The sequence below is a fragment of the Eleutherodactylus coqui genome, chromosome 2, assembly GCF_035609145.1.
Source record: "Eleutherodactylus coqui strain aEleCoq1 chromosome 2, aEleCoq1.hap1, whole genome shotgun sequence".
NCBI classification, from domain to species: Eukaryota; Metazoa; Chordata; class Amphibia; order Anura; family Eleutherodactylidae; genus Eleutherodactylus; species Eleutherodactylus coqui.
Window position 1 is genome coordinate 261,250,797 of NC_089838.1, and position 50,832 is coordinate 261,301,628.

The 50,832-nt window shown below is 43.4% G+C and overlaps 1 protein-coding gene across 1 annotated transcript; it reads left to right on the plus strand.

Moving 5' to 3' along the window:
• The first annotated feature begins 1,651 nt into the window (after positions 1–1,651).
• PLEKHO2 (pleckstrin homology domain containing O2) lies at positions 1,652–49,049 on the plus strand. Its single transcript, XM_066592886.1, has 6 exons — positions 1,652–1,734; positions 25,439–25,585; positions 31,078–31,194; positions 40,346–40,450; positions 45,281–45,382; positions 45,830–49,049. The coding sequence occupies exons 1-6, from the start codon at positions 1,726–1,728 to the stop codon at positions 47,060–47,062; spliced, it is 1,713 nt and encodes a 570-aa protein (XP_066448983.1). The 5' UTR covers positions 1,652–1,725; the 3' UTR covers positions 47,063–49,049.
• The last annotated feature ends 1,783 nt before the right edge of the window (positions 49,050–50,832 follow it).

Genomic DNA, 50,832 nt, shown 5'->3' on the forward strand with positions numbered 1-50,832 from the left:
CTCTACACAACCATTGCTTATGTTTCCAACATTGTTTTGGAAGTTGTGCAATGGATGCTAACTCCATAAATTACATACAGGAACGCCCAGCAGATGCTGTGATGCCCATGTACAGATTCCACAGCCGGTGGTGACTCTATTCACCCTCTTTCTATAAAAGGTCAGGAAATGGCCCAGTGGTCATGCAACCTTTCCTCTCAGCAATAGATGGTGGCATGGGAGCTCTTGCTTTAGACCAAGATCTTATAACTGACCCTACAACTCACCATCAGTCCAGATAAGAAAATGAATGTATTTTGGACGTTTCTCAACACTTTATGTAGACCATATGTATTTTTAAAGTGCATAAAGCTGCTTAAAGTTGAAAATAAGTACCCCTGATTCACTGAAAATAAGACCTACCCCGAAAATAAGCCCTAGCATGATTTTCCTGGATTTCGAGAATGCTTCAAATATTAGCCCTACTCCAAAAATACACGCAATTTACAATTAATAAAAAAAAGTCAATTCAAATAGTGTCCAGGCAGCTATACATGAAAAAAAAGTTTAATATTTTGGAGCAAAAATTAATATAAGACCCTGTCTTATTTTTGGGGAAACATGTATTAAAGGGTATTTCAGGCTTTTTCTTAACTAATGACCCATCGTCTTGATAGGTCCTCAGTAGTTGACGGATGGGTGTCATCAGAGGATAGGTCACCAGCTGAAAAAGTCCGGAATACCACTTTTAACTTCTTAGGGCCTTCCTTCAAATGTCAATACTATTACACGGGGTGACTGTTGAATGCTTAAGTGCCTGACAGTTATCCCAAAGACTACCGAGCCTGTGCTTTCACACACAGGAGAAATAATCGTTCAGTGAATGGAGGCTTAACCGACCAGAAAAACTCTACTTTCGTCCACCTCCAATCAGCGTAAACAAGCAATCGTTCATAGATAAATGACTGCCCGTTTATACAGGTTGATTACAATCAGGTTTTTATGCCTGCGTAGAATGAACAATAAGTGAATGAATTATAGTTTGTCGTTCAGTCATTGGTCATGTTTACAGTCAATGATCGTTAAGTTTTGCCCGATCCCAGGGTTATCAGAACAAAACCGTAGTGTGTAAAAGGCCCAAAGCCAAAACCAGGAGTGGGACTTACAGAGAACGGCTGGAAGGATTTGTATCTCTCCCGTGTTTTGCACCAACTCCTGGTTTTGCTTACAAATACTGATGCAAAATAAATACTAAACATCCAAAAGTGGATACACTGTTTATCAGCCGTACATAGTCAATTTACCATTTTTGATAGTGGATGACGAAGGCTTGTCCATTACCTAAAAATTGCACCTTCAGATACGGCTGCACCTACAATCCTAACTGTTCCTATATATAAGCAATGCCCTCTTTTAGCCAAGACAGTTTAGAGCACCGTTAAGAGTTGCTACATTGCTCTGTACTTTCAGTTCACTGACTCAACTTCATTTCAACCACCGGAAACCCAAGTTTTTAAGCAGAGGTTATGTTAGCAGCAGCAGAGAAAGAGGAATAGAGGAGAGCAGAGGGAGGAGAGCTGAGAGCTGGGGCTAAGAAGGTTCCTCTTGCTCAGCCTGTCAGGGCCTAAGGTCCAGCCTGGGTGGGTGGGGTGTACGGGGAAGGGGGTGCATGGAGGACGACATCTGGCTTCCCTTCCTGTAGAGAAGTCCTAGGGCTGGGCAGCGTATCCTGGGAACAGGCTCACCATGGAAGATGTAAGTTATATACCAGCCTCTCTCTTATTAACCCATCCTCTTTCATTGTCACCTGTTTATCGAATCAGTGCTTACTTGAACATCTCGTAGGATGGGCGTGTTAACCCTTCCTTTCCATAGGGATGCAGTGATGCTGTAATTATTCATCTCCTTCGGTTATTCCTGAGGAGTCCAACAGGAAAAGTCAACTTCACTTTCCACTTCTCCGTCAGTGATGGTCTGAAAAAAAAAGGGAAGATAGTGTAGCAAAATGTTAAAGCCAGAAAACAAGCATTTAGCAGAATTTTTCTTGTAATAGGTAGTGTGATTGAGCGACATGAAGGATGCAACTTCCTTCTCCATGCAGATGCGAAACAGTTAAGTAGGTGTCCTCTTCTGCACACCGCAGAACCCTGGTTATGTACTTAAATAAAGATGCTGAGTACAAGCATTACAAGGCGCTGCTGTGATCCCTCAGTGCTATCCGCCACATAGTAGCCTAGCTGGAAATCTCTGCCTTGTCTTAGAAACAAAGTGACAAGAGGGATAAGTACAAACCGGAGTGAGGTCACCTGATTACTAATATCCCTGCTCTGGATATGATAAATGGCTAGATAAGAGGAGAAGATAGAAGCTTCTGCTGTAGATCAGCGGTCCTGGAAGTCATCATGTCCTGTCTCATGATGCCGGCTGCACAGAAGGGGTTACTGCACCAGCAGCTGTGTGTCAAGCTGTTGCAACTTCTCTGTGCTGTACCCAGATTGTACTCTCAATTCTGCAATGGTTTTCGGCTGATTAAAAGTTTCCAACTCCATCGCTAAGTCATTACACTTTCACACAGGCATTCCAGAAAAGCTAGGAAAGAACTTCAAATACTATAAAACTATTATTACTACTACTAATAATATAAAATGATATCATTCTATGGAAATTCTGATAAATGACTATTTAAAAGCTATAAAGCCTAATTCACAACGATGATTTTTACATCCAAGGTCTATCCGAGTTTGTAGACTCGGATCCATTAAAATTGATGGGTTGGCCAGACGAACGATTTTTAATATGCTCCGTGTGAAAGAAATCACAGCAGGTCTTATTCTTGGCTGTTTTCATGGATGAGAACAGCACATGCAATGTGTGGGGTCTGAGCAGGGGAGTCCTTGTGCTGTCCCATGCAAGTTGCACCTGACAATCTCAGGCACAACTCATACACGGTGAGCTAAGGCTATGTTCACAGGGGACGGATTTGTCACAGGTTTTCCGTGCGGACGCTCAGACAAGAAAATCCACGGCATTTATGGTTGCAGCAAATTCCACCACTTGTGAACATAGATTAAGGATGATTTCACACATTGCGGGTTTCATAACAAAATTCTGCAGCAGTGTACAGTACATTGTAAGTGAATGGGGTTTTAACAAACCTTTGCACACACATTAGCACATGCAAAATTTGAGTCACGCACGTATCTGCGCATTTTACTGTACTTTCCGTGCTGACTGGGACCATTCTCATGGGCATAAGACACCGCTGCTCCCTGAGTTAAAAAGCTGTTTAGCCTAATTAGTTTCCTGTGTGGTCTTTTCCCCATGAAATTGCGCAGTGTAATGCACAATCGCGCAGGTCTTAGGTGCGTATTTGTGCACCCCCCATAGACTCCTTAAACAGTGCATGCGGTGAAAATGAGAAGCAGCGCAAGATTTGTGCGTCACGAGACACACAAATCTAGCGTGATATGAACCCTATTCTTTTGTCACGAGTGATGGCACGCTCTAACTTTCCTCGGAAAGCATCGTCCATTGATTTCAATAGTGACTTCAATGACCCGTATGGCTCTCGCATGCCGTGCGATGTGCATGCGAGGTTTCCCATTGAAATCCATGAAAAACACTTCCAATTTTCTATCACTTGTGAAACTCGTGCAAGAGCATCGGAACTTCACAGATGCGATGCAAGGCGGTTTTAACGCCTCACATCCGCACATAAATCCCACGCTCATTAGGGCTTATTCACACAAACGCATTTGCGCTTTGTACTATGCATGCAAAATTTTGCATGTGTAATACGCAGTAAATAGAACCCATTGACTACAATTTTTTCGTGCATACTGTACATTAAAATTGCATATATTAAACTAATCAAACTAAATTGCTATTTATAATCAACGGGAGTACGCTGATGGGGTTTTTTGTGTGCAAGGAAATAAATGGATTTTCATTGATCCAGTCACACTTGCGTATAGTCATTGCATATGTGACGTGTATAAGCAAAATTGCAACAATATAACACACAATGCCAACGCAAGTAGTAGCGTAGCAGTTGCGTCTTTCACGCATGTTGCCAAGAAACATGTTAACAAATTCTAAAAAAAAAGTAGGAAGGACATAATTTTAGGCTGTTTTCCTTGCTCGCGTTTTTTTCTTTGCATGCGTAAAATACGCGATCGTATGCAAGGAAAATTGAACAATATGTATTTCAAACGCTGAGATGTTTATGCAGCGTTTTATACGTACGCTCGTGTGAATGGGCCCTTAGGGTACATGCACGCATGTGACAAGTTTTGCGCGTTACGAGACACACAAAACTGGCACAAAAATACAACCCGTTTTTCGCAATGAGCGATTTCTCTCTCTCGAGATGGAAAAGTCGCAGCGTGTTCTATTCTCGTACAAATCTTCCGCACAGCACATACAGGGAGTGTCCGTGTGCTGTGCGATGCGAATCGCGCCCGAGAATGCCAACATAGGCAATTTCTCTGACATCAGAAAAAAAAGCCTAAAGGAAACCTCAAGTTAGTTTCACAGTCTTTTTGCAAAAAGGCAAAATCTTTGTCGGTTTTGACCCATTTGCATTTTTTTGCAGCACAAAATGTTGCATCCAAACATTTACTGTCGGTCAATAGTAAAATCTGAGTTTTCAAAATTGCAGCCTACTCTGGGCTGATGTTTCTCTAGTGCTTCCCATGGGGTTAATTCCTACGAGTGTCATTGCTCAGTGTGTAACGCGAGCATAGTATGCACGCATAATATACAGTGAATGGAATCAATGAAAGTACATTCATATTAGCGTATATACATTGCGTGTAATATGTCTGTGAAGAAGAACACAGCATGCTCTATTTCAATGCATATTACACACGTACAGCCCTATAGTTCTCTGTGGGTCGTGGATCTAAGGGCTTATTCACACAGGCGTAAATCGGTTGGGTTTTCACGTCCGGCCGATATACGCTGCCCCTCTGATGCATTGGTTTACAATGCATCAGTGCACAGGGGCGTATTTCCTATGGGAGCCAATGACAGCTGCCAGAGAAGGGAGCTTATTTCCTATGGGAGCCAATGACAGCTGCCAGAGAAGGGAGATGGGAGGGAGTTTAGCAGGGTGACTGCTAAACTCCCTCCCTCTTCTCTTCTCCTCTTCACCCCTTGCTGCTATTTGCAATGGGAGGGGGTGGAGCTAAGCTCCACCCTGCCCCGCCCCCTCTAATTGTAAACAGCGGCAAGGGGGAGACAGGGGGCAGGAGCTCAGCACACTAGCTCCGCCTCCTCCCCATTCAGAGAGACGGCGAGGGGGAAGGAAGGGGATGACAGCTTAGCAGAGCTAAGCTGTCTTTCCCCACCCGATGGCATATACGCCGAGTCCTGAATCACATAGCGCATATCGGCAGGCCGTTTTGACAGGCGGCCTATATACGCTCGTGTGAACAAGCCCTAACGCTGTACATACGCAATACATTGCGTATATGTGGAGGTGAATGCGCAACACTGCTATAAGGGCGTCTTCACATGGGCGTGTGATTTCAATGTTTTCGATTTCATTAGCGGTATTCTTTCCCAGTTAATACAAGTTGCAGGAAAGATAGGTCAGGACCAATCTTCCCACTGTTTTTTTTCTTCAAAATTGCGTTCTATGGAGCGTAGTTTGAACAGCCCAAGAAGAAGAAAAAACTGTTCATGTGCAACTATGCTCCGTAGTTGCGCATTCGGCCGTGTGTTTTTGCCCTGAGACAGAGCAGGGAATTAAAATAAACAAGTCACAATGCGCCTGACAGCTGCAGAAGGGGAGAAAACTAATCTCATCTGAAACTGCCCTAAAGTTGAAATCTGTTGCAGAACAGCACCAAAATCTGCCACATGTGAACACAACCTGACAGTGGTTTTACTGAAAAATGCCAAATCGTCTGCTAAAACACTGCTACCAGATGTTAGCTGTATAGGGTATGGCTGCGTAGGGTTATATGAATCGCACTACAAGCACTGCATTTTTTTTTTCTTGTAGTAGTAGTCTTTTTGGGTCAGTGTTTTTTTTTATGCAATATCAGCACGTCAACGTTTGGGCATTTTCGTGTGATCATCTCTATAAAAAAAACCATGAAAATGTATATGAAAATGTGGGAATACAAAAATGTTACCCCAAAAAGTCTCTAAGAAATGTCCGTGCCAATTAAAAAAGAAAAAAAAAAAGACTTTTTTAATCTGCATTTTTAGTGTCAAATGCCACCACCAAAAAATGTGCACAGGAAGCCTAATGGAAATATTCATACATGGTGTAAAAATCAACCACAAACTCTGCAAGTGTTACATGCTGAATCAGAGCGGCCTGACACGGCTGTATTTGAAAAGAATATATGCGGCAGAGCGACTTTTTGCACCATAAGTCTTTTTTGTGCGCGTTTAGGGCATTTTACTGTACTTTCTGCGATGACGAGGACCTTTCACATCAGTACATGATATACAAATGTAGTGATTAAAAAGGCTGTGCAATCTAATTACTCCCTGGTGTGTTGGTTTCTCCAAGAAATTGCGCAGTGTAACGGATTTGTGCACCCACCATAGACTCCTATGGGGTCTTTGGTGCGCAAATATGCACAAAGGTAGAGTATGTTGTGTTTTTTTTTCTGCGCACACAATATATATGCCCTCAAAAAAATGCATTATGTGAGTGTGAACCTCCCCTTAGGGCGGTTTCAGACGGGCGTATTCCTAAATAAGCTTCCTCTTGCGCAACTTTTTTGCATTTATTTTGGGATGCTTTTTACATCATGTGTGCAAAGATCTTGATAAATACGGACAATAAGGGGTCAAGAAAGCTGGGTACCTCCCAATAAAATTGGTAGAAACGACATGACTGTATCGTAGGCGGAGTTAGCAGAATGGGGCCTTCAGTGTGCATTTGCATACCAAAATAGAGCATGTCGTGTTTTTTTTTTCCCACGCTCGAAATGCGCTTGAAAAAAACACGTTTGCAGCGCATTCGGCGTGCAGATTTTGCAAGCGATGCAGCCGCCCTAAGGGTAATCTTCTTGACAAAGCAAGTAGGTTCTGGCTGTCGCCTAAATTTGATCTTCGTGGGCTAATCTTTCATTAGATTCATTTTTTGTAACTGCATCACTGCCGGGTGATATATGAACAACCTCTGATTGTAACTCAGACCAGATTTAAAGGGGAAGTCCCCAGGACTACAGGACAGCTGAAATCCCCACATTGTGCAAAAGGCATTACTGTTTACTTCTCGGGGGAAGTGTTACTCATTACTAAATAAGAAATATTCTAATGCCAAGGTTTTGGGTAATCCCCTTGCCTGCTCCCCCATGCCCTTCTGTTTCTCACACAGACTGGTTCCCCACGCCACCCTCTTTCTCTCATAAACTGCTCCCTATGCCACTCTCTTCATCATAGATTTCTTCCTGTACCCTTCTTTCTCTCTCAGACTACTCCCTCATATTGCCCTCTTTCTTAGAGACTGCCCCTCATGGTGCTCTGCTCATCACAGACTTCTCCCTGTGTCCCTCTTTGACATAGACTGCTCCCATTGCCTTCCTCTTTACCACACAGACTGCTCCACCATGCCACCCTCTTTCTCATACAGACTGCTCCACCATGCCACCCTTCTTCTCACACAGATGCTCATCCATGCCACCTTATTTCTTATAGACTGCTCTCTATAGCGCTCTCATTATTTCACAGACTGTTTCACCATGCCACCTTCTTATACAGACTGCTCTCTATACCACGGTCTCCCTCACAGACTGCTCTTCTCTGGTTCTTAGTCCCCTTATTAATCTTTCTCACCAGAAGCAGCAAGCATTCGCTTCCTCTCCCCTTTTTTCCCTCCACAGAGGTGGATTAGAGGTAAGCTCTTCCCCTTTCAGCATGGCCGTATAACCTACCAGTTGAACTTTTACATTCTTCTTCTCTGCATTGTAGGACCTTTGTCATGTGACTATAATTTCACTAAAGGTCCTGCACCTCTACGTTGTTACAGTTTTCCTGCCAAAACACATCCAAGGTGCAGGCGTCCTGTTTTCAGTGCCCTGCTGTTCCCTGGCGGCCAGAAAAAGAGCCCAAGGGGCACCCGGTCTACCCTACAGTCAGATACAAAATAAATAATTATATATCACGACTCAAGGAGTTATAAATAGGCCATATTCACATTATGCTTGGGCTCTACATTCAATGTATATATCAGCAAGTTCATTCATCTATGTGCTGACATATCCATAGACTGCCTTTAACCAGAACTGGCTTTTCATTATTCATTTTACCAGTATAAGTTGGTATATGATAGTCAACTATTCTTTTTGATACAACTGCAAATAAAAAACAGTATACCAATTAGTCAATGATAGCCGTATGTAACCCATTAACAGTATATGAGCCACAGATATTCCAAAATACAGTGTGCCACCCCATATTCCAGCTTGAGTAAGTCTCTAACTGGACAATTTCCTCGGAAGGCTTTAGGAGCATAGACCTGTGTTAATACGTGGCAACTACATGGAAGTGTTGCGTGGGCTCTTTAGGCTGCATTCACACGAACGTATATCGGCTCGGTTTTCACGCCGAGCCAATATACGTTGTCTCTCTCTGCAGGGGGGAGGATGGAAGAGCCAGGAGCAGGCACTGATCTCCCGCCCCCTCTCTGCCTCCTCTCCGCCCCTCTGCAATGAGAGGAGGCGGGGCGAGGCTAAGTGGTGAGAATTAGCTCCGCCCCTGTCCCGCCTCTCCTCATTGAAAATAGTGCAGGTGGGTGGAGAGGAGGCAGAAAGGGGGCGGGAGCTCAGTTCCTGCTCCTGGCTCTTCCATCCTCCCCCCCTGCAGATGAGGACGACATATATCAGCTCGGCGTGAAAACCGAGCCGATATACGTTCGTGTGAATGCATCCTTAAGAGCATATTGCTTGGGTACAGTATATTATTTGGGTTGTATAGAACATAATTATCTTGACACTATATCCAGCTATGGCTTAAAAAAGGCTGACATTAAGTGAAAAACGGCATGACTTTGCTAGTTACTTGCAGCCCGAGGGCTCCTTCACACAGGCGTATATCTTTTTGCGCGCACTTAGGTGCAACGGATTTCCGCTGTGAACGAGGCGCTTTTGCACGCTTTTCGGTGCATTTTACTAAACATTTTGCAGTTGCATGGCATGTTCACATGCCACGGGATACACCCTGGCATAATTTAAAAGGTAATCTAGTCTGATGAGGTCCAGATGTATTCTATTTCCAGAAATTTTCAACTACATTTTCTGCATCCAGTTGTGTAATTGCATATGCATTTGCGCACCCCCTTCCCCCATAGACTTCTATGGGACCCTTCGTTGCACACAAAACAGAAAATGTTCTATGTTTTTGCAAGCGCAAGAAAATAAAACAAAACCAATGGAACCAATGGGTTCTATTTTCTGTATTTTGAGTACGCAATGTTTTCATGCGCAAAAACACATGAAGGAGCCCTGATTCTCTACACTTCTGGGATCTTCAGGCATATGGGCTGTTTGTATGGCATAAGGACAGCTTCGCACGAGCTTGTATGCACGCGAGTTGCGCAGAGAATAGAACCTATTGTTTTTAATGGGTTCATTCACATTTTTGCTTTTGCACAGTTGTTTCGCAAGCGTAAAAATAAAACGTCACATAAGCACAATACATCAAACATGGTGTGATTACAGCTTTAGTTGCCTACCATGACTAATCTCCTACAGATGTCCCCAAAAAGTACGTACCCCTCAAAGTGCTGCACCTGCTTGTGCTATAGAGGCACCTTTTGGACACTCAACGTGCCATTCAGGAGCCTCTTTTTTCATTGCAACCAATTGAGGAACTTTGTCAGCAAAACCAGTAAATATTCGGTATAAGTGGGGGGTCTGCACTCACATCAGTGATCTGCAACTTAGAGTCATACTCCAGCTGCTGTGGAGCTTTAAGACCTAGTATAGAATGAAAGTTGAAAAATTGCAGGGCATGATGGGACTTTTATATTTGTAACTTGTGAGTGCACATAGTAGACCATTAAAATAAATGTATAAATAAACCAAAGCCAATTATCAATGTAGTTACACCAGTTATCTAGCTTCACTGCTTTGAAAAAGTTGGCGAACAGAATGTGTGAACTTTTTGCCACTTTTCTACTTTAAGTAGTGATGAAAAAGTCCAGTAGGTTCTGACACTGTTTAATGGTGGGGAGTGTATTTCTCAACATGTGTGTAGTGGTAAAGAAAGCCTTCACTATCCCGCTTTCCGTTAACAGCCACTAAACCAGTCTTTATTAAAGCTGTTGGAAATCCAGGTCCAGGAATATTATATTTACTGGTAAAGTCTATCTTGTGTTATTGCATATAATTTAGTGATCGGTAGACTTTATGCTAACTTGTAAGTTACTTTGGTGACTCAACAAGCGGAACTGAGTAGTACTCCGACCACAACTCAAGAGCAAAAATAGCACTAGCCCACCCAGTTGTTGCACTCTTCTTCTATCCTATCTTGCATGCTACCTTTATAAATATGTTGTAGACATCTATAGGATGCTTCCAGCATACATGGGCTTTGTGTGATTCTTATTGTCTCAATGTATATAGAAATGGCGCACATACTGCAGGTCAGCATAGCTGGTCCAGATACAGAACAGTAGGAGACTTTTAGAAGACTATTTGCAAAGTTGTTTTATTTATTATTTAGGCACATTGGAGGGAAAAAAATGTTGCAAAACTGCACATACCCTTTAAACTGTATCCAGTGTCCTCAGCTCATACTCCAAGAGATGTTCTCCACAATAAAGTCTTTAATACTTATTTGAAAACGAATCCTAAATTAAGAATTATTCCAACAAGCTAGTGCCACACTCAAAAGGATAAAAACACCAATATATACATAGGCAGGCTTGGTATTACAATGGGAACTTTGCCTGTAATACCAAGCCTGGCCACTGCAGTGGGAACGGAGATGCATGCAGAAATTAGCTCTGTGCTTAAAGGGGTTGTCCCGAGGCAGCAAGTGGGTCTATACACTTCTGCATGGCCATAATAATGCACTTTGTAATGTACATTGTGCATTAATTATGAGCCATACAGAAGTTATAAAAAGTTTTATACTTACCTGCTCCGTTGCTAGCGTCCTCGTCTCCATGGAGCCGACTAATTTTCGCCCTCCGATGGCCAAATTAGCCGCGCTTGCGCAGTCCGGGTCTTCTTCTTTTCTGAATGGGGCTCCGTGTAGCTCCGCCCCGTCACGTGCCGATTCCAGCCAATCAGGAGGCTGGAATCGGCAATGGACCGCACAGAAGCCCTGCGGTCCATGAAGACAGAGGATCCCGGCGGCCATCTTCAGCAGGTGAGTATGAAGACGCCGGACCGCCGGGATCCAGGTAAGCGCTGTGCGGGTGGTTTTTTTAACCCCTGCATCGGGGTTGTCTCGCGCCGAACGGGGGGGGGGGGGGTTTAAAAAAAAAAAAACCCGTTTCGGCGCGGGACAACCCCTTTAAACATACTGGCCCAGTGAACAGCTGACAGGTGGGGGTCCTGGGCGGCAGACCCCCACTGCTCTACTATTGATGGCCTATACTGCAAGCAATAGTGACCTCCTTAACTACCAAAACTAGATTCACGTCTCAGTATGCCAAAAGGTAGGGTTTTCACACTCAAGAACATATTTACTCTGCTTCAAAGCAAAAAAACATGCTTTATCTCTTTCAAGCCATAGCGTGAAAGTACACTTAGAATGCCAGTGATGAGGATAGACAATTTTTACATGCTGCTTGCTTCAGCACATGGCAGTGTGAGCTTATGTGGCTTGTCAGTATACAGATGTGCTGTTGCTCATAATAATGGCATGAGCAGTTCTAGAAGGGTGGAACTGTCTCCTCGTAGGGATGGTGCTATGTCTTGAGAAATGTGAAAAAACGGGCTAATTTGATAAACTAAATTTTGGTACTATGATGCTTTGTCAGTTCCACGTTCACTATTACTGTGCTCTTCAGCATGATCTACTCCACCACTAATGGAAGTCTATGGAGACTGTATATTTTGTACTTGGGCTTTATGCACCTTTTAGTAATGGGCCTGCCTGGACCCTTCAATAAGAAGTCACTACATACATATATATCCAGATGTGTCACCAGTAATTGTCTATTCCAAAGAATAACAACATCTCAATTACTAATGTCAGGGAATATAAAGTGTTAAAGGGGTTGTCCCGCGGCAGCAAGTGGGTCTATACACTTCTGTATGGCCATATTAATGCACTTTGTAATGTACATTGTGCATTAATTATGAGCCATACAGAAGTTATCAAAAGTTTTATACTTACCTGCTCCGTTGCTGGCGTCCTCGTCTCCATGGTGCCGACTAATTTTCGGCCTCTAATGGCCAAATTAGCCGCGCTTGCGCAGTCCGGGTCTTCTGCTGTCTTCAATGGGGCCGCTCGTGCAGAATGCCGGCTCCGTGTAGCTCCGCCCCGTCACGTGCCGATTCCAGCCAATCAGGAGGCTGGAATCGGCAATGGACCGCACAGAAGCCCTGCGGTCTACAGAGAGACAGGATCCCGGCGGCCATCTTCAGCAGGTGAGTATGAAGACGCCGGACCGCCGGGATTCGGGTAAGTACTACCCGGTGTGTTTTTTTAACCCCTGCATCGGGGTTGTCTCGCGCCGAACGGGGGGGGGGGGGGTTAAAAAAAAAAAAAAACCCGTTTCTGCGCGGGACAACCCCTTTAAGTTTCAGAATGCAATAAGTGTATGTTTCTTACCTTGTATTGGACTATTGACCCTTAAATAGAAGACTAAAACCTATGCTTTGTAGGCCGGTAACTAGGATTTTAAGATAAGAAGTCAACAGACAAATTAAATAAGGCTAAGCTATTTTAACAGAGAAGACACACAATTATTGAAGAACTATTGTCTAATGCAACAGCAATATCCTGACTTAGGTAATTCTGTGTCTGAGACGGGCCTTAAGAGCTTTGAGAATATTTAGTAGATGTCAATAAGTCTTATGATCAATAAGTATTTTCACCTTTGTAACAGTAAACTACGTAACACTAATCTTTGTACCAAGCAACATTTGGATACGCCCTTGTCTTTCTGTATAAGAGTTGGCAATGTTGATAATAAAGTAGAATTCATCAAGATTCTCACTGGAGAAATGTCTTGACATAACATGGAGTAATTTCATGCTATTGATAGATAATTGCTAGCAAATCTCCTCATCACGGGCTTCCATATCTACCAATTTGGCACCTGGCAACGAGGTCATCAGATCAGTACCGCTGTGGTCCGATAACACTACATTAGACATTATGATTGAACTATGAGTTCAACCATGGTGCACCTCTGCCGCTCTTCTGGCTGACTTGTCGCTGGGGCCGCGGTCGGGGACCACCATCTGTGCTCCAATCCTGCACGCCGCATTCCTCCATATCCTGCTTCTGCCTGTAGGGCTCGCGTGTGCTTCTGCCCCCACACTTAAAGGGCAAGTGCATGCTCCAGTAATGTGTGCCCTTCCCATCTGCCTGTATTAGGTATCCACTCTCAACAGTGGATGCCTAAGTAATTAGTCCCATCAGCCATTGAGAGAAAGCCCCTGTTAATATGCATTCCAATTCTGACTCCTTACTATTCTGACTTCTGTGCTCCCTGATCTCAGCTTTGTTTATTGGACTTCATTTTTGCACACTGCCTACCCTGACCATCTGCTTGGACTTCGTTACTGCTCTTGTGCCACCAGCCCTGACCATAGCTTGTCTTCCTGTTCGCACCTGTCTACACCATCAGGTACCACACCTCACCCCTATGTAGAGCCATCAGTCACACAACCATGACTATCTATGTGAGTAATGGCTTGGGGACCCCACAGCAAAGACCATATACTGCTTGGAAGGGTCAAGGGAGAAAACTAGGGTTCTCCAGATACTGCCTCCTCAACTCAAAATCAAACCAGTGTCTGGCAAGGCGGGTCTACATCTAATTTATTTTTCCATGGGTCCCAAACTAACAAGTTTAACACTTGTGGGGAGCTTTTAGCACATCATAGAAGTTCATGGCACCAACATGATAGTATATTGCTTACTCTGTATATGGCCAATACTAATATCTGATTGGATCTGATTGGATTTCATCACCAAGATGATTAAAATAGTGGGACATCTGTCAGAGACATCCGTTTAACCTATATGTCTCAGTGTATACATTAAACGGCCCCCATTAATGTGGTGTGAATAGAGCCTTAATGCGAATTGGCAAATACATTGCTTTTCATGCATTAATCCTGAGTGACAGCCAGTTCATTCGCAATTCTGAACGCTTTAGTACTGCGCTCCCCTAGCATACTTGCTGGTACAAGTAGTCTTCTGTATCATGCCTATCAAGCATTCCAGATTTAGCAGATCAGACCTAGATTGCTGGGCTGTTCCACAGACTCCAAGCTTCTGTCCCGTCAGATGTAGTGATCATCATCACTTCTGCTAGAAAGACTTTTCTCAGTCTTTAAGGGTTAATTGACCACTTATATATAACTAGTTAAAAGAGAAGAGCACTGAATTAGGGAACTGTGCATGACATGTGAAGGTATTGTGGTTAGTACTACTATGCAGCACTATGGAGATGCTTCGGCTGTCTCTGGTGCAAGGGCATTTTGCAGTGATATACATTAGGTTAAGGCACTTTCACATCTGCGCTCGGGATTCCGCTTTCTTGCTTCATTCGTGGAGCAGGAAAGTAGAATTCCCACAGCCAAACAGTTCTGTCTCTGGGCAGAACCAAACAGCGCAGAGCAGGCTCCATTGACTATAATGGGGTCCGAATACTTTCTGCCCAGGTGCCTAGGTTTTGGATGGAAGAAAAAGCACTGTATATAGTTTCAGCTGCATCTGTGGTTGAACCTCTGGCAAGATGTCCCGATGCAGATGTAAAACCACCCTTAAAAGGAGCCCCTGAACAAAGGATCCCGAAACACAAAATGGGGTGTTCTTCTAATGCTTCTTACACCACATCCCAACATCAAAGACCAAGAGGCTATTTTCTTCTGCTTTACCCATCATCAGACGGCAGCATTACTCTTTGGCTTTTCCTCCTTCTTAGTTAGTCTAGGTTCTCACTTGTTATAGCCTTATAGCACCTGCATGGGCTACCTTTATCATATGCATGCCCCAATCCTGTAGCTGGCATTGAAATGGAGACATGGTGGATAGTATTGAGTGAACTTTGCCAAAGTTTGGTGGTGGTGTGGCTCAGCAGTTGCCTAACTGTTGCCTTTCAGTGCTGAGGTCCTAGGTTCAAATCTGAACCAGGACAACATCTATGTGGAGTTTGTATGTTATCCCTGTGCTTCGTAATAACCACCTTTATTTATATAGCACATGCATATTACGCAGTACTTTATCACTTCATATTTTCTGTCCCCATTGGGGCTCACAATCTATATTCACCTATTAATATGGTTTTGGAGTGTTAGAGGACACACAGGGAGAACATACAAATCCCATGTAGATATCCTTGGTCAGATTTGAACCTAAGAGCGAAATAACTGTCTTCTTTTTTTTTAGTGGGTTTGGTCAGGATGGACCACCTGAAGTTCGATTTTGCTCCAAACCAAACTTATATCAAAGTTTGACCCAAAACAGTCCTTCTGGTTGAGTTTGCTCAACAGTAATGGTGCTATGGGGATACTGTGAATGGCTTCATTACTGGGCCTCAAAAAACTGAGTGTGTGAATTGCCTGAAATAGTAAATAATAAACTATTTCTACTATACTTTGAGGCTAGTTTCACATGGGTGATCGTCTTTGTTCCCGTGATTTTTGGGCGTCAGCAATGCTTTTTTAAACATAATATTGCATTGCTGCCGCCCGCGGTAAAATCGCGAGAGTTAATAAGACTTTCTAATGTTAAAATCGCAACGTACTGTAAGTTTGTTGGGTTGCGATGCGATTAAAGGGAGAGTCCATAGGGAAACATGGGAGATTAAAAAAAAAACGCACATCACTGAAAGATAGAACATGCCGTTATTTTTTGTCCTCTCAACATTGCATCAGCGAAAACATCACAGATTGGAAAAAAAAAACATTGTAAATCATTGGTTTCATATTCTGCTTTTTTACTGACTCTCGCATCACGCTAAAATTGTGCAATTTTCTCACCCGTGTGAAACCACCCTAACTCTTCTCTTTGGTTCTGACACTTTTGTGTTGTTTTCTTGTTCCCCTTATGCTTGTTGTTTTGGAACTATGTCATGACACGTCATGCATAGTAACAAGTCATATGACTCCCCAAACAGGAAGAGAAATATATTACAAAATATTGTACAAGTCTTACAAAACTTATTCATTTACTATCTTAAGTCCTGAGAAACCTTGTTTTAAAACTTTATTATCTTGTTACAGAAGTCTATGTGACTAAAACAGTCAGGATGTTGGTAGAAGGACAAATGACGGATTAGTACGTCTACAATTAGGAATTAGAATTTAGAATTCAGTGTCAGTTTATGAAGCATCCTGTGTAAGATTGTTTTGTTTTACAACTTCAAGATTTCTGCTGATGGAGCATGGACTTTAGAATCTGATACATTTGTTGTGTTATTGTTAGGGGATGCTGACTATGTGGCTATTAAGATATTTTGTTTTTATATTTTCTTGACCAAATCATATTATGTTATACATTTTTCACATAACACATAACATTCTGTTATCTATAGTAGCAGAAATGTTGCAAAGCACTAAGGTTATTGTTGCAGTTACTCTTGACATGCAGTAGTCTATAAATGCTCTTTGCAGTTCTCCAATACAGAACTCATGGGGCTACAGAAGTGAAAAACAACTTGGGAGGAAGTGGGAATGTAAATAAAGAAGCATTTTAGAGTCTTCTGAGAAGTGAGTGACACTGAAACACTCTGAAAAATCTATAAATCACTTCTTGTAAACGCTCTATTTCACCACGTGTCACACAGTAACAGTCCTATCCTTCCCTATGGGTAACATATGCAACACTGTCCATACACAATACAGAGCGAGGAGTTAAAAAAAGAAGACACAAACCACACTGTGCATGACAGGTGTGCGAGCGAGTCTATCACTGCCATATGTGGTGATAGCTGGTTCATCGCCCCCTTCCACGATGATAAACCGCTGCATGAACCACGCAGCATTTTACACCTACTGCTGTGTGAATGGGGCCTTAGGGTACATGCGTATGGGGTACATGCGTATGAGATTTTTTTCCATCCGATTTTCAGATTCAAATGTCAGTACGAAAATTGAACAGAAATAACACCCATTCATTTGAATGGGTGTATGAACATGGACTTCTTTTTACTCGGACGTATAGTCTGAGTAAAAAAAGATCTTAGCATGTCTTATTTTTGTCTGATTTTCAGACAAGAATAGCAGATGTCAATGTACGGTTTCCCGCACATTGGGTAACACACGGATCCAAGGTGTGCCTGAGAATCTTGGGTGCAACTTTTTCTCAGTCTGTGTGCAGGTATCCTAATCTTTAGGCCTCATTGACATAAGCATTTTTACGTGGCTATTTTGCCGCAATAAAACGTCATTCGCAAATTGCGACCATGTGAAGCATTGGATTCCAATGCATTCATTCACATGGGTGATTTCTGGCACCGGAAAAAATGACACTGTTAGAACATCAAATCGGTGACCTAGGTCTTGCCCTATCTTTTGACAAAAACCGCTGCTATGGGAGCTGAAAGAAAATGAGAGGGGGGGGGGGAGTTTACCTGCATCCGGCGCTCAGAAAAGAAGACAGCTGGCTCTATTTAAGCATTAGAAGTCATTACGAGGATCTCTGTTGACCGATGGAATTCCACGATGCAACGTATTTTTTGGTTCCCCCCTTGTGAATGGATGAGAAAACGCTAATCAATCTTGGGACTTCTTCACTGATGTGATTTTCTAGCTAGTGGAGTAAACAGATGAACGTGTTTGCGCAGGTTTTTGCACACATGAAACTCACACCCGTAAACCGTGACAAAGTAAAGACATTGATTTCAATAGGTTCATTCTCATGAGCGTGTTTCTTGCAGGCAAATCCTGGATGCAAAAAAAGATAGAACCTGCCCTATCTTTCTGCATGTTATGCAGAGAGCTGCACAAATACACTCCGTTGCACATACGTATGTCTGTGGAAGCCCTATGGGCTTATCCACACTGCCAAAGGCGCAACTATGCTCGGCAGTATGGAACGTAGCTGCGCCTGATTGAGGGGAAGATCTTTTCCTTCGCTGGCAGATCATACTCAGTGCCAGAGTGTAGGAGTTTGAATATTACCGTGGGAAGGTAGGGGCTGTCGATCTTCCCCGCACGTAGTTTAACTCCGGTTATCCTCACCCACTCTCTAGCTACTGATTAACAGCTGTCTCTCTATTACTGTGTAAGGCGAGACAGCCATCAATCAGTGGATGGAGAGCAGGGTGGGCTCCTAAAAATCAAGTACTCTTTCCTGTAATCCTTTATGTGTGGCTGCTGCTAATAAAATGCAACGTTCTCCCATAACTACTGCATGTATACATACAACTGACACATTGCTGTAATCTGCATGCCTGTCACTATCTTATGTCATACAGGGCACAAAAAAGAATGTGACAGATTTCCTTCGAGAAATGCTAAACTAAGAACATTTAATATTCTAATAGACGAACATAAATTCTCATATTTATTATATAACAGTATGACAGATGCTTTAGGGCTCAGTCAGACGACTGAATTTTTCACACATTATAGGCATGGGGGAAAAAAAAATCACACATCTCGTGTAGAAAAAAAATTGCGTGACCGGGTCCATTTGCACTCACATGTCCTATCTTTTGCAGGTGCTAATTTTCTCCGCTTCTAAAAAATGGACATATGACCACTTTCATTGGAAAGCATTGGTTCTAATACATCAGTTTTATACACGGCCTATACATGCGTGAAAAATTTGCTCGTTTGACTGAGCCCTTACAGGCAGCTGCACCAATGCCCTGTCCACCTTATTCCTTTTTGCCCTTTAGAACAGCCCTCTGTCTTAGCTCCCAATGCCCTCAAGCCTTCTCCCCTGCTCTTAGCTGTCCTATCAAAATATGTGCTAGACCCATTCTCTTTAAAGAGGTTGTCCAAGACTTAAAGGGGTGGTCTCGCGAAACCAAGTGGGGGTATACACTTCTGTATGGCCATATTAATGCACTTTGTAATATACATCGTGCATTAAATATGAGCCATACAGAAGTTATTCCACTTACCTGCTCCGTTGCTAGCGTCCTCGTCTCCATGGTTCCGTCTAAATTCGCCGGCAGCTTGCTTTTTTAGACGCGCTTGCGCAGTCCGGTCTTCTGCATTCAGCACGAGCCGCTTCAGTGTGCTCCCCGCTACAGCTCTTCTGCGCATGCGCAGACGAGCTGTCACTGCTCGGGAGCGCGCTGGAGCGGCCATTCTGTACCTTCCTCTGTTAGAGGAAGGTGCAGAAACTGGAGCTGCCCAGCGGAGAAGCCCAGCCCAGCCCAGCAGCCCCGAGAAGCGCCCCAGGTAAGTGATGGGTCGGGGGGGGGGCTGCCGCTGCGCCGGGCTGGCGCCGGGGGAACTAGCGCTAGGCCGGGGGGGCTGTCGTTGCGCCGGGGGGGCTGCCGATGTGATGGGGGAACTAGCGCTAGGCCGGGGGGGGGGCTGTCGCTGCGCCGGGGGGGCTGCCGATGTGATGGGGGAACTAGCGCTAGGCCGGGGGGGGCTGTCGCTGCGCCGGGGGGGCTGCCGCTGTGATGGGGGGGGCTGTCGCTGCGCCGGGGGGGCTGCCGCTGTGATGGGGGAACTAGCGCTAGGCCGGGGGGGCTGTCGCTGGGGGGGGGGGCTGCGCCGGTTACCTTCTGCCTGGCGGTGGGTGACTGGTCGGCGGCTGCGGGGCGTCCGGTCGGCGGCTGCTTGGCGTCCGGTTGCCATGGAGACACAGCTGGCAGCGTCTCGGGAGCGCGCACGTCGGGCTGCAGCGAGCGACGGGGAAAGAGCCGGCGGCCATCTTGGGGAAACTTTTATAAGTTGCTGAAACGCTGGAACGGTAAGTACAAACCAGCTAGGAAAGTCATTTACAGGGGTAATTAGTAATGTATGTTTAATTAGGGGGACTGGGCAAAAAAAAAAATTCACTGCTTCCTCGAGACATCTCCTTTAACTATGCATGACCTATCCTCAGGATAGGTCACCACTAGTTGATCGGTGATGTTCTGCTGCTCATGATCCCCACCAATCAGATGCTTGCTAGGCCAACTGTCCCTGTAGACACAGCCAGAAGTATACAGCTCTGTCCACATTGCAGTGGCCAAGGTTGGTATTGCAGGTACAGTCTCCATTGAATTCAATGCTGCTGCAATATTGAAAGGTCATCAATAATTAAATCCCAGAAAATCCCTTAATGGTGCTTTCACATGAGCAGAATTATACCATAATGCGCACTGAAAGATGTGGAAATTTCTGCATCAAAATCCGCTTACAGACATTTGGGTATTGGAGTAGAATTCTGCAGCTGCAGCTTCATATGGGTGTATTTCTGTGCATTTCTGCATGCATATAATTTATGTGCGCAACAGATAGTAAATAAAACCCATTGATTTCAATGGGTTTGTTCACATTTCCATATTTTGCATGCACATTTCTGGTGTGCGAAAAAGAAAGCAGCATGCTCTACTTTTGTGCGCACCAAAGGTCCCCATAAACGTCTACGGGGAGGGTCTGCAAATGTACATACGCAAGCAGTGTATTCCCACTGGAAAAGGAATACATATGGAACTCACTAAGCTAATCAGCTATGTCAATGGATGGGCCGGTGGTTGCATTTGTTATTTGCACGCACAATTGTGTAGCACTTGTGCATACAAAAAGTACAGTAAAGTACGTTGGCACGCAAGTAAAAAAGCCTTGTTCAGGCTACAAATATATTGCGCTGAGGCGTGCGCAATTGCACATACTCCAGTGTGAAGCTGCCCAAAGCTGCAGCTTTCAATGCACCTTGCAGAATAACTCTCATCATGTGAAAACACCGATAAGGAGCTGACCATGCTTCACCATATGAACCTGCTATTCCAGTTCCATCTTGATTGGACAAAAAGCCTGATGTTTCTCTCTAGGGTGCTTTCAGACAAACATGTTTTCTCCCCTTATGCGGCCGTGATAATCATGGCCACGGAACGGGACAAAATGCAACCTCTAAAATCAATGGATTTCAGTGGTTTCGTTTTCACTATTTGTATTCTTGACCATTAATACTACGGCTGAAAAACGATAGGACCTGCCCTATCTTTCCCGCATGTAGTGAACAGTAGTGCAGAACCTATCTTCCCGTGGAGTTTTTAAAACTTCTGCCTACTCAAGCGTACTTGCGTCTACGGCCGCCTGAATCTGCCCTTAAGGCGTCATTATTCATTTACTCTATTCGGATTTGACCCGCTGTGTTTATTGCCCTCACTTTCTTCTCATTGCCAACCACAGCCCATATCAGACCATGCTGCTTTCCTGTGAGAAGTGTTCTTTGGAGCCTATACTGTATACAGGGCATAATGCACTATATGTGCACCAAGCAGAAATTTAAGGGTGGTTCACATGCATTGCTTCTTGCAAAAAAAACCCCACAGCTTTTGTTTTAGTTTTGATGCCATTTTTTTAGCCAAAGCAAGAATTAGATTCAAATGGAATGGGAAATTTAAAGGAAGGATTTATACTTCTTCCTGTTGGATCTATTTCTGACTTGGCCTTAAAAACTGCAATGGCGTTTTTCCAAAAAAAATACCATCTTAACAGCTCTGATATTTCACATATAGAAGTGCAAACTTTGTTAAGGCATCCAATATGTCAATCCAAAAAGTCCATATACTAATGCAACATGCTTGCAAGACCCTCAACAGGCTGCAACCACTGCATAGCTAAACATGGACAATCAGAGCATAGACATCTTCTGACAAAGTACTGTGAAATCATTTGTTTCAAAGCTGGTCATCTCACGCCGCACATCTCGGGATACGTGGAGCCAAGAGGAAATGAGGAAGAATATATCTGTAGGTGTGGAGTTTAGATCACAGAAAATTCCACAAGTAATGGCACATTCCATCCGTAGATAAAACTTTTCTCTGCAGCCCATCTATGCAGCCACTCCTCACTGCTATTCCTGGCTCTATCTCATTGTTTGCCTGGCTTCCTCTGTGTGATTTTCCCTTTGTCTCTGTTACCTGGTAATTTCCCCATCATCTTCTCAAACAAACAGAATTAAACTCCTGGCGCCGTATACAGTAACTTTCACACACATGATTGCACGCTTGCTCGCGGGGTTAAATGCATTCTATAGCAGCTGGAAGCATCGCAGCTGAGAAAACAGGCCCCCAATGGAGCAATAAAGAAGAAAATAGCACCGTAGGTTATAGCTTATTTTTCCTAATGTCTCCTAATGTGCGGCAATAGACGGTTCATTTATACACACGACTTTCGGTATTATTGATTTTTTTCTTCGCTGTAGTTGATAAAACATTGGATGTCTGTGACCCGACACTATAATACAAAGTGCCAAATAGTAAAGTGTACATCCAATAATAAACATGGTGTCAGAAAACTTCATCAAATCTTAGGGGTACGTCAATGCAGTAAATATCGTCCACGGCAGATTTTTTGCTGCAGATTTTGCCATGGATCTACTGCAAAATCCAAATGTATTAAATGCAGATTTACTGCGGATTTTACCTGCTCATGTTAAGGGGTGAAATCCCTGGTGAAAATCGGTAGCATAAATTGACATGCCACAGATTAAAGGCAACTTCAGAAGGGCGTGCATGGGTGTGCAATGCGCAGAGAATAGAACCTATTGTTTTCAATGGTTTCATTCTCACTTACGCACGTTTCAAGCGCGCAAAAAGGAAAAAGCAACATGCTCTATATTGCGTTTGTGCACCAAAGGCACCACTTTGGGGGTACGCAAATGCACACCTGAAGACCACGAAAATGCGCAATGAACTGCGCCATTTTGCAGGGAAATCAATAACACTGGGGACTGCACAGCCTTTTCAATCGTGGTGCGGGTGTGTCCTGCGCCGATGTAAACAGTCCATAGCAGCACAGAAATTACAGTAAAAAGTGCTAAAATGCATGTGATAGCACGACCTTCACAGTGCAGAAAGTCGCGCTATTGTAAGTGTTTTTCGCTTACGTTCGTCTGAAGCCGACCTAAATGGAAATGCGAGAGATTAAGGGCAGCTTCAGACGAGCATATTTGCGTATGCATGTGCGCATGCAAAATCTGCACACGTAAACACGAAAGTGAGAATAAATCCGTTGAAAACAATGGGTTCTATTCTCTGTGAATTGCTTACCAAAGGCTCCATTGCGCAATTATGTGGGGAAATCGAAAACACTGGGGTCTTATTAGGCTGCACAGCCTTCCAAAGCACGGCACAGGTATGTCTTGCGCTGATGTGAATGGTCCCCGGCAGCACAGAAAGTACAATAAAAACAATCAACACACGCGTAATAATGCGACCTTCACAGCGCAAAAAAGTTGCGCTGCAGATTTCTAAATCTCATCCACATTGCTTGTACTGTAAAACGCAGTGGAATGTCCACCAGCAAATGCACTGTGGAAAATCTGCAGAGTCTCCGCTATATGTTAACATACCCCGAAGGATGAACCCTTTCCATACACTGTTAGAGCATATGGTGCTGATAAAGGTCACAGTAGAGTGCTGCTGTGAAGAACAGCTCTAGCTTTAATGTACACCATAGCCAAATGATACCGCGCTAAGTGGTTTCACCAGAGATGATACCTCATTGTAGGATGACCCAGACCATCATGCTTAATTAACGAGGGTTGTCCAATGCCACATCTGCCTGTCATCTGAAACAAGGAATTATTAATAACACTGATATTTTGCTAACTTGTTTACATATTTAACCCTCCTTGTGATTTCATTTGGATATATTTTTTAATCAGTATTAATTTCTTTGGAAATTATAGTACTAACAATAGAATGATCTTAGACAGCCGCTGCAGTACAGTACAGGGTGATGCAACAACAATGCTGCTAATGTAAAGCTGATATATATTCATACAGGAAGTGATATACAACAGCAGAATGACATGAAAGGTTTTTAATGCATCTTATACGAGGGGCTGCTGATAAGTCTTTGGCTTTACCCAGAAAGAAACGAGATGGGAAGATGAAACTTTACATTTATTCCACATACTCTCCACTGATGTCAACACACTTCTTACATCGGTATTCCAAGTTCTGTAAGCCTTGCAAAAAGAAGGATTTCAGTTGTGCCTCAAACCAGTCATCCGTAGCAGCCATGGCATCAGAAATGGTGTGAAATTTCGTACCCTTGAGGTGTTTCTTCAGGTTTGGAAACAGATGATAGTCGGAGGGAGCTAGATCTGGTGAATAAGGTGGGTGGTCAACAAGCTGGAAGCCCAGCTCCACCAGTTTTGCCGTGGTCGCTTGTGCAGTGTGAGCAGAGGCATTGTCTTGCAGGAACAAGATTCCTTTGGATAGCTTGCCGCGCCTTTTGGCCTTCAGAGCTGCCTTCAATTGGTCCAAAAGTTCAATGTAATGCCTGGCATTGATGGTGGAACCATTTTGAAGGTAGTCCACTAGCAGCACGCCCTCTTTATCCCAGAACACAGACGCCATCACCTTAGTGGCTGATTTTTGCACCCTGAACTTCTTTGGGCGAGTAGAACCACTGTGCCTCCACTCTTGACTGCTCCTTGGTTTCAGGGTCTTACAAATAAATCCAGGTCTCATACATAGTGACCAGTCGATACAAGAAGTTCTTATCAGTCGCATGCTTTTCTGATCTGTTGTCAAACATTTGGGGACCCACTTTGCAGATAGCTTCTTCATGTTCCAATGTTCATGGATAATGACACAAACACGTTCATGAGAAATCCCCATGATGTCTGCTATTCCTTTAGCTGAAATTCGCAGATTCTTCAGTATGAGGTTATGCACAACATCGACGATCTCCGGACCAACGACCTCTCTCAGTCATCCAGGATGTTCCTCATCATTGGTGCTGAAGTCGCCCGTTTTAAAATTGGCAACCCAGTTCTGAACTGTAGAATATGAAGGGCATTGATCCCTCAATGTCTGCGACATATCACCATGAATATCCTTCGCAGAGTTTCCTTGCAGAAACAAGAATTTTATAACTCCTCTGCTCTCATTTGCTGTGAATATCACCTTAGACTCTATGTTTTCCCGCGTGCCGAGATCACTGTTGTCATAAGCTACAAACACAACATTTTGAAAGCATATATTAGACGCATAAGGCTTTCATGTGATGTAACATTCATTACCAAAGAAACAAAAAAAGAACACAAAGCCAAAGACTTATCAGCACCCCCTCGTAGATGTTTGATGTCACCCTGTATATTTATTTGTGTGATCTGCATTTCCTTTCCTGTAAAGTAACATATATACTTGCATATCTTTTTCAAGGGTGTGAAGGGAAGCAGCGTTTCTCCCCCAGAATCTAAAGTTGTCCACAAAGCCGGTTGGTTGAAGAAAAGTAGCGGACTATTGGGATTGTGGAAAGATCGTTACATTCAGATACTGCAAACTCAGCTTCATATTTTTGACAATGAGGTAAACAAAAACTGCTAATCGCAACATCTGGACAGATGGGTTGAAGAATTCAATTGTATCTTTGGTCACAGAGAAAAAAATAGCCCAGTCTACCGTACTATTGTGCAAACAAATGGAAACCTGATGAAACTATTAGAAGTTAATGAGATCCATTAAGGATTATCCCACAAAAAAACATTTATCATGTATCCATAGGGAATCTAACTATTGGGTTCTTCAGGGATCACAAAAATAGCACCCCAACTCAACCAGTCGAATGGAGCAGTGCTGCACATGTAGAACCATGACTCTATTCACTTCTATGGGAGAGAGGGTGATAGTCGAGGGCTCTGCTTGGCTATCTCCAAGTGAACAATGGTCAGGCATGCGCATACCATGGCCCCATTCATCCAGTGAACTCAGGCTGTACTGTTCTTGTGATCCCTAGGGTCCTAGCAGTTGGACTCCCATTAGGCAGTCTTTTATCACATATCCTGTGAAGAGGTGATAAATGGTTTTTGTGAGGTAATCCCTTTAAAATCCATTTTCATACAGATCCATCATATTTATTGGAAAATAGAACTCATGATGTCAATATGAACAAAACCTAACATTTTATCAGTCATTATGCTATGACAATAATGAAATGGCCATACCCCAACTGGGTAGCACATGATCAGTGAAATCTTTAACTCTAACATGACTTAATAGTAATTGCAACATATGCCTAGAGAAGAAGTAGACGTAACACGTAAACAGTGTCTGGAACTTTTGGAATAGAAAATAGCAGATCCAAGTTATGGGAAAGGAAGGAAACATTTGGATTGATGGCATAAATATGACCCTTACAGGACATCCTGGGGAATCCCAGTTTTGTTTTCCTACAATTTCTGTACCATAGTTATACTTTCATATTACAGAACTGCATGTAACAATACCATAAAGGGGTTTTCCAAGTTGTACAATTTCGGTAAATCCAGTCCCCCATGCAGTAAAATAACAAATCAGCATTTACTCACCTTTCCCTGTTCCGCGCTGTGTCCCGCTGCTCCTTTGACATCACGCCTACAGCCTTTCCCAGGCTCTTTACTGGACATCACAGATACTGAAGCCAATAACAGAGCTTAGTGCCCAATCACTGAGTTGTTATTGACTGTATCACCTGTGATGCCCCGTACACTGGGTTGGATTGCTGCCTGTAGACAATCAGAGTTACGGAGGACCCCCCATGGCCATGGGACACAGCGGGGAATGGGGAGAAGTGAGAATATGCTGATTTGTTATTTTAGTGGATGGGGGACTGGATTTACAGAAGTTGTACAACTCAGAAAGTCGCTTTAACATGTTTCCTTATGAGGGTGATTCAATAACAAAACAGGGTCATGATGAGAAAAGAAAATTATTTGCTGTGGCCTTGTATAGCGTCCTTCACATCTGCATTGGAGATTCCATTTGGAGCCTTTGTCACAGATTATGTCAAAAATGACGGACAAAATAGCACAGCATGCAGTATAATGTTCAGTAAAATGCTGGACACCATGACAAAAGTCTGACAGACCGTCATAATAATCAATGGAGTCAATCAGGCACCATTGGGGTCTGTAATGTACACTTCGGCATTGGCGTTATATACATTGTTCTTTATCTATGATGGAGTAGAGCAATGGAAATGATTAGTAGAGATCTGAACAAAACCTTAGCCCTTCCGAATAAGGTCGTCTGCCTTTTAATGGTGCAGAAAACACAGGTTATGATAAGACGGCCTATGTGCTGGCAAGCTGCAGGAAAGCCACAATGATGTACAACTTCTCTATGATTATATCACTTTCTGTATTAAGAAATTGCTTTAACAAGTCAACATTTTCATCAGTCTAATCATCCAGAAAGTTTGCAAATGACAGGACTAGTTCTGTGGGTACTTAATTATCAGCATTATTAAAGCTCTGTCCTCATTTGCATTGTGGCTTCCTTTTGTAATGGAAGCCACAAAGCTTAATGGAGGCTTCAAGAGGAGCCTCCAACACAGATAGGAGGAGAACCGAAATTCAGTTTAGAGGAATACAGAAGATTAAAGGGAGCACTGAAGCAAATGCAAATAGTAAAGTCCGTTATACACAGAGTGGCACACATTTTGCTTCTTTAAATTGTAACAGCCTTAGATAAAATGGGGAAGTGATAATTGTATTGTAAATATTAATAGTTACTATGACACAATTAAGGCCTCTACTTAATGGAATTAGCAAATATTAAGATTTAACACTGTCTATCATCAGCTTTCTGATTATATTTTTTCGCTTTGCTAGATAGTTACTTACGTTACAGAATGCAAAATTTAGTAATATCTATACAGAATGTCCTTTCTTCCATTTGTTTTTTTATGTGTGGTGAGATTAGAAAAAAAACTTACTAGAGCCTCCAGCAATATCTCTGTGTGTTGCTGTCTGCCTTTCTCACTCTGTAGTTACTTCCTCCTCCCCCATTTGCTCAACATAGACTTCTATGGGCAGCATGCAACCTCATCCCTCACTTAACTCATAATCATCTCTTCTTTGTCAACAAATGTTAGCCGTGAATCTTTGCAGCAAGTTATCAGTGTTGGGTTAAACCTTGCTACATCTGTAGTAGAAAATGCGAAAACTATGGATGCTTATATATGTATTGTGACAATAGGGGATTAGTCACTACTCTAAATTGCCATCTTTCCTCCACCTAGATGGGTGGTTGCACCTCAGTAATACAGGTAGTCTATTTATTTTGGCAGCAATAATAGATAACAAATCTTTGCATTGTTGTTTTAATCACAGTACACACACGTGTTACATAACATAAATGCCTAGCCGACTGGCTATTAGCTCACATAGGATTGCAATCCTATCTACACTAGAGGCTTAGTGCCTCAACACGATATATCAATGTCCATAATACCATCCATACCCAACCAGGGTGTGAGTCTAGGGGGCGTCCTTCCCTGTCATACTCATGGTATTCATAGCCTGGTCTGCAACAGACCTCAGGCTCCTTCCTGCTTCTCTCCCAAGAAGTAGCTGCCAGCTGCAGTGAACTGAGAGTAAATGATCAGTGCATGAGGCAGGAGAGAGAAGAAATGGGCCATAAGTGTGGAAAGAGGCATTTTTCCCTAATATGATATATTACAAAAATTTCTTATGTTCGCTTGTACTATTGATTTATGCAAAGTTTGTTACCTATTTAATTAAAAAGTGCTAATTAAGCCATCTACAGTAATAGATAGTTAATGTGCAAATATGCTTGCTATCAGCTCTGTAACTTGGGAGGTAAAAGCTGCTCCGCAACTTCATTAAGCTACATTGAGTCTACAGAGTCATCTATATAAACTGCAGACTGAATAATATTTGGAAAATTCTCAGATGTCCGTAAAAACATGGATTTCAGGGAGGGTATGCTGAATCTGGTGTCACCATTGGTCTCCTCTTCTCTCAGGAATGTCAGGCACCTGTGTTTGCTGCCAAGATTCTCGTTTTTGTGAACAGAAAACTTGGCCGTGTTGTACTGGAAAAAAACGGTCTCTGCGCAGGATGAAGCTGTGGGATTAATTTTGCTGACACCTGTCACTCCAGCTATAACTTGGCACAGACTCTCCCAAACTGTAAAGACACATTTGTGTATAAAACGACAAAGATGCAAATTGTTTTCACATTAGGAGGCAATAAAGAAGCACTCCAGCTATTCTCTTCTTTATTTATATAGTTCGGCATGGGCTATTAGTAAAGAACAGCGCCGAGGCTCTTGCTCTGTATATGCCTTGTGAATACCTGCTGTCTTAGATGTGTCACTTGTGGGTAGTTTGTCATCTTGATCCCTTCTTCCATTGTGATGCAGCTCCATTAATGCAGCCTAAATGTGACATAATGCTTCTGGCATCTTTATTTATTTTATGCATCCCTTATTTTCTAAGTAACATTCAAGATCCTCCGTCATGAATATGGGCAAAACTTAGCCCCACCCCTGTCCCACCTCCTCTCATTGCAAATAGTGCAGAGGGGCGGAGAGAGGGTGGAGAGGAGGCGGAGAGGGGGCGGGAGCTCAGAGCACTGCTCCTGGCTCTTCCAGCTTCCCCCCCCTGCAGAGAGAGATGCCGTATATCGGCCGGCATGAATACCTGGCTGATATACGGTCGTCTGAATGCGCCCTTTTAAACAGATTTTTAAAGAATTTTAGGTGATTTTTTTATTTACTTTATTTTTCATCTTCAATGTTGCAACTATATATTTTTTTAATTTCACAGTTTTCACTTTAACTACTAAGGGTACTTTTACACTGGACGACGGTTGGGCGCAGAAGTGCCTGACAGTCATCCCAATGACTATCGCTCTTGTACATTCATACAGGAGTGATAGTCCTTCAGTGAATGGAGGCAGAGCACACCTGAGATCTCTTCAGGCCGCCCGCCTCCATTCACTATGAACAGGCAGTTGATCAAAAATGAATGACTGCCTGTTTACACTGGGTGAGAAATCACACACTAGTCGTTTCCTTTCAGTGAGCTGAAACAAAGCAACTAGCGACTAATAAGTTATATCTCACTCAGTACCCTGCCTGATCCTGCATTTATACAAGACAACTATTGCTTAAAATCGCTAATTTGAACAATTTTTCAGCCAATAGTTGGCCTGTGTAAAAGTACTCTAAGCCTAATGATGGCCTCGCACTTCCTGTTCTGAAGAGAAAACTTTTCAGCAGTCTCATTATCATTACAAGCAGGATTACACTGTATATAGATAACATAGGATCCACCATTCACAGTAAGTGATGTTTGCAGCTTATTTACTCCCCCTACCTGCACAATAACTTCTACACAGGTCACAGAGCATGCCCAGAATACTCTCCCATAGAAGTCAATGGGTCACGTCGTCTCTGTTGTGTCTATGACCAATGATTTCTGCTTTAAAGCATATCTCTAAATTATGTTAACTGCAGCTCAGGCAAGATGGCAACCCTATATTCATGTACAGGCAATATAATTAAACAACTGTAATCAGAATATAAAAATAGATTAGAAAAATGTAAACCGTTTACCTGGTTTTAATTAGTAAAAAAAAATATTCCATTTAATAGAAAGGAAAAACTAATCTACATAAAATATTTCTGAAAAAACGTCTCATTCTAATTTGCTATATTTGTTTAAATAAATATTTTCCCAAATCATATTGAATAGAGTTTTAGTCCCAAATCACTATTCGGTGGACTAGGCGACCTTCCACTATGGGGGAGCCTTACTTGGTCATAGATGCATTTTCATGACCACCATTGCAAGGTATGCCATAAGTAAGAGCTGATCAGAGTTCAGCAATTTAGGAAGTGCAGGGATACTTTAATTCACTTTATTCTTTAAACAGAAGGTTGTAAGACTGGAGAACCCAGTTAGGATCCAATAGGAAGCCTTATCATTTGTTTCTGTTTGCTCTACTTGAAGTACATTTCTGTGGTTCTTGATAAAATGGCTTTTAATTCACAGTTTTTCTCAATTTCTACAGGATGGGCAAAGATGCCTGGAGACCCTGGAGCTTTCCAATTATGAACGCTGCCAAGACCAAAAAGCCTTCCTCAAAAGAAAAAAACATTTTAATTTGATCCCATCTCCAGGCACTAAGGTAAATTATTTTGATCATTAATGTGAAAAAAACATATGTAATAATTTACCACTTTATGGCACACAAGTTACAAGCTTTAGAACCCAAGAAGAGATAATAACATGACTTTGTAGATTGTTTGACTTTGCTTCACTTTGGGCACTCATTAGCAAAGGAGGGGGCTGAAAAGGCTTAACCCGCTAATTAAGCCCACTATAGCTCATATAGTAGGCTTTTGGGCTCCAATGCAAAAGCTGTAACAGGGCTCCCAACTATAATGCTTTATTCATACTACTAGGATTACTATATGGAGAAGAGAGGCCTTATGGGCCCCCTAAGGCTCCTGGGCCCGGGTGCAACCGCATTCCCCGCATCCCCTATAGCTACGCCCCTCGGGGGGGGGGGGGCAACACCCTGTATCCCCAGTGCTAGCACAGCTCCATACATTGTGCAATGGCCTGAAATGGCAAGCTGAGTCCCTTTCAAATGAATCATACTGAATGCAGTTTCAGTCCAAATCACTAATCAGTGTACTAGGGGCCTTCCAGTATGGAGGAGCATCATGTGGTCATGAGTGTGTTTTCATGGATTTCATTGCAAGGTATGGGAATACCAAAGGTAAGAGCTCATTAGAGCTGGGCTATTTACCAAATGCAGAGATCCTTTTTCTCAATGAATTTTTTTCACTGAAGGTTGTGAAAGTGGAAAACCCAGTTAGGATCCAAGTGAATGGGACAGAATAGAACAGTATATAGGACAGAAAATTATTCACCATTACAGATGTAGCAAAGTTCAACTTGACACTTAATCTAATATAAATAAGCCTACATGCTTTTTCTTGCACCACACTTTGACCAGTCTGCCTCAGCTTAGGAGGATGATTTTGGTGTTATTCAATTCCTTAGATGCTGACCACAGCCGTAAAATCCCAAATTTGAGGCGGGTACATTTATTACCCATCAGGCCCTGTCAAAGTTCCCCATGTTAAGTATAGCAGCACTTCAGCCAGCAGCGCCATTACGCAGATTCAAGCATTGCTAAGCGACGTTTATAGTCTTGCGATGTCTTTAAGGAGATTATGAATGTCCCTGCTGGCTGGAGTGCTGCTATTAAAGAAGCGACAAATGCGCACACACAGAGAGACACATGCACATAGATACTCAAAGATACACACACCACCCCCTGTCTTACCTCTGGGCTGGAGCACAGCTGGGTGCTGACAGGACTGTATAATCATTGCTAAGTAACCTCTCTCTCCCCCACTGTTGGATGACTATGAACATCACTGCTGGCTCAAGCGCTGGAGAGAGACAGAAACAACAGTGAGAGAGAGAAGCCCCAGTGAAAGGTACAGACACACACACACCGGAGGAAGGGAAGAAAGAAGCAGCATGGAGAGGGGGGGGGGAGAGAGAAGTGGCATGGACAGGTGGGTGGGATACAAGTGGCATGGAATGCGGGGAGAGAGAAGCGGCATGGACAGGGAGGGGGTAAAGAGAAGAGGCATGAATTGGGGGGAGAGAGAAGCGTCATGGACTGGGGGGAGAGATAAGCGTCATGGACTGGGCGGAGAGAGAAGCAGCATGGAGAGGGAGGCAGAGAGAAGCAGTATGGAGAGGGGGATAGAGAAAAGTGGCATGGAGAAAGAGAGAAGCTGCCTGGATGGTGGGGAAGAGAGAGATGCAGCATGGAGAGTGGGGGAGATGACAGATGCAGTATGGAGAGGGGTAGAGAGAAGCAGCATGGAGAGGGGGAGTGAGAAGAGACATGGAGAGTGGGGGAAAGAAGCGGTATGGAGGAGGGAGAAGCTGCGAGGAGAGGGGGGAGAAAGAAGTGGCATGGAGAGGGGGAGAGAGAAGTGGCATGAAGAGGGGGGAGAGAAGCAGCATGAAGAGAGGGGAAAGAGAAGTGTCATGAAGAGGGGGAGAGAGAAGCGGCATGGAGAGAGGGAGAGAGAAGCAGTATTGAGTGTGGGGTAGAAAGAAGCAGCATGGAGAGGGGAGAAAGAAGCTGCATGGAGGGTGGGGAAGAGAGAAGTGATATGGAGAGTGGGGGAGAGAGGCGGCATGGACAGTGGTGGAGAGAGGCAGCATGGAAAGAGGCAGTGAGAAGCAACATGGAGAGGGGGAGTTAAAAGTGAGATGGAGAGTGGGGAGTTAAGCAGCATGGAGAGGGGGAGAGAGAAGCAGCATGAAGAGGGGGAAAGAGAAGCATCATGAAGAGGGAGAGAGAAGTGGCATGGAGAGGGGGAGAGAGAAGCAGCATGGAGAGGGGGAGAGAGAAGCGACATGGAGAGGGGGAGAGAGAAGCGGCATGGAGAGGGGGAGAGAGAAGCGGCATGGAGAGGGGGAGAGAGAAGCGGCATGGAGAGGGGGAGAGAGAAGTGGCATGGAGAGGGGGAGAGAGAAGTGGCATGGAGAGGAGGAGAGAAGGGTAGTATGGGGAGGGTGAGAGAGAAGCGTCATGAAGAGGGAGAGAGAAGCGGCATGGAGAGGGGGAGAGAGAAGCGACATGGAGAGAGGGAGAGAGAAGCGGCATGGAGAGAGGGAGAGAGAAGTGGCATGGAGAGGGAGAGAGAAGTGGCATGGAGAGGGGGAGAAAAAAGCAGCATGGAGAGGGGGAGAGAGAAGCAGCATGGAGAGGAGGAGAGAGAAGCAGCATGGAGAGAGGAGTGGAGAGAAGCAGAATGGAAAGGGGGGAAGAGAAGCAGCATTGAGAGACGAGGAGAGATAAGTGGCATGGAGAGATCGGGAGAGAGAAGTGGCATGGAGAGGGGGAGGGAGGGGAAGAGAGAGAGAGGGAGAAAAACAGAAGCGGCATGAAAAGAGAGAGGGGGAGATTCACAATAACCACTTTTCCAAACATTTTATGTTCGCGTAGCAAACATCGGGTTAATCTAGTGAGTTAAACTGTGGCACAGAACTTTCTTTTTCATAGCTTTTCAATGACTTTTGTTGTGTTAAGATAAGCTAACTTGTTGCAGCAAGATGGGTTAAACTTTGCTACATCTGTAGAAGAAAATGGAAAACTATGTATATATAAATACATACAATTTTCATAACTGTGCAAAACCTTTTTAATATACAACATCTCCAAACCACAAACAAGACAAAGAACAGTTTAAGGGCTCATGTCCATGGGCAAAATAAGAATTAAAATCCGCAGCAGATTTTAACTCTTCTCCTGCCCGCGGATCCACACCCCATAGGGATGCATTGACCACCCGCGGGGTAGATAAATACCCGCGGATGGTCAATAAAAGGGATTTTAAAAAAAATGGAGCATGAAAAAATCTGGACCATGCTCCATTTTCATGCGGGTCTCCCGCGGGGACGGCTCCCGCGGGCTTCTATTGAAGCCTATGGAAGCCGTCCGGATCCGCGGGAGACCTAAAATAGGAATTTAAAAGAATTTACCCATCCGGAGCGGACCGGGAAGGTCTTCTCTTCCTCACGGCCGCATCTTTCTTGCTTCGGCTCGGCGGATGTGCCCGGCGCATGCGCGTGGCACGTCGGCGACGTGCCGGCGACGTGCCGCAGCCGTGACGAGTTCATCCGCCGGCCGAAAAAGAAGACTTTCCCGAACCGCTCAGGATGGGTAAATTCTTTAAAATTCCTATTTTCAGCGCTCATGTCCGCGGGGCAGGAGGGACCCGCTGCAGATTCTCCATGTAGAATCCGTAGCGGGCCTGATTTTCCCCGTGGACATGAGGCCTAAGGGTGCATTCACACGAACGTATATGGGCTCGGTTTTCACGCCGAGCCGATATACGTTGTCCTTGTGTGCAGGGGGGGGGAGGATGGAAGAGCCAGAAGCAGGAACTGAGGCTCCCACCCCCTCTCTGCCTCCTCTCCGCCCCTCTGCACTATTTGCAATGAGAGGAGGCAGGACGGGGGCGTGGCTAAGGTCCGGGAATTAGCCCTGCCCCCGTCTCGCCTCTCCCCATTGCAAATAGTGCAGAGGGGCGGAGAGGAGGTAGAGAGGGGGCGGGAGCACAGTTCCTGGCCCTGGCTCTTCCATCCTCCCCCCTCTGCACACGAGGACAACGTATATCGGCTCGGCGTGAAACCCGAGCCGATATACGTTCGTGTGAATGCACCCTCAGGGTGCGGGCAGACGAGCGCATAAACGGCGCGTTTTTGCGACCAAACGTATATACGTGACCATCTGAGGCAATGGTTTCGAATGTATTCGTTCACATGGGCGATTTTACGGCGCGTAAAAACGGCAATTCGAAAAAAAACGGAACATATGCGACCGAAATACGCGCCAACGCATATTCGATCGCCGAAAAGACCGTTTGCAAAGTAGGAACAAACGAAAATACGCTTTCTAGCTCTGGTCGTGATCGGTGAAAAACGATCGCTCGGGCGATTATACGTTGCGCTCGTGCGAACGTAAATACGCCTACGCTCGTCTGCCCGCACCCTCAGGGTGCAACATTCGTATGGAAATAGCACCCGTTCATGTCAATGGATGTATTCACATGGGCTTCTTTTTTACCTGGACAAATAGTCAGAGTAAAAAAAAATTGCAGCATGTCCTATTTTTATCTGATTCTCAAACAAAACAATCATACATGTCAATGTGCGATGTGCCACACATCAGACAACGCTCGGTCAGGAAGTCCGTGGGCTGTCCGATCCAAGTTCAGCCTGAGAATCCCAGGCACCACTTTTTAAATATCCTCGGGTATAAACCCTAAGGACAGGTAATTTAACTGTGATCTGGCTTGGATTGAGAGGCAAATACAGTCAGATAAACAAATGTATAAAATACCAAGTAGAACTGAGGAACATGGGGGGGGGGGGGGGAGTATGAATGCTTTTAGGGGTAGGTTATTATTTTCCTTTAATCTCACTGTCAGCAAACCTATCCATCTACTTGTGTTTGCAAAATATCAGTATTTCCGGTAGTTATAAATTCAATCTATTAATTTAGATTATTTTTTTTGCCAAGCTTAACCCACAAGAGTAATGGTAGAGTTGGAAACTCAATGAACCAAGGGTATAGCCTCTCCCAGATTACATAGAAACTTAATCCATGTGACCTATAGCCGCTAAGGCTTTATTGCCTTTAACCAATTCATTTCATTCTCATTTGTATACATCGGTTTAGCAATATGGAAAACCGTTTTTTTCATACATCAGAAAGATCATAGTAAGACATGACATGATGCTATATGGCACTCTGCTGCAAAAACTTTAAACTTGATTATTATGTAAAGCATTTCATTGCAGCTTCAGCAGGAGCTTTATAATACTTCATTTAGAAATGAATAGTATTGATTCCAACATAATAAAGAAGAAGCCAACCACCAGCGGTTGAGCTGTGAAGCTACCTGAGATTCATCCATCTTCAGGGAAAACGGCAGCAGGATGGAGGTTGTCCAGAATGGACCTCCTTTAAAGGGTTTTATGGTTTTCTGTAAATACAGGTTATTGAAATGAGCACATCATGTCCTCAACTTTGATGATGCAAGTTTTCTAGTAATGTGGTTTGGACAAGCAGCCCCAGAGGTTTCATCTTAAGGTCCAAATTACTATGGAAGATATATTACACAGTTCGAGTTCATGATGTGCTTATTGTGAAAGACCCCACAAGTGTAGATAGAGTCACAAAATAAAGTCGCAGGCACAGCCAGGTCAAGGAACAGTCTTTTTATTGAATATAGGTAATAGAAAGTCTTCTCACATACAATTGAGAGGCACAGTCTCTTAAATGTTGCACAACTATAATACAGTCCACTAGTAATGACTCTCCCACGGAAGAGGAAAACTTCTTCAGCATTGCAGCCAGTATAATCAGTCACAGACGTGGCACTGGTGGCTCTCCCTTGTAATATAGCAGTTTAGTAATCCTTCCCTGCTACAAGGGTAACAATAGCTGTTGTTTTGCAGATCCTCCTTAAGACTTACTTTATTCTAAGTCCAAGGTCTAACTTGCAGCCTTCTATTACATTATCCACTTCACTATCCTCCACGTACAGGGTAGTAACATCCAGCTTCCCATCTAATCTCCTGTAGTACCAGTCGGCAGCACCCTCATGATGCTCTTACCCCCTGCTGTAGCAACTACTCCAGGCAACCCAGCTCCATAAATTCATTCTGGGAGACCCTCTCCCCCCGCAGCTCTCCTGGTGGGGAAAGCCTGCAGGATGCTCAGGCATTCTTGGTGCTAGCTTAGCCTCCTCTAACATCCTGTCACACTTCTCTCTCTGCCCATCCCTTTGCACAGGGTCAACCACTTGTCTGCAGGCATATGCCCTTTTTGATGTTGGCAGGAAGGGCAACCACTTACATCAGACTGTACAAACTGTATAGACATCCACCACTGTCTGTTCATAAAACCAATTGTTTAAGTTATCACATTAAGACAACCCCACCAACCAACTATCAGTGACCTATCTGAGGATAGCTCAACAATAGTAAAAGCAGCAGAAACCCCCTTTAGTGGCACGCCCGGAAAATCTCCAGGGCTTGCTGCACTGACCGCACAGTTAAAGGGGTTGTCTCGTGGCAGCAAGTGGGGTTATACACTTCTGTATGGCCATATTAATGCACTTTGTAATATACATCGTGCATTAAATATGAGCCATACAGAAGTTATTCACTTACCTGCTCCGTTGCTAGCGTCCCCGTTGCCATGGTTCCGTCTAACTTCGGTGTCTTCTTGCTTTTTTAGACGCGCTTGCGCAGATGCATCTTCTCCCTTCGGCTGGTCTTGGAAGCATCGGCGTTTTGGCTCCGCCCCCTTTTCGCGTCATCGCGTAGCTCCGCCCCGTCATGTGCCGATTCCAGCCAATCAGGAGGCTGGAACCGGCACACGTCATGGGGCGGAGCTACGCGATGATGCGTACAAGGGGGCGGAGCCAAAACGCCGATGCTTCCAAGACCAGCCGAAGGGAGAAGATGCATCTGCGCAAGCGCGTCTAAAAAAGCAAGAAGACACCGAAGTTAGACGGAACCATGGCAACGGGGACGCTAGCAACGGAGCAGGTAAGTGAATAACTTCTGTATGGCTCATATTTAATGCACGATGTATATTACAAAGTGCATTAATATGGCCATACAGAAGTGTATAGACCCACTTGCTTTCGCGAGACAACCCCTTTAAACCCTGGAAGATTTCCGTGGACAGCTCTAGTGCTGAAATGTGCAGAGCACTGAGCTGTCATCTGAAATCTTCCAGGGTTTTTACTGCCTACTCAGCGCAGCAAGCCCCGGAGATTTCCCTGCCATAATACCAACTGTCAAAGTAGTACAGTACTTTCAAATACTTGTGAGATTAAATTGCATTGTTGATGCATTTAAAAAAAACCTGCCCGTGAGGCATGACATGGTAATAATAAACCTATCACTGAAGGGGTTAAGAGTGGTGTAATTGTTTGAAATGCTTAATTGCATGATGTGGACTATGTGATTATCAACAGGCTTTTAAAATGTTGAATTAAAGAATTGGTTTTGTGAAAGGACAGTACTGGATGTCTAATGTGTGCATATTGTCCTCTTTAAAATCGGCAAATTGTCCTTTGCCCCTGTGTTGCTAATACAAGACTCACCTAACTAAATCGGTGCACAATGAACGGGAGTGAGCAGTGTTTCTTTACTTTTTACTTATATCACATTACTCACTCCACCCAGCAAGAGGAACATGGTCCCCCACACCTGTGCATTCTCACACTGCTCTTGGCATATCAATGTTTAACCTCTCGTGTTTGAAGACCTGCACAGTTGAGAACGAGTGACCACAGGTCCTATGCATTCAAAACTGGAGAACTAGAGCAAAGGAGACAAAATAGTCAAGAATCCAAATAATCTGCTAAGGTAACTCTGAAAGTATATGGGTATAGGGATAGTCCAACTAATCAGACTTCAACCACCATATCTCAACGCCTCAACAAGTCAGATAAATCTCAACGGGAAACCCCAATTCCAATGAACATCCATCTGGAGGGCATTGCCATATGTCAGTATAGGGGAAATTCAGAAACTTTCGTGCACTTTTGAGGAACCCACTCCTCACATTCCTACCTCAAAAAAGCTTACTGTAAATGACGGAAAAGTATTTTAGCATTCTGCAATCTGGCCACGATTTTTTTTTGACTGCTTCGACTGCCCTCATTCCAAACAACGATGGAAATGCTAAAACGAGCTTGCCTTTTCGACTGTAGAAGTAATAACTCAACTGCTCCTGTCTTTTTGAGAACCATAGAACAAATTCCAGGGAACCTTAGTTGGGAAACACTGCTATATTTCTTTTATGTAACCATTGAATATCATGGATTTTCAGGTTCTTTACCTTAATAGCAGATTCTACCGTGTTTTCCCGAAAATAAGACAGTGTCTTATATTAATTTTTGTTCAAAAAGGTTTAACTTTTTTACATGTATAGCTGCCTGGACACTATTTAAATTGACTTTTTTAATTAACTGTTAGCAGGGCTTAATTTTGGAGTAGGGCTTATATTTCAAACATCCTCAAAAAGCCTGAAAAATCATTTTGTATCCTCAAAAATTCTGGGAAATCATCCTATGTCTTATTTTCAAGGTATTTCTTATTTTCAGGGAAACAGGGTATGTTTCCTTATTTGCTAATAAGTCCTAAATTTATTTGCTGTAGAATTAATACTTTATTCAGATTAGTAGATACAGATGGAGTGATTATGGCAGTTAGATTGCCTTCACATTTGCTTTGGAACCTCCATGTGATGGTTCCATCGCAGATCTGGCACAAAATACAGGATAAAATAGTCCTGCAGGCAGCTCTTTTTCTTCCGGTAACATGCCGTGCAGCTGAGTGGAACCGAACGGACCCCATTATTGTCAATGGGGTCCATTCAGCGCTGTTCGGTTCTGTCATAAGACAGACCGGTTCAGCCAGGGGATTCCCCTTTTCTGCTCCACAAAAGGAGCAAGAAACCTGAACTCCTGATGCAGATTATTCTTACTATGACCGGCCATGATAACCTCTTGTAAACAAGTATATTTGTCAACAGCAAAGGAAGGAAAATGTGGCCATAAACATTGCTATTTATGGATTGACTATCAGTAGAATGACTGCAGACATGATAAGGCTTGTGATGGATGTTACCCTGCGCTGCACAATCAGTTGTTTCACAAGGTCACGTAATGCTAAATGGACAAAGTGAATAATGAAAATTATCATTTTAGGTGCAAGACGTGAAATTCCAAGCTAAGAATGCAGAAGAACGAGATGTGTGGATCCAGGCTCTGAATGATGGGATAAACAGAGGCAAAAACAAAGTCTTTGATGAGGTCATTACAACATCAGTATCTACTCAAATAACAACAATGTTTCAGTTGTCATGCAAAACTGCTGATTTTCTTCTAATTGCGGACAGCAACTTAGAAACTCATTTCAGAGTCTTTTAGTCACCATGGTGCATAGTAGTGTACAGTGACTCCTCCATAAGCTCTTTTCGTCCTTCTGACTCCATTTTCTCCATGTGCATCTACAATATGTTTATTACTCATGTAGTCTTCTGCCTTCTGTGCATACTTGGAATAGTACATAAAGGCACAATATTACTACATGAATGTAAATGGGAAGATGGTGCAATACCTCTGCAGCACCACCTATTGGATGGCATCATTCCTGCAAGTCAATGTCCGACTTTTTAAACAAGCCTTTTAAAAATGAATGGGAATGGTGAGCCAAAGCCAGAATAACCATACACAGACAGCTGTTTCAGGGTTATTGCCCCTCATTATTGTGCTGTAAGAATACTCATATGGCAGCCCACGTGCATGCCGGGTCATATAGGAAATCAACTCCTCTTGTGCTTTCCATTAATTACAGTAAAGGAAGCATCAAGCACACCCTGTGATGAAACAGTTATAAATGTAGAATGGGATAAATTTCTCAAAGAGATACAAACTTTAAAGAATGTAATTTAGACAGCTTACCTTTAGCCAGACATCTCCATTACATTTAGAGGTGCACAGAGTGAATCCCCACTTTGGCCATGGGTATAGGTAAACTGAACACTTGAAGAGGATGACTCCAGCACTCCGGGTTACATTTACAAACAAAAACATTTTAGTCCAACATTCAGCATGTGTACTTGCTGGATGCTGCTTATGCATTTCAGCCCAGACAGATGAGCCTGAGTCACAGCAGAGTCCAAATACACAGTGACTCCTATATAGAGTCATTCTGTGTATTTGGACTCAGTTATGACCAAGGCTCATCTGTCTGAGCTGAAGCGCATAAGAACCGTCCAGAAGGGGACATGTTTTTTAGAATGTTGGAATAAAGTTTTTTTTGTTTTTAATTTTAACCTGGAGTGCTGGAGTTGTTCTCTTCATGTGTTCTGTTTCTTAAAAAGACTCTGTCATTTCCTATGAGCCCCGGAAACTTACACCATGGGCTTATAGAAGATGTAGCACGGAGTCTAGGGATACCTGTCACATTCTCACCTTCCTCACTGTTTCCCCACTGTCTGCCCACAGTGCCACCAATTTATGTATCCCGTGGACTACTTAGACTCATGCTCATAATGAGAGAACTGGTCCTAATTATTTGTATGCACTTAGTCTGCTGGATGCATGAAGAAGAGGCTTTCTTGGCAGGCAGTGGGGGAATGATGAGAAAGGTTAGTACTGTATAAGAGAAGTATCCCTGGACTCAGCACTGCATCACATATGAGCCCATTACTTAAGTTTATGGGACTCATTGGAGATGACGGAGTCTCTTTAAATAAAACCATGGTGTTTAGTAATGCTTCCTCAACAGCAAGTTTTGGAGAAATTGATTTTTAATGGTTATAATTATAGTTTCTGGATGAATTAATCTTGTTTCTTATTGTTGGTATACAGGGATGTTACTGCAAATACATGTTCTCTTTTCTATAATATAGCTACATGCATACATACTGTATATTATATGTGTATATGGATCCAGCTACTAATGCCCGTATTTTAATCCACTGATGCGCCCTTTTTGGAACTAAGTTTTACATTTGGGAACCTTGTATCATATTATAACAAGCTTACACTGAGATTTTACTTGCTGGATTATTAACAATTAGAGATGAGTGAGTATACTCACTAAGGCACATTACTCGAGCGAGTAGTGCCTTTTAGCCGAGTATCTCCCCGCTCGTCTCTAAAGATTCACGGGCCGGCGGGGGAGAACAGAGGGGAGATCTCTCTCTCCCCCCCCCCCCCCCCCCCCCGATCCCCCCCGCTCCCCGCCGCAACTCACCTGTCACCAGCGCCGGCCCCCGAATCTTTAGAGACGAGCGGGGAGATACTCGGCTAAGGCACTACTCGCTCGAGTAATGTGCCTTAGTGAGTATACTCGCTCATCTCTATTAGCAATACATTCAGTAACATACATTTTGCTACAACACATCCTTATTCACTATTATCCTTATTCAATACATTGTATTTTTTTGCTATCAATCTATACACAATGTCGTGTTTAAGAATTTGCGTCAATTTGCTAAGAAGAAAAATGTAATTACTGCATTTATATAATTATTCAGGCCCTTAAGGCTACAATTACACTGTATATATTGGTCAGCATTTGTAAGCCAAAACCACTGTAGAAGGGGTCCAAAACATGCAAAAGGTGCACATTTTTCCTTAATACTTTTTTCTCTGTTTATGTTCCACTCTTGTTATAGGTTTAGGGTGCTTTTAGATGGAATGATTATCAATAAAAAAAATCGTCCAAACAAGTGAAAGCAAACAATAATCATTTGGTCTAAACGTGAGCCAACAACTGAACGGTTAACGAGAATCGCTCGCTTTTTGCTGATCATTCATTTTATGTAGTCATAAAAATTATCGTTGGCTCGTTCACTAATCTTTCAGTTGAAACAGCGCTCGTTGAGACTTTTACATTCCCTTTACGGCTCTTTAACATGAGCGTAGCGTTTTTTGGCCATCCGTAAAACGTGTGAACAGGCGCATAAATCTACCATTTGTGTGCGCATTCAGACGGCCCAGGTCCGGGGCATATACGCCGAGCCCTCAATGCCGTTGGGCGAGGGGAGACAGTTTATTTCTGCTAAACTGCCTCCCCCCTTTCCACCCCCTTGCCGGCTCTCGGCAATGGAAGGGGGCAGGACAGGGCAGGAGATAGTGTGCTAAGCTCCCGCCCCCTTTCTGCCCCTTGTCAGCTGCCAACAATAGGAGGGGATGGGACTGGGCGGGAACTTAGCAACTAGCTCCTGCCCCACCCCCCCAATTGCAAACAGCCGTCAAAGAGTGGGGAGGAGGAGGGAAGGGGGTTGGAGCTTAGCAGACACGCTGCTAAACTCTCTTCCACCTCCCTTTTCCAGCAGCTCCCATAGGCTCCCATAGGAGTCTATGGCAGCGACCAACGTATTCCGGCCAGGAAGATAGTTCCTGAACTATGTTTCCTGGCCAGCGTAAAAGCGCCCGGCCGAATGCACTCCTATGTGCTATCTTGGCCAGCCGAGCGCTTTTACGCGGTGGAAAATCTCCCGTCTAATCTGATGCATCAGATGGAAGCGTATATCGTCCAGCCGTAAAAAAGGCGGCCGATATACGCTCATGTGAATAAAGCTTTATACAGCGAATGTGAAAGACTGAACGATACTAAATGATGCTTGTTTGAAGAAGGCAATGGTGTATCTACCTGTCTCAAAAGGCTGAACAAGAGCGAATTAAATAGCAATTACATCACTTGCTCATTCTAACGAGAATCAACTCGTCTAAAAGGACCCTTACCAATACTGATGCAAAATGCTTACCAAGATGGACAAGTGTGATAGAGGCCTTACTCTGTACTTTATTGAGGCACCTTTTGCAGTAATTGCAGGCTGCCTCAGTTCTTCTTGGGTATGACCCTTCTATTTCTGTCCACAAATAAAGAATATCCCCTACCATACAAATTCTTTTCCTTACTTTCAACTTTTCCTTGTCATTTCCATTTTTCCCTCTACTGTTGAGCTTCTGCTAAAAGCAGACATTAGCGTATCACTCCATAAATTACCTGACGTCTAATAACCCCTTTCTCCCCCACCTCATTCAACATCTATCTTGTGCACATGCTACATTCCCTCCTCCAACATGAATCCTACCTGGCAGCCAAGTGTCCAGTCTTGTATAAATGCCAACTATTATAACCCACTAACCCCTGCTGCCATAGGCACTCTTATGCTGACCAATGGGGGTTGACTCCATAGCTCCACTTCTGTTTTCCTCTACAAGGTTCAAGAGACTAAGGAAATATTTAGCTTGATTAAAGGGGGTTTCCAAGTTATTTAAAGTGTATTAGAGGGCATGAAAAAGTTCAACATAACAACCTAAAGTAGACTCACTACTATTTTTCCCTACTGGTCCCGAACCTCAGTGGTGTATAACGATTGCAGTGGTCTCGTGTGTATAAGGATGTATCTCTACTGACGTTTGTACACAAAAGTCACGCGGTGAGTACAGGAGTGGCAGCGCTGGACCGTTGGGGAAATGGAGTGGTTAGTATACTTTAGTTTTTTGTTTTTAACTATTTCTTGCCCTTTGACACAATATTTAGAAAGCCTTTTAAGACCGGCTGTACACGGGCGAATTTGCATCATGGAATCCAGAGTGGGCGTCCGCAGCAAATACCTTCCAGAGCATGCTATGGAAAAGCGCTTTTTCCTGCACACGAGTGGAAATCAATTGCAATTTTCTGCTCGTGGAGGGAAAATCAAAGCATGCTTTATTTTCGCGCTGATTCCGTGTGGACGGCTTCCACTGAAGTCAATGGAAGCCATCCGAATGGAAGCTAGGTGATGACGTGGGAAAAGCAGGGGTTTAAGAAAAAAATGTGTACTGCACATGTCTGACATCAGGCTGTGCGGACCATACTCAGTACAGAAGATGACAAGTACGCGGGGTCACTGGTCGGGCACAGGGTCAGATTCCGGTGCGGGATCCCGCATCCAGAATCTGACCCATTCATGTGCAGCCAGCCTAAGGCTTAAATATTACCTTTATCTAAAAGTTGTTAAATTGTTTCATAGTTCCAGATGTTACTTCATGTAGAACAGGAGGTTCTTTAGTCTGATTTGTAAAAAAAATGTAATAATCATTAATGCTTAATATGGTTTTGTCATTGTTCACGTTTAGGTTAGGGTAGACCCAAAATGTTCACTAGAACATGTTACCCGGAAACGTGCTAAGGTTGGAGCTGCAAAGAGAAGACCTCCCACTAGAATCCATCTTAAGGAGGTTTGTGAGAAAACATTCAGAAAAATGTCTTTTCAATTGATAGAACAATCTAGTAAATTAATTAGCAGTCACTGAGAAAATGTCAAGCAATGGCACCATCTACAGTAATATTTGCCCCAAGAATGATCTCTCATTGTACGATATAGATGTGCATTATCAGTGTTCAATACAACATAGCCTACAATACAGAAAATATGCTATACATTGTTCAAAGATATCAGAAAGGTGGTGCATTCAAAACTAGGTATACTTTCCTGCAAGGTTGTATATTTCTTGGGAGGAAAGCAAAAAAGATACAGCCGAATGGAAGTATCTCGAAAACCTAGCTATGGGACACCACCCTCTTATTGCTAAAGCTTTCTACAATTAAGCATCTCCTATAATATGATGGTGAGGTCTCATTACTCATTAACTAGCACTAATCCTTGGTAATTTGTCTTCTTGCAGGTGGCAGATGCTGCGGATGATGATTCCCTAAGATTAGGCCTAGAAGCATTGGACACTGGCATTTTAACAGTAGTTCCACCTACTCCTAGAAAAGAGGTTGAGGAACCAAAACCTGTGAAGGAACCAGTGAAGATCCCAATGCCACCCACAAAGCAAAATAATCTTAAAGCCCCTGAACCTTCCATTCCTGAAACAACAGATGGTGATGTACAAGCTCCTCAAGTACCATCTCCTCCTCCCAAAATCTTGAAAGAAAATGTCTATGCCCGTGAAAAGCTTCTGTCTGAAAATGGAAATATAATTATGGAAAATAAGTCTGAACATGAAGCTTCTAATAGTCCAAGTGATGAAAATGTAAGTCATGCAGTAAGTTCTCCACCAAAACCCCCACCTAAAATTTTGTCAGACAAATCGATTAAATGGGTAGGTTCATCTTCAGACTTGATAGAAAAAGTGAAGCTACCGGTTGATAAAGGAAGCAAAGAGAACCTGGTAGACTTTGGCTCTGGTGAGCTAGAAGTAAAAGAGATAACTAATGATATAAAAATAGAGGAGAAGAAAGACAGTACAAGTAGTCTACAAGGCGAAAATGAAATTGAATCAAATGATGTGGATGATGACCAAAATCATACAGACGATATGCAGAATGATATGTCTACAGAAGAGACAACTGAAGATATGGAGGAAGAAGAAAAGCATATGCTTGATGAGAATGACATAATGAAAGATAATACTCAAGAATTACCAACAGAAAAAACAGCTCTTCTCTTGAAAGACAAAAATTTGTCTCCCCAATTGCTGAGCAGAAGGCAAGACTATCAAATGCTAGTAGAAGGGCATCTTACTGATACAAAACCTAAGGCATCTTCTATGGGAAACCTTTTGTCCGATAGCAACATAGATTTTAGTAGGAAAAAGGACACCTCTGTGTTGCATCTAACCAAGGACCGGTTGAACAAAGTGGAGATGAAGCTGGCATGTGGTAGACAGAGAGCAGAAACTCTTTTACACCAGGTTTTAAATGGGCAACCTGGAACAGCAGAAGAGGGCAAGGAGCCGAATGTTAATCCTGCAACACTTCTAAATGAGGTGATGAGAAACCTTCAAGAAGCTTCTGAAGCATTGGAGGAGATCAAAGGACCCAAAAATACAACACCAGAGGGAGTAACTGATAAGCAAAAAGAGAAGCAGAAGGAACTACTTGCCCTCCAAAGGAGAACTGTTCATTTTTAGTACTCGTTGGAAAGTAGATGTACTTGTAGATAGTATACAGCACAAATTGCTTCAGCACTTTATCAGTCTTTATTTGCACCTTGAGGACTATACAAGCAAATGCTTCTACCATTTCAGCAACATCTTCTTGATTTAAAATGAAGATGTCCATATTACTTTTCTAAATGTCTATTTTATTTAAAGTTCCAAATGTTTCACCGAGTTAATCTTGAGAAACCCATTTTCTACCTAGAAAGAATGTATCAAAGCTTTGAAGGGGTATTCCATCACCTGTGCACAGGATAGGTGATAAAAGAACCACTGAGACCCCTATTGATCCCAATAATAGGGTCCAATGTTCCCATCTTCTCCTCTCTGCCGGCTCACTTCACCTACCTCAGTGACATAGAACTTGAATGGAGTGGTAACTGAGCATGTGCAGTTCCCCTCCATTCATTTTAATGGGGCTGACGGAAATAGGCAAATACAATCATTGGCTATCTCCGGTAGTCCGATTAAGAATGCATGGAGTAGCATTGCATGCATTTAACCTCAAATCCATTCAAGCTCCTTCTTGAATGGGGTGCAATGAGCCATGCAGTGAGGAGATGAGGGAAACACTGGACCCCAATTCTTGGAATCGGTGGGGGTTTCAGTGGTTAATTCCCAGCCGATCAGACTTTTATGACCCATCCTGTGGATAAGTGATAAAGGTCAATTTTGGGAACACCCATTTAAGCATTTAGTTTGAATTCTGAACCATTGTTTTAAAAAGGTTTTAGTAAGTAAATAATTGTAGTATTAATGAAAAATTACAATTCTGGAGCATCTTTTCTTAGAACTCTGTGTTGTACCGTTCCTCTCTTATTCCTTCTCAATAATCATGAACAAATTAATAACTAGGTGTTACCATTCCCATTGTCAAAGGGGCGTGTCCCTCCACTGTCATTACTGATTGGACACCCCCTACTTGTCAATTTAATTATACATTTCTAGGAGGAATAAAAGAGGAATGGCACAACACAGTTATAAGAAAAGATGCTCTAGAATTGTTATTTCTTGGGGAATTCAAGCATTTACAGAAACCGACATGTCAGGAGAGCTGACTGGCATTATGAATCCTGCTTTTATAAGAGCTATAAATATGATGGATGCTTTATAAACCATCATGATCATTTATGATCTGTGTGACAATCAAGGTTTTGTTCTCCACAAGGTCGAGTTTGTCCAATTCTGCAGCATGCTATGTTATTCTGACCTTCAAAAACAAAGTGTATAGTCTAGAAAAGAAAATAATTGACTCTGTATTCTGCCTATCATATCATCTAAATGAAAGACCAAATGGTTAATATCCAAGATAAGGGAGTTTTTAGTTGCATACCTATTTAGTTGGTCCTTTCTTGTAATTTATAGTGGGATATTCAGCATTTACATACATTATAGAGGCAGTATAACAGCTAACCCTGTCTACTATCTCAGTGAGGTTACCATATGATATGCCTACCATCAGAGGTGTTACTTAAAGTTTCTGGGCCCCAATACTTTATCCATAGTACTGGGCTCCCTATATGGAGAAGAGATGCCTTATGGACCCCCTAAGGCTCCTGGGCCTGGATGCAACCACATCCCCTATAGTTACACCCATGTCTACCGTATATCTCTCATATACAACTAAAGAAGGCAAAATAATCAGTGGGCATCCAACAGATAATACAAATACAACAGCTACAGTTCTACCTGCAACAGAAGTTGGGAATATCTCTCAAACGCATCTAAGACACTCTATGTTGTTGGCCAATTACAGCACTTAAGGTTTAAACAGACTAATGTGTTAGCGCACGTTTTTGCACACATGAAACTCACGAACACAAAACGTGAGGAAGCGAACCCATTGATTTTAATGGCTTCATTCTCATGAGCGTGTTTCTTGCAAACAATTCTTGAATGTGAGAAAGGATAGGATAGAGGTTAGAGATGATTGGTTCGAGTGCCGGGGAGCGGTGAGTAGTGGCAGTCAGCAGGAGGGAGCGGGGGGGAGAGAGGGAGAGCGAGTATACTCGCTTTTGCCTTTAGCGAGTATACTCGCTCATCTTTAACCCATTTACGACCAGTCACTGTATATATACAGCGGCTGGTCCTGGGCTTAGAGGACCACCGATCGTAAAAATACGGAGGTGCTCTAAGTCTCCTGCCTCTGCAATCAGCCAGAGGCAGGAACCGGTTATCAGCTGTCAGTGACAGCTGATAACCTGGAGCAGATGGCAGGAGGGGTTTTTAACCCTTCCTGCCTTCTGCTTCCCCGATATACAGTGCTCAATAAGCACTATGTGGGGAAAGTGAAAGTAAGAAGTTCTTTCACTACGGGAGCCCCGGGATTCCCTGTTACTGCAGAGCTGGAGGGTCAGACTTAGACCCTGGCAGCTCTGCAAGTGACTAATGTCACCACAGGGGTTGCTTTCCCCTATAATTAGGGCTCCTGTGGACGCCCCAGCTACAGTGGGAAAATGTCAAATAAAGTTAAAAAAAAAAAAAAAGTGAGTGTCCCCCAGAGGTCTTACATGACGTCATGGGGGACACAGATAGTAAAAAACACAATTACATAAATAAGAAAGGCAAAACAACAGAATAAAACAACAATACATACATAAGAAAGAGAATAACACGAAGCCGACGCCAACAAAAACCGTCACCGTATGCGCCCTATAAACCAAAACCATACATACTATATATCAAAACGTCCGAAATAAATAGAGGAACCCATTTCCATACTTTATTTTAGTGTAAATATAAAAATAATTTTAAAAAAAACTATAAATGTTAAAAAAATCATTTTTTTTAGCATTTTACCCCCAATAAAACTAAAAAACGGAAAAAAAAGTCAGTGAAAAAGATATTTAAAAAATAGTCCTATATGTCACGGGAAAAAAACGCAGCAAAAATAATTTTGGTAGCTAAAGGAAAAAAAATAGAGCAGTAAAACCGCCACATGGGTAAAATCCCTAAAAAGTGTCTGGTCCTTAAGGTACAAAACAACCTGGTCCTTAAGGGGTTAATAGAGGTCTATGACGCTCGATGGAAAGAGCCTGAAGGGTGTGATCCTGCAGACAACCCTAGTTCATGTGCAAATACGATCCGTTGCAGAAAGCGTATTTTCGCGTACGTTCGTCTGTTGAAGGCTTTACAGTTCTTGTTTTTAACACATTTTATGCATGAGGCTCTGGATGGAAAAGGCTGTACATTCATTTAGGCAGAAGCACTGGACATAAGCAGCCTGCTCTCCATTGGCCATCTGAAATAAAACCAGTTCTAGATGTTAGGGCGGCTTCGCACGGACGTATTTGCATGTACAATACGCAGAGAATAGAATTCATTGATATCAATGGGTTCATTCTTACTTCCCTTTTTGAAATCAATTGAAAGGGTGAAATCTGCTGCAGATCGGCACCAAAATCTGCAGCAAAGCAGCAACATGTGAATGCACCCTTAGGCCTCATGTCCACGGGGAAAATCAGATCCGCTGCAGATTCTACATGTAGAATCTGCAGCGGGTCCCTCCTGCCCCGCGGACATGAGCGCTGAAAATAGCAATTTAAAAGCATTTACCTATCCGTAGCGGGCGACGAAGCTCTGCTCTTCCTCACGGCCGGATCTTCATTTTCGGCCGGCGGATGAATTCCTGACGCCGGCGGCACGTCGCCGGCACGTCGTCGACGTGCCGCGCGCATGCGCCGGGCACATCCGCCGAGCCGAAGCAAGGGAGATGCGGCCGTGAGGAAGAGCAGAGCTTCGCG

Coding starts and splice junctions, on each gene's coding strand:
- PLEKHO2 (XM_066592886.1), top strand. Junction 31,195..40,345: donor TCCCATCTCCAGGCACTAAG/GTAAATTATTTT, acceptor TTATCATTTTAG/GTGCAAGACGTGAAATTCCA. Junction 40,451..45,280: donor AAAACAAAGTCTTTGATGAG/GTCATTACAACA, acceptor GTTCACGTTTAG/GTTAGGGTAGACCCAAAATG.